The following is a 62,492-nucleotide window of genomic DNA, read 5'->3' on the forward strand; positions in this document are numbered from 1 at the left end:
GGGGCCAATTTTGACCCCCAGGTCTTTTATTGAACAAAACTTTGTAGACACTCTATAAAAGATGTTTCATGCTTAATATCTTAAACTCTAGCTATTTGGGTTTTTTCAAAGAAGATTTTTTTAAGTTTTTTGCTATACACATATAAGGAAAATCAATGACCCCCTGAGCGGTGCATTTTACCCCACAGCTTTTTATTTGAACAAACTTGGTAGACACCTATTAGAACATGTTTGATGCTAAATATCTTAGCCATAGCTGTTTGAGATTTTTAAAAGAAGATTTTATAAGTTTTTACTATATGCATATAGGGAAAATCAATGACCCCCCCGGGGCGGGGCCAATTTTGACCCCAGGGCTTTTATTTGAACAAACTTGGTAGACACTTATTAGAACATGTTTCATGCTAAATATCTTAGCTCTAACACTTTTGGTTCTTTAAAAGATTTTTTAAGTTTTTACTATATACATATAGGGAAAATCAATGACCCCCCCCGGGGCGGGGCCAATTTTGACCCCAGGGCTTTTATTTGAACAAACATGGTAGACACTTATTAGAACATGTTTGATGCTCAATATCTTAGCCATAGCTCTTTGAGTTCTTTAAAAGAAGATTTTTAAGTTTTTACTATATATATGCATATAGGGAAAATCAATGACCCCCCGGGGCGGGGCCAATTTTGACCCCAGGGCTTTTATTTGAACAAACTTGGTAGACATCCATTAGAACATGTTTCATGCTAAATATCTTAGCTTTAGCTCTTTGAGTTCTTTAAAAGAAGATTTTTTTAAGTTTTTACTATATGCAATATAGGGAAAAATCAATGACCCCCCGGGCGGGGCCAATTTTGACCCCAGGGATTTTATTTGAACAAACTTGGTAGACACTCACTAGAAGATGTTTCAATGCCAAATATCTAAGCTCTAGCTCTTATGTTTTTTTTTAAAAGAAGATATTTAAAGTTTTTTCTTTCGGTTGCCATGGCAACCAGAGTTCTGCATGGAATTAAATTCTTTGAACAATTTTTAAAGGTGACCACCAAAGGAACATTCCTGTGAAGTTTGGATGAAATTGGCCTAGTGGTTTATGAGGAGATGTCATTTAAAGTAAAAGTTTACGGACGGACGGACGGACGACGGACGGACGACGGACGAAAAGCGATCACAAAAGCTCACCCTGTCACTTTGTGACAGGTGAGCTAAAAATTGTTATATTTAGTTAATATTGCAAGTACATCATGCCATGTTATAAACATAGTAACATGAATGCCTCGTATATTTTGCGACATATGTTAAGTACATAATTATCATATGTCTCCATTCAAGAACAATACAAGTAAAAAGAGCGCATTGACAGTTCGATATGTTGGTACTACTATGACATAGTTTGACATAGACTAATCTTATTGTTGCCATTTTAAAATAACAATATCCATTGTGAGGTGTAACTAGTGTTTCTAGCTTGGATATGTCGTTAACAAACTGGCGGAAAGTTCGTTAAATTATTTAGTTCTGCCATTTATCTTGAAACAAAATCAAAATGATAGATACAAACAAAAGGGAATATTTAGTGAACGGGAAACTGTATTTGGAAAAGAAATATAAGTTTTCTGACGACCAGGATAGCCTAGCAGTTCATTTAGGTCAAGACAGAAAGTGGCATAAATTTGGAATGTGCTGCGTATACGTCCAACGATCAGAGGACTGATTGAGCGGGAAGGCATTTAATTTTGGATACCGACAACTTAAACAAGAGCACCGCAAAGGCATGCATACGTCAAAATTTATATTTGAATAATCAAACATAATTATTCCATTATGGGAGAGCTAATCAAAAAGCTTGTTTAATCTTTATTATACTGTATGATCTCCAAAGTGCAATGCATGGTTAATAAAACTTTTATAGGGGTCTACAAGGCAATGCTATATATAGAGGCACAAAAAGATGTGTTTTTTCTATACTTTAGTCTACATAATTCAAGTGACTCCGCGGACAGGGCCATTTTTGACCCGAGGGTCATTTAGATTTTATAGCAATCTACAAATTGATGCTACATGTCAAATATCTAAGATCTGGGAACCCGGCTTTGTAGGTTTACACAATAGGACTTAAATGTGGTTTTCCTATATAGGTTTACATAAATCAAGTGACCCCGGTGCGGGCCAATATTGACCCCAGGGACATGATTAATATCTGTTTTGTAGAAGCCAATAAGGCAAATATCTAAACTCTAGACTTTGTAGTTTCACCAAAATAAGACTAAAATATGTTTTCCTATATAAAACTACATAAAATAAATCTAATATAGTAAGGCCAATTAGACCCAAGGGGCAAGATTTATACCATTTGTTGTGCGGTTCACAAAGAGATGTTAAATTACAAAGTATCTAAGCCATTGGCATCGTTGTTTCACACAATAAGTCTTTGATGTGTTTTCCAATATAAGTCTATATAAACTAGAACTCCGCGAGTCGGATGTGTCGCCTTGTGAACAATGTAGTTTAGGGGAAATGGCCAGGACAAAAATGAAATATGAAAAATAACAAAGGGCAATAACTCAAAAAATAATAAGTGCAGAGCAGCAGTTTCTGTACACTGCACTTCTTATCAATAAGATCTATCATTCTATGATGTTTCAAGTCCATAGCTTTCATACTTATGGAGAAATGACAAGGACAAAAATAAAGTAAGAAAATCAACAAAGGGCAATAACTCTAAAATAAGAAATGCAGAGTATATGTTCTTATGCACTGCACTTCTTTTTAATGAGATCTATCATCCTATGAAGTTTCAAGTCCATAACTTTTATACTTTCGGAGAAATGGCCTGGACAAAAATTAAGTATGAAAATTAACAAAGGGCCATAACTCAAAAATTAAGAAATGCAGAGTACCGATTCTTGTGCACTGCACTTCTTAATAATGAGATCTATCATCCTATAAAGTTTCAAGTCCATAGCTTTTATACTAAGTCTTAAGGAGAAATGGCCCGGACAAAATTAAAGTATGAAAATAAACAAAGGGCAATAACTCAAAAAATAAGAAATGCAGAGTACCAGTTCTTGTGCACTGCACTTCTTCTTAATGAGACCTATCATCCTATGAAGTTTCAAGTCCATGGCTTTTATACATTAGGAGAAATGGCCCGGACAAAAATAAAGTATGAAAATTAACAAAGGGCAATAACTCAAAAATTAGGAAGTGCAGAGTACCGGTTCTTGTGCACTGCACTTCTTAATAATGAGATCTATCATCCTATGAAGTTTCAAGTCCATAGCTTTTTTAGTTGAAGAGAAATGGCCCGGACAAAATTAAAGTATGAAAATTAACAAAGGGCAATAACTCAAAAAATAAGAACTGCAGAGTACCGGTTCTTGTGCACTGCACTTCGGGTTATTGAAAAAAGCATGCATACCAAGTTTGAAGTCAATCAGACTTATAGTGACTGAGTTATGCTCCGGACAAGCTTTAGGGGACGCCGACAACGACGCCGACAACGACACCGACAACGACGCCGACACAGACGCCGCCACCGACACCGCCGACAAAAGTAACCCCTATATGTCACCTTTTCAAGGCGACACAATAAAGTGACCCCTTGGACAGGGCCAATATCGAACCTAGGGACGTTGTTTGTTTGTTTGTTTCATTTTACGCCTTTTTCAACAGTATTTCAGTCATATAGGCGGGTAGTTTCCTAACCATCGTTCCTGGAGAGTTACACCAGTACTAGACTACCTTCCTCCGCGCTAAACTACCAAAGCATCTCCCGGGGATCGAACCCACGCCAGAGAGGTAACTGGATTAGAAGTCATCGACTCTAACCCCTCGACCACGGAGGCGGTACCTAGGGACATGATATACGTCCAAGTGCTTAAATTGTTGATGTGTTTTGTTTATTGATGTTTTCTAATGGAAAGTAGATCATAATCGGTAAGCAAGTTATTAATTATGTATGAATTTTAATAGTAAATTCAATATTGTTTAAATGATGATGAACTTTACAATATTTGCCGTGAATTAAATTATAAACGGAATTATTTGCGGAAATAAAAAATAACAATATTATTTTAATAGATTTAAGTCTATAATTGTAAAGGTGATATCGTATATATATATTAGCATTATTATTTAGACAATTAATTGTATTTTATTTTAAATGCGTTGTAATCAGTATTTAGTTTGTTTATATATTATTTTCAGAGAATCGCATTGTTGTATCACATTGATATATTATTCCATGAATGAGAATAAAGAAAAGTGTTGAAATCTGCGCATTCTTGACTATTTTTAACAGAAAACATCTACAATTCTCGATTTTACAGTAATGTTACATGCTAAAGATCCTGTAAGTTGTAACTAAGGTTTTTATATCACACTTAAGTGCAATTTTATATGCATTTAAAACAATGTTCAAACATTGAAGAATATGTAAAGTATGTATTGCAAATATTTGTCCACATTAAATGTAATCATTAACATATGTACATTAATTTCTTATTGAGAAATGTGACTTAGACTTTATAGACTTTATAGAAAATAAATTTCTTATTACCTCCCTTTATAAACATGAAAATGTAATTTCAGTAATTACAGTACTTACAGCAATATTTGAGCATTATATTTATGATATAAAACCATAAAAAATTGAGTTACAATATCTTTAATATTTAAGCTCCACACATTATAGTTTCACACAATGAAAATCAAGTAATTTCTTGGACAGGGCCAGTTATTTTTTTATCTCAGGAAGCCCAAAGTTATTTCTGCTCATCATCTCATTGCATAAGTAATATTTCTGTCAAAAAGTTTAAATTTCTTTCTATTGATTCATGAGATACAGAGCGGACACAAAATTGTTACAAAAATTGACTTTGACCGGAGTAAGGTCAAACATGCGCTCTGCTAATAGTCTCTTTATAGTTAACAATTCTGCTAGGTAGTTTCAAATTCAAAAGAACAGACGAACGGACAGACGAAAAATAAGACAAGCTAAAGATGTATATCTGTACATTTATTCTTTATGAGTGACCTTGAACTTTAAGTTATGAGCCTTATTCTTGGGCGAGACACATAGTCATAATATTCAACACTTTTATGCATAGAGATTTTGAAATTCATCCAGGAATAACAAAATTGTTGACAGGAAACGAACATCAGTACATTAACTATGACAAATTTCAGTTTATAAGAATCAATGTCTGACCTTGACCTTTCGAGCAACATACTAAGATCTTGTGTGCAAGACATTGCCTTATTGAGCAAAACATTTGTATAAAATTGTCTGAAATCAAAGCATAAATTCAATGCAAAGTTATTGACTGGACACAATGTTTGGATGGAAGAAAGTATGAACAGAAGGACGGATGGACGCTGTACTCGTGGACATATAAAGTAAAATGAGACTTCTGTACTTACTTTGTTTATTATCAATGTACTGTTTCTCCTTGTCTTCCTTAATCCTTGTGTAGAGCGTTTTTTCTAGAGTCTCTGCTAAATTGGTTAAATCAATTTTCCCTTCTCTGATAGTTTCAACTGCTCTTTCACATTCTTCTCTTATTCTCTTGCTTTGTATTTTTACCTTTTCCTCAATGTCCTCTTTCTTTTGATGCATTATTTGAACTGAATTGTCTCTTGCCTTTTCTATGTCTTTGACGCTTTTGTCAGTTTCAGTTTTAATTGTTTTTAAAGAATCATCAGATTTAGTTTGTATCTTTTGTAATTCTTCATTAGCTTTTGAGCCAAGAGAATGAAGATCTTCTTTTCTTCTCTTAATCATATCTTCTTTTACAGTCTCAGACGTCCTTTTTAGGTCATCTTTTTCTACTCTTATAGTGTCACGAGCTGCTTTTGCAACATCATCTAGTACTTTCCTTATGTCATCTTTTCCAATGACCATGGTGTCATTTTCTAACTACATTGTATAAAAAAACAATTAATGTTAAAATGGTACATATGCAACATATATTTAAGGTAGTACACCCCTAATGCACTATCTCCACTTTGAAGAGTATTCAAATAGGCTAGAATCACTGTGAAGTGACTTAATTAAATGTACTGAAACTGAGGGGCGAGGGTTCAAACCCAAGAAGGGGAAACTTTTTTCTTTCTTTCTTTTTCTCTTTTTAACATTTATTATTAATCTCTCAGATCCCTAATGGAAGAAAAAAGTGTTTCATTTTAATTATGTAATTATTGAAGGTATTTATTTACTGAATTTACAATGCCAAATTTAATAGCAAATATGATACCAGATATTTTCAAAGTTTAATAAAATAAAAAAGTACACCGTAAAATTATTTTATATTTTGCAAGACCAGCCAATATACATTTAAAAAAATTTAGGCAAACTTTGAAAACAGCCCCTCATTGTAGTAAATTTTAGGGATATTTTAAATAAGGCTTTTTTCATAGGGAAATGGTCAAATCAGTGTTAAAAGTGGGTGGGGTAGGGTTACATTTTTATACATAATAAAAACATTTCGTTTATAAACAATCATTATGCTTGTTTAATTTGTTACCTTAATGTCATTATTTGTTTCTTAACAATGAGCAATAGGAAAACATTTTTCATAATGATGATACATTGTACATGTATTATAGATTATTTAAAGTTTGAAAAAAGCCCTTCTAATGGCAAAGTTTTAGTTCAGAAAAAATGTCCATTACTCATAAACCACACGGAAATTTTGTTTAAATTTTGCATACAGGTGACCTTTAAGGCATATAACTGTCCTATGTTGTCAATTTTACAGTTCATTATAGTGCCCATTAGGGGTGTTCTTCCTTAATGGATAGTAGAGTAAGTAATCATTATGAAAGTCACAGAAAAAACGATAATGTAATGGTATATGTTCATAAAAAAACAAGCAATTATCATAGTATTGCAAGCAATCCATAAGTCCCCTACCGGTAAGAGCCCAAGCAACATTCTGAGGGGCCATTGGCCATTCACTTATGTTTCTATTTTAAGTAAATTTGTTGAAAAAAATCTTTAAAAGTGATCACAGGAAACAGTTTTTATGTACAGACAGACGGACTGAAGAACACTCTAAAGTTATTTTTTAAACATCCCTGTTATCAAAATATAACATTTTTAAAAGTAAAATTTTTAAAAAGTAGATAACGATGTCATACATGATGTGAGTGTAACAAAGAACAATTAGTAATGAAGGTATGAATATTGAATGTTTATTTTGAATTTGAAGTAAATGAAAGTTAAAAGAACGAATAGGAAAAATTAAAAGATTAAGGAGGAGATAATTCTGGAAATATGGATGCTAGATTTATTAACCTTGTCATATTATTATGATGTGGGAGTTTGAAGAAAATCCTATCATGATTGAAGAAGTTGGAGTAAAAATTACCAATTTCTCGAAAAAAAGTCTAAGTTCAAAAGGGGCATAATTCTGGAAATAGTCTTGCTAGAGTATTGAACACTCAAAAATGTTGAGTGATAATAAGAAACATTTATATGAAGTTTGAAGTAGATACATTCAGAAAAAAAGATGTTATTAAAAAAAAAAACAATGTTTTTTTCATGAAAATTTTAAGTTCAAGGGAGGTAATTCTAATAAATTTTGTGCTAGAGTTGTAAACCTTGTCACATATGATGTGGTTGATGACTAGCAACTTATATTTAAAGTTTGAAGAAAATACCTTAAGAAATAAAGAACTTATAGTGAAAAAACTTAAAAACTAGAATCAGAAATCTTGAAATTCAGTCTATTTGTTGCCATAGCAACCATAATTTTCAACATAGGAAGATAAGAAAAGGATGTGCATAATTTCCATACTGCCATCTACCCATATGTCAAGTTTCATAAAAATATTTTCAGTACTTTTTGCGTTATCACTGGATCCAGGTTATGTGTAAAATTTGGCATATTTTCAGTCTATTTGTTGCCATTGCAACCAGAATTTTCAGCATAGGAAAAAAAGAAAAAGACGTGCATAATCTCCATACTGCCATCTATCCATATATCAAGTTTCATAAAAATATTTTCAGTACTTTTTGCGTTATCGCGGGATCCAGGTTATGTGTAAAATTTGCCATATTTTCAGTCTATTTGTTGCCATAGCAACCAGAACTTTTAACATAGGAAGAAAAGAAAAAGACGTGCATAATCTCCATACTGCCATCTATCCATATATCAAGTTTCATAAAAATATTTTCAGTACTTTTTGCGTTATCGCGGGATCCAGTTTTGTGGACGGACGGACTGACGGACGGACGGACGGACCGACGGACGTACTTAGCAGACGTGTTATTCCTTTGATCTCTTAACCCCACAAGAGCAAATTTTTTAACCCCATAAGAGCATTTTTAACCACATAATACATGTCTCTACGGAATGAACCCCATACAGAGTGCCTGTACATAAACCTGAACCTCATAATGTAGCTCTCGTCTGCTCGGACAGACAGACGGACAGACGGACGGAGGGTAAACCTAAAGTCCCCTCCGGTAAACCGGTAGGGGACTAAAAATATATATATCATCATTTCAAAATTGTAAGTTTACAAAAATTCTAAGGATAATTGGCATTTGTACCTCCGTGGTTTCCTTTTTTAAATTGTCCATGCTAAAAGTGAATAACTTAGTTTCTCTTGACTTTATTATGTGCAAATGAAAATGATATGATGGATAATGATCCTTATTTGTTCATTGTAAACATGATCTGAATTGACCACACATGTATATTCCAACAGATGAACTGTTATAATTCCAATTGGTCAACAGTTGAAATATAACAAGAGCTACCGCCGGGCGGGGGAAACGGTCGACTTTTTACTTTCTCTAAAAGCAAACAAAGAAAATCTTAACGTTTCCTTTTTATAAATTTAATCGGTCTGTCTTGTCACATTAGTTTTGTCTATATATTTTGTATATATAAATATACTAATTTAGATATAAATAGAAACATGCAATTCTATAAATAGAAAATTCTATAAATAGATACACGTGGTGGTGACACGTGGTGGTGATGACACGTGGTGGTGATGACACGTGGTGGTGACATGTGGTTGTGACACGTGGTGGCGGTGACATGTGGTGAAACGTGGTGGCGGTGACACGTGGTTACATGTGGTGTTGACACGTGATGTCACGTGGTGTTGTCACGTGGTGATGACATATGGTGTTGACACGTGGTGGTGACAGGTGGCAACATGTGGTGACATGTGGTGGTAACATGTGGTGACATGTGGTGACATGTGGTGACACTTGGTGGTGGTGACATGTGGTGATGACACGTGGTGGTGACATGTGGTGTTGACACGTGGTGGTGACATGTGGTGACACTTGGTAAGTGGTGACATGTGGTTACATGTGGTGTTTGACACGTTGATGTCACATGGTAGTGACATGTGGTGACAACATGTGGTGTTGACATGTGGTGACACGTGGTGGTGGTGACATGTGGTGTTGACACGTGGGGGCGGTGACACGTAGTGATGACACGTGGTGACATGTGGTGTTGGCACGTGGAGGTGGTGACGGTGACACGTGGTGACATGTGATGTTGACACTTGGTGACACCCTGCGATTACGTTTGGTGTTGACACGTGGTGACATGATGTGGTGGTGACGACACGTGGTGTTGGCCCATGGTGACACATGGTGGTGACACGTGGTGGTGGTGGTGCCACGTGTTGTTGTTGTTGTTGTTGATGATGATGATGATGATGATAATGATGATTATGATGTTGATATATAGATGGTCATTTAATGCACAAATCTGAGGAAATTCAGTAATTCAACCTTCAAGGTCAAGGTCATTAAAGAGCCAAAGTGTTTGATAAACAACAAGGTCCTGTCCTTAAGTATGTTCTGTTATAATATTATGAAGTTGATCCCTCCAATAATAGCAAAGGTACAGCCAGTTACAGTCAAAACAATGAAAATTTCAATAATTTGAACTTCAAAGTCAAGGTCATTCATGAGTGAAGGTTAAGGTCTGTCTGGTTATTTTTAAGGGTTATCCTTGAAGATTATTATGTTCAAGTTTGAAGACAATCCATTCAAAAATAACAAAGTTAGAGCCAATAACAGCAAGAACAAGCAAAATTTGGACTTTTAACCTTGAAGGTCAAGGTCATTTATGGATGAAGGTCATGGTTAGTGTGGTCTACTGAAAGGTCTTGTCCCAAGTGTTGTTGTGTTGTGGCCAAGCATGAAGACAATACACCAAGAAATAAAAAAGTTATGATCCAGGTACAAGTTTGCGGACGGCAACTGCAACGGCAACGCCGCCGCGACTATAGCAATATCTCTACTTTTTAAAAAAAAAGTCGAGCTAAAAAGACTATCCCATTCCTTTTATACAAAAGTGATTAGTGATCACATGTGTTGCCTGATGATAGCCATACTGCATGTTGCAGGAGACACAAAATTCATTACAGTAAAAACAATTTTTCATTAAAGTGTTAGAACAAAATATCATTCAACCATAAAACGTTGAATTGATGACCTGTATTTTACTGAGACAAACATTCTGACAAAGTTTGATGAAGATCCAATCAATACTGTGACTGGTAGAGTGTTTGCTTACAATCTAATTGTTGACAATGCACGACGCACTACACACGCCGGACGTCAAAAGCAAAATTTAACAAGAGCTGTCCGTAAGACAGCGCGCTCGACTTTTTTATTGCTTGCCAATAAAAAAAGTTTTTGCAGTAAAAGGCAATACAAGAATCTCTGTATTTTTAAAGTGAACAATGGCCATGAGCATTAAGATATTTAGTGAAGAATTATTTTACTGAATTGTGTGATACCCTTGAACACTGCAGCAAAGTTTGAAATGTTTAAGTCAAAAGAGGGCTGGTAAGAAAGAAAAAAAAACTGAGTTGAGCCTTAAATACATTTAATAGTATTAAACCCACTTTGAGAGAATAAGGTATTTTTACGTCACTCAGAACACCTTGGTAAATGACATAATAAAAACTTAACCAAGATTTTAAGTCGATAAAAGGCCTTAATTTTTAAAACAAATCCTTGACAGAGTTACCTTCTCTTGCGTACAGATGGGGGTAATGATGTGAAATAGCATTAAAAGTTTCAAAGCAATATCTCAAAGGGTTAAGGCAATAAGTGGATTTTACCCATATTCAATGTATTTTCTAAGTCAAAAAGGGGCATAATTCTGTCAAAAACCTTGACAGAGTTATGTCCTCTTGTCTGTTGATGAAGGTCGTGATGGTAAACAAGTATGGTCAGTTTCAAAGCAATACCTCCAATGGTTTTGAAATAAAGTGAGGTGGTACAAAAAACTTAACCAAGCTCAATACACTTTCTAAGTCAAAAAAGGGCCATAATTCTGTCAAAAACCTTGACAGAGTTATGTACTCTTGTCTGTAGATGGAGGTTATGATGGTGAACAAGTATGGTAAGTTTCAAAGCCATACTTGTAATACTTCTGAAATAAAGTGGGGTGGTACGAAAAACTTAACCAAGGTGTGACGCCAACGCCGACGCCGACGCCGGGGCGAGTAGGATAGCTCCCCTTTTCATAGAAAAGTCGAGCTAAAAAGCAGGCAATTTGGAACACATAACAAAGTAATATCCACGTATAGCAAAAGTCAAATATTTGATACATTTTTAAGTCCAGTCGATAAATAAAGGGTTGTTGTGTCCAAAAAGGAAGGCAAGCCATTGAAAAATAAGAACATCATGTTCAACATTAAAGCTTTTGGACGGCAACAGCAAATACAACGGCATCATGACTATAGAATAACTGCTCTGTTTTCTTTGTAAACGTCAATTTAATAACACAAACCGAATAATCACCTTCAGCTACAGAATATACTTAAAATGATTTGTTTTGTGCGTAAGGCATTCTGTTTATCAGTAAAGCAATTTCTTGTGCATTTATAAACAAGAGGGCCATGATGGCCCTGAGGTCGCTCACCTGTATATAGACCCCCCCACACACTCATTAGAAGATGTTTCATGCTAAACATCTAAGCTCTAGCTCATTGGGCTTTTTAAAAGAAGATTTTTTTTAAGTTTTTACTATACACATATAGTTAAAAACAATGACACCCCTGGGGCGGGGCCAGTTTTGACACCAGGGCTTTTATTTGAACAAACTTTGTAGACACTTACTAGAAGATGTTTCATGCTTAATATCTAAACTCTAGCTATTTGGGTTTTTTCAAAGGAGATTTTTTAAGTTTTTGCTATACACATATAAGGAAAATCAATGACCCCCGGGGCGGGGCCAATTTTGACCCCAGGGCTTTTATTTGAACAAACTTTGTAGACACACATTAGAACATGTTTGATGCTAAATATCTTAGCTTTAGCTCTTTGAGTTCTTTAAAAGAAGATTTTTTAAGTTTTTACTATATGCATATAGGGAAAATCAATGACCCCCAGGGGCGGGGCCAATTTTGACCCCAGGGCTTTTATTTGAACAAACTTGGTAGACACCCATAAGAAAATGTTTCATGCTAAACATCTAAGCTCTAGCTCATTTGGCTTTTTAAAAGAAGATTTTTTAAAGTTTTTACTATACACATATAGTTAAAAACAATGACATCCCTGGGGCGGGGCCAGTTTGGACCCCAGGGCTTTTATTTGAACAAACTTTGTAGACACTTACTATAAGATGTTTCATGCTTAATATCTAAACTCTAGCTATTTGGGTTTTTTCAAAGAAGATTTTAAGTTTTTGCTATACACATATAAGGAAAATCAATGACCCCCGGGGCGGGGCCAATTTTGACCCCAGGTCTTTTATTTGAACAAACTTTGTAGACACTCACTAGAAGATATGTTTCATGCTTAATATCTAAACTCTAGATATTTGGGTTTTTTCAAAGAAGATTTTAAGTTTTTGCTATACACATAAAAGGAAAATCAATGACCCCCGGGGCGGGGCCAGTTTTGACCCCAGGGCTTTTATTTGAACAAACTTGGTAGACACCTATTAGAACATGTTTGATGCTAAATATCTTAGCTCTTTGAGTTCTTTAAAAGAAGATTTTTTAAGTTTTTACTATATGCATATAGGGAAAATCAATGACCCCCTGGGGCGGGGCCAGTTTTGACCCCAGGGCTTTTATTTGAACAAACTTGGTAGACACCTATTAGAACATGTTTCATGCAAAATATCTTAGCTCTAGCTCTTTGGGTTCTTTAAAAGAAGATTTTTTAAGTTTTTACTATATGCATATAGGGAAAATCAATGACCCCCTGGGGCGGGGCCAATTTTGACCACAGGGCTTTTATTTGAACAAACTTGGTAGACACTCACTAGAAGATATTTCATGCCAAATATCTAAGCTCTAGCTCTTAGGGTTTTTTAAAAAAAGATATTTAAAGTTTTTTCTTTCGGTTGCCATGGCAACCAGAGTTCTGCATGGAATTAAATTCTTTGAACAATTTTTAAAGGTAACCACCAAAGGAACATTCCTATGAAGTTTGGATGAAATTGGCCTAGTGGTTTATGAGGAGATGTCATTTAAAGTAAAAGTTTACGGACGACGGACGGACGGACGCCGGACGAAAAGCGATCACAAAAGCTCACCCTGTCACTTTGTGACAGGTGAGCTAAAAATAAGAACATCATGATCAACATTAAAGCTTTTGGACGGCAACGGCAAATACAACGGCATAAACTGCTCTGTTTTCTTCGTGAAGCTAATAACACAAACCGAATAATCACCTTTAGCTAAAGAATATACTTAGTGATCAATTTAAAATGATTTGTTTTTGTGCATAAGGCATTATCTTTATCAGTAAAGCAATGTTTTGTGCATTTATAAAACATTATCTATTTTAAACTACAACTTGTATGGTTAACTAAAAAAGTGTGCATATTTACATCTATCAGCTTCTGTTTGGCATTTTGTGCATGCACGTCTGTAGCTAAATATCCGGCATCAGAAAGAAGTTGTTGAAATACTATGAAGTATTGATGAAGATCTGTATCTTCTACCTCTAAAGTTGGCGAATGCCTCAAATTTCTACCAATTTCTCTTGCCTGGTAAAAAATAAAACATTTAAATCAAATCTACAAAAATCTATGTGTATCTAGATTAAATTTACAAAACAAGAGGGCCATGATGGCCCTGAAGTCACTAACCTGTATATAGGCCCCGGGAGCGGGGTCAGTTTAAACCCCAGGGCTTTTATTTGAACAAACTTGGTAGACACCAATTAGAAGATATTTCATGCTTAACATCTCAGGTCTAGCTGGTCAAGTTTTTTTCTTTACACATATAGTTAAAAACACACATGGGGCTGAAATGCAGGGCCAGTTTTGACCCAAGGGCTTTTATTTGAACAATCTTTGTAGACACTTACTAGAAAATGTTTCATGCTTAATATCTAAACTCTAGCTATTCGGGTTTTTTCAAAGAAGACTCTTAAGTTTTTGCTATACACATATAAGGAAAACCAATGTCAGCCAGGGCGGGGCCAATTTTGACCCAAGGGCTTTTATTTGAACAAACTTGGTAGACATCCATTAGAACATGTTTCATGCCAAATATCTAAGCTCTAGCTCTTGGGATTTTTTAGAAGAAGATTTTTTAAGTTTTTACTATATGCATATAGGGAAAATCAATGAAACCCTGGGGCGGGGCCAATTTTGACCCCAGGGCTTTTATCTGAACAAACTTTGTAGACATCCATTACAACATGTTTTATGCCAAATATCTAAGCTTAAGCTCTTTGGGTTTTTTAGAAGAAGATTTTTTAAGTTTTTACTATATGCATATAGGGAAAATCAATGACCCCCTGTGGCGGGGCCAATTTTGACCCCAGGGCTTTTATTTGAACAATCTTGGTAGACACTCATTAGAAGATGTTTCATGCTTTATATCTTAGCTCTAGCTCTTTGGGTTCTTTAAAAGAAGATTTTTTTTTCAGTTTTTACTATATGCATATATAGGGAAAATCAATGACCCCCTGGGGCGGGGCCAATTTTGACCCCAGGGCTTTTATTTGATAAAACTTGGTAGACACCCATTAGAAGATGTTTCATGCTAAATATTTTAGCTCTAGCTTTTTGGGTTCTTTAAAAGAAAATTTTTTAAGAGTTTACTTGATGCATATAGGGAAAATCAATTACCCCCAGGGGCGGGGCCAATTTTGACCCCAGGGCTTTCATTTGAACAGTCTTGGTAGACACTCATTAGAAGATGTTTCATGCTTAATATCTTAGCTCTAACTCTTTGGGTTCTTTAAAAGAAAGTTTTTTAAGTTTTTACTATAACAGCCACCGGAAAATCTTTGCACCACCGGGATAGTGGCAAACTTCACTACCATTTATAATTGCCCTAAACACTTAAAAATCATTTCATCTGATAGATTTAATGTTAATTATAAATAATTGACTTCATTTGAAACTATTTTAAATTTTTTTCTTATCAAAAATTGTATTTTAATAAATTTTCCGGGCGGAAATTCATGTATTCCGCCCGGAATTATGCTGTCCGGCCGGAATTTACTTATATTCCAATTGGAATTTTTTTAACATTATTATTTTTTCCAACGGGAATTTCAATTTTTCCAGCAATGCTTAAACTATAAAAATAACCATTCATACATCCTTTAATGAATTTCTGACTACTTTTGAAGAACTTATTCTCTAAAATAAAAAAATCCCATTTTGAAAGCTGGAAAAAATTCCGACTGGATTTTTACAGAAAAATTTTAAAAAGTATAAAAACGATAATAATTAAAGGCAAATGATAGTTTTCGATAGAAATTAACATAATTATACACGCTGAATTACCAATAAGGTGCTTTGAAAAAAATGAAAATCCGATTGGATTTATTTCCAATTATTTTTGTTGGAAAAAATTCCAACTGGATTTTTTTCCAATAAAAGTTATTGGAAAAAAATCCAACTGGATTTTCATCAAATGATTCATTTTCAAATTATTTTACAGTTATACATTTGATTTCCTTTTAATAAGAGATTACGAATTATTTATAACTATGATGATAAATAATAATAATAGTATTAATAATAATAATAATAATAATAATAATAATAATAATAATAATAATAATAATAATAGATAATAAAAATAATAATGAAAACAAGGAAGAAGAATAAAATTCCATGATGCGATTATAATTTATATAATCATTACTTTTATTCATTATTATTATTATAATGATTATTATCATTATAATTATTATTATTATTATAATTACTATTATATTGATTATTTTTATTTTTAGTATTACAATTAATATAATTATGATTATTATGATTACAATTACTATTATTATTATAATTATTATTTATTGTTATTATTATTATTATTTTTATTATTATTATAATTATTATAAATATATATTTTTCTATTATTAACGATTGTTATATTATTATTATAATTATTTATTATTATTATTATTATTATTATTATTATTATTATTATTATTATTATTATTAATTATTATTATTATTATTATTATTATATTTTTTTCATTTATATTTTTTTATTATTATTTTTTATCTATTAATGTTATTATTATTATAACTATGTTATGATTCTTATGATTATTATTACATTATTATTATTATTATTATTATTATTATTTAATTTATTTTTATATCATTATTATTATTATTTTTATTATTATATATATTATATCATATATCATATTATTATATTATTATATCATATCATCATATATCATCATTATTATTATATTATTATTATTATTATTATTATTATTATTATTATAATCATATATAATGATCATATTATTATTATTATTATTATTATTATTATTATTATTATTATTATTATCATTATTATTGATGGTGGTAGTGCTATTGTGACAGGGATGATGATGATGATGATGATGATTATTCTTATTATTATTACTTTATTAATTATTATTTATTATTATTATTATCATAATTATTATTATTATTATTTTTTTTATTATTATTATTGTTGTTGTTGTGGTTGTTGTTATTATTCCATTCTTATGAACAAATGTTTGCGGAGCTTCTTTTATAATATTTATATTCTATCAATATCTCAAAAAATCAATTTATGTTTATCAACAAATCATAAAATTATAATTATTTTTATTTTATTTAACAATGTATTTCTATTCACTATCATAGAAAAACGGACAGATATATATAGGAATGCATTCAGTTATCGTAATGTATATACGCCGTATGTTTCCCTACAATAGGATTTATGTTTAATGAAGATACTTTTCTCAATAAATCAACACATAAAAATTACAAATTATGAAAAACACCGATTTGCTTGTATTGTCCGAATAATCCCTGCATTTCTGAGTTATAGCATAGAACAACGGACAAATATATTTATAATCGCGTTTATTTATCTTACAGAATACATGTGTCCCTACAATATGGAATGTGTTTCAAAAAGACATCTTAACAAATAAAGTCAAACTTGATTATTGAAAATTATGAAATACACGGATTTGTCTGAATTGTCCCACTTTTCTAGAATTTATGTATGTTAGTGGGGCTATTTTAGCAGGCAAACGGACAGAGTTGTTTCCGCAACAGAAACATAGTTACTAACGTCCTTTGTAAGAATTGAATATCAAGAAAAACACTGTTTTTCTTTATTAGCCGCGCGAGTGCCCCCCCCCCCCCGTAATGAATGTATTTCTGGACAATATCACGCTTAAACGGACAAATATAATTAGTGTTGCCTTTAGTTGACTTTAATTTTTTCAGATGTCCCTACAATATGGTATATGTTTCATGACGATAGCGTAATAAATAATGGCAAACTTGATAATAAAAGAATGAAATACACCGATTTTATATGCATTGTCCGACTTTCCTGAAATATGTGTATTATAGCAGACAAACTGGCAGAGTTGTTTTAAGATGTATTTCAGTATCTTGACGTATACATTCGTCTCTACAATATATAATATTTTATTGTAAAATTTGGTTCGTAAGAATAGATATTTGTTTTAATACGCCGTGATCTACGACATTGCTCAGGATATGCAGACGATATTTTACTGCTGCTTACTATATACATATATCTAAACTGCCACTTATACATATTATAAAGTGTAATTGTTTTCCTTCAATGCAATCTGTTAAATAGCCTATCTGTTAGTAAAGTTGCCATAAAAAATATCTCGATAAATGATTTTTTGCGAAATCAGTGAAGTTCGTGAAACTCGTCTTTATTTTGCCGCTCCCGTTTTTTTTTTTTTTTTTTTTTGTGTGTATGTGTGTTCCCTGCCCGGCTTCTCAACCTTATATAGATGTGATTGTTCGCGTGTATGTATGCATGTATGCGTGTGTTCCCGTCTCGGTTTCCCAACTTAAGCTATGATTTCGTGTATTGCCTATCTTGTAGGTATAATTTCTTATATTATGATCTATTTTAACCCAGAAAATCTTATAAAAACAACCTCATACTTTATTCTTAAGTTGTTCTGAAGTTAATGTGAAGTTCTTCTTTTTGCCTGTTTGCATCCATTTACTCCTAAAAATACATGCAATTATACGTCTTGAACCAGTCTGACATATTAAAAAATACGTTGTTTTCCTTAAATTCAACGTTGTCCCCGGTCATTTAGTGAAATCACAATACGAATACAGAAATGAAATTTTGCTTTGCGTTTAACTTTTTTATCGCCATATATACATGTACTCTTCCGAGGATTTCCAATGAAAGATATTAAAGGATATATTTATTTCCCTAAATGTATGTTTGATTCCCTACTCTATGATCTATCTTTTCTATATGTACTTAAAAATAAATTTAGCTTTAAATATGTAATTATTGTGAAAATCTCTACATGTGCACTTTGCACTGGTTGAGTGGATCTGTTCATTTAAGAGTTTATTTGTTTATTTGAATGTATACATGTTTTACTACTGAACAGAACAGATCTCTTTTTATTTTCTCCCAAGGTACATGGCATTACAGCATGGGAATGTACTATATACAGATACAATATGATATTAAACAAACTTCCGGTAGCACTTTATCATCCGATGAATAGAGGTTTGTTTTAAATAGCATAAGGATTTAGTGAAATTTGATGATTAAGATGTTTATTTTTGGGTAATCCTTAATCGCACAATAAACATCTGATGATATAGTTCTAATATATTTATAAGTTTAAAGGAAATACTAAACTTTCTTGACATACTGCATGTACTGTGGAAATAAAAGCTTAATGTTAAGGTATATATCATATTATTTTCCGATGGTATTGTTTGTTAAAAAGAAACTAAAAATAGCACAATAGAGTGTCTCCATTAATACGTTCACGCTAAATACCCTTTGAAAATAACATTTAAATATGTACAGTAAAACATAAATACATGCATTTGAATAATATTATATACAAAAGACAACACTCTTAATATGATCAGAAATATATAAAGAGGTTTTAAAAGAATAAAAAATATATAGATGTGATTGTTCGTGCGCGATATTTCTAGCAGGAATGTATGTGTGTGTTCCCGTCTCGGTTTCCCAACTTAAGCTATGATTTCATGTATTGCCTATCTTGTAGGTATAATTTCTTATATTATGATCTATTTTAACCAAGAAAATCTTATAAAAACAACATCATACTTAATTCTTATCACAGAGCATGTATTATACATCTTGCACAGAGGATATAAAAGGGATATATCGATTATTGTTTTTCATTTTTTTGTATTAATCTGGAGACAGTGTTTTCTTGCTATCTTTAGAAAAGAATGGATCCTCACCTATTTTTCTATTAATTTGCAAGTTATAGACTTTGCTTTTATGCACGGTCCAATATTTAAATGTGCATTTTTCACGCTTAACATCTTATTTCAGCGTATTCATTTCTATATGTAGTTGTTCAGTGTGTGTATCTAGGTAAGCGCCCGTAATTACTATGAGAGGTTTTTTTAGTATATAATACATCCGTAATAAATTTTTCAATGTAAAGTACATCATAAAGTATGTATAGGCATTTTTTGTCAGCCACCGCCCCCATTATTTTCCTTTAATTGATCGCATTATATTGTGATATTTCTTTCATCATCATCATCATCAGCAGCATCAACATCAGCATGAGAATTCCTTTATTCTTTTGTAACTGAAAATAAGAACTGCATAAGCTAAACCCCGCCCAATTTTACATTCAAGTGATTGATACGGTAATCATCGAATGAATGAATGAATGAATGAATAAATGAATGAATGGATGAATGGATGGATGGATGGATGGATGGATGGATGGATGGATGAATGAATGAATGAATGAATGAATGAATGAATGAATGAATGAATGAATTTCTTACTGTATCTGCTCATCGAGTTTAATATTATTGTCCTACAACATTCTCAAAGTGTTATTCATGTGCACATTTTAAAACTAAAATGAAATAGATTGAAAATGTTTTGACAATTTTAAAAGCTAAAATTCGACATGACGAAAAGGTAAAATATACTTACCAATTACAGGTAAGGTGATACATACACTTTAGATATTGTTCAACATATTATAAAAAAATTATTTGTTCATAATGCCGAAAATATATTTTTTTTATTTTACTAAATTCAATGATCGACATGACTTAATACAATATATTAACTTTGCAGACAGTTTAAAATAAATATCAATTTCATTGCAAAATATCAATTTTCTCTATATATCTACCTAATTAGCATTTTCACTATATATCTAAGTGGTCAGCATTTGCTCGCCTGAATGAAGGTTAAATTCGCTGGCCATATAGAAAAAGAAGAGTGTTACGGCTTTTATCAATTTGAATTAATATTAAATTGATCAACATTTTATTTTTGTACAAAATTTAATCGTTGGCATGACTAAATACAATATATTAACTTTGCAGACAACATAAAATGAATAATAATTTCACGGCAAAATATCATTTTTCTCTGTACATCTTTCTCGATTGCATGTAAAGAGCGTTAAATGTACCGAACAAATAGAATAAGAAGTGTTACGGCCTTAAATAAAATTGAATTAATATCTAGCTGATCAGCAGTTTTTCACTAATTTAAATGGTCGGCATGATTTTATAAAATATGTTTTCCTGAATGTAAGGGCGTTAAATTAATTAATTAATGAACTTAACAAAGAAACAATCATTTTTAGAGCTAATTTCCTTCGTAAACTGTATGTAAAATTTTCGGCTAATTGATCAACATTTTATATAGAAGAAGAAGAAGAAAAATTTATTTATTATAGTGACTTGCGATACATGTATATAGTACAAACAAATATAAAACAATTACAGAACAAATAAATCGCCCGGCCCCATGGACCTATAAGTCACTGTTTATAGAAAAACGTCATTTATTTAAACATAGACAATCGAGTTGATTTAACGTCTTATGAATAAATATATATATATGAATGGTATTAATATGTTTAAAACATAACACCTGCCTAAACTTATCATTATAGTGTATATAGTTCGATGATAAACTTTCCTGAAAATCCTTGAGTTCGAGTAGGTAATACATATAATTACACTTCAGTACATGTATTTCTATAAATGATATTCCGTCTATGTAAATAAGCTTTCACTAAGTATTTTGCAATATTTCTAACGTGGTTTGAAAACAAGAAGATTAATTTGTCATCGACATTCAAATCCATAAATACATTATCATTTAATATTTCACCAAATGATTGCGATCTTATTTCATTATATTTTGGACAATTAAGCAAGAAATGTACTTCGTTTTCAACACAACTGTCATTGCATAGCCTACAAAGTCTATCATTCAACGGTTCTCCAATATATCTTCCTGTTTCGACTCTAAGTGGAAGAATCCCGCATCTAAATTGTGCTATAATGGAGCGTTCATATTTCGACAAATTAAATAAAACATAGTCCTCTGTGTTAAAATTGCATTTAAATAATTTGTAAGTTCTAAGCTTTGGAGTGTTTTGCACAGTTTCTATCCACTGTCTACTATAGAGGGTTTTTAGTTTCAGTTCAGCGGTTTGAAGATCAATTATGGATCTGCTGTAATAAGCATGCGAGAGATCAAGTGACGTCATTATTGATTTTATCTCACTACACCAGTTATTGTTACATAGCATATAGTCTTGATCAAACACTAATTTGGTAATCCTATCGCTGTCAAAATTAATCAATCTATTCCAGAATCTAAGCATATTCAACCACCTACGGTAACGACTTGGTACCCACCCCAAGTCACCGGAAAGTGCAGCTATTGGTGCGTAACGGTGTACCCCCAAATAATATCTCATAGATCTATTGTGAACGTTGTCAATTTGCTGGTATGTTTTGTATCCCCAAATAGATGAACAGTAATCCATGACTGGAACAACACAATTAAATACAAGTTTTTCATATGATTTGAACCCGAAATCCGTAATACCGTGGATTTTATTAATTAACCCTCCAAAAGCCCGGCTGGCTGCCTTGCCGATTGCCTCACAATGACTTTTAAATGATTACATTTCATCAAATATAACACCAAGATATTTGTATTCAGTAACTACATCCAATGTATTGCTACCAACATGATAGTTGAATTGTGTTCTTGGTAGACGCAGTTTTCTGAAGTGCAAACATTTTGATTTCTCTGTATTTATCAAAACGCGCCATTTTTTACACCACTCATGAAGTGTATCTAACATTTTTTGTAAGTCAATTTCTGATTTTGCGATCAGAGCAATGTCATCTGCGTAAAGTAAAATAGAAATCGAGGCATTGTTAATAGTCACACCAAGTTCAAGGTCATTAATTTCTCGGACTAGATCATTTACAAAAATTGCGAAAAGCGTCGGCGATAAATTACTTCCCTGGGCGACGCCTGACTTACAGTCAAACCAAGATGTAACGTTGTTGTTTATTCGAATACATGAAATTGTGTGTTTGTACATACTTTTCACTGCATTGTAAACTTTCCCGTCTATTCCATTTAGTAGAAGCTTGTAAAATAACATATCTCTATCTACAAAGTCAAAAGCTTTGCGAAGATCTATAAAGGCGGTATGTAAGTTGTCTTGGTTACGAGCAAGACTGTTTAAAGTAAATATATGATCCTCACACGATCTTCCTCGCCTGAATCCATTCTGCTCATCGGCCAATAAGTTTTCGTTTTCTAAATAGAATGTTATTCTTTTGTTTATCAAAGAGCTATATAATTTACCTACACATGAAAGTAAAGATACACCTCTATAGTTCAACGGTAATCGCTTGTCAGAACTCTTGTCTTTTAGAATCGGACATATAATTGCCTTTCTCCAGTCGCTAGGAATAACACTCGTGTCGAAAATAAGTTGAAAAAGTTTATGCAATACTGCTATAACCGGGGGAAATTTTAAAACTGCATAAGGTATATTATCGATGCCGCAGGCCGACTTCGATTTGGCACTCATTACAACGTTAACGATTTCTTCGATGGAGATATTATTATTCAGCAGTTCTTTTGGGGCGTAAAGAGGGTCAGAAATTGACATTTCAAGTATATGTTTGTGTAACTTCGCTCTATTGTAGAATTCGGAGTCAAACTCGTCACTTCCGGTGCTATTATACAAGTTTTCGAAATCCGTTTCCATTTGTCAAAAACTGCATTTTCATCTTTATCAATGCGCCCATGCTCATTAACTATTTCCATTGGTATCGAAGAGTCACGCTTTGGACCGAGATGCTTAATTTTATTCCAGAACTCATTTGGGTTTGAAGTTGACATGAACTCTATTTCTACTGAAAAGCTTCTTTTATAATCTCTCTCCGTTTTTCGTAAAAGTTTATTGAAGTTATTTCGCGCTGCTAGATATTTTGATCGCTTAACCGTTTTTATTTGCCTCGTGTCGTTACACTTCAGAAAATCATTCTCGGCTAGGCGCATTTGGTTCCATTTCTCTGTCAAAGCTTCGCTCCAGTACGGCTTAGCATTTTTGTTACGTTTACGTTTTATGTATGTTGTTGTGTGATATATCCAAAGATGGTCATTTGTGATTTTCACACCATGCAATTCGATCTCAATCTGATTAAAGGGTAATAAAACTTAATTGATGGAATGTTTTCACAAGATTTTCGGGTGTGAACATACATATGGGGCCAATCAGATATATGTCATTGATTCATTTTGCATTCCACTAATTTATTAGGCGAAGGAGAATTCCTTTATTCATTGGTAATTGAAAATAAGAACTGCATAAGCCAAACCCCGCCCAATTTTACAGCTAAATGATTATGGTACGGTCTCAGAAATTTAAAGTAATCATCCAATGAATGAATGAATGAATGAATGAATGAATGAATGAATGAATGAATGAATGAATGAATGAATGAATGAATGAATGAATGATGCACTGTTAATTATTCGTTATCAACCAAAGACCAGAGTAATGGCGGAAATATTTCTTTTGAGGTTGTTTAGATGTGCGTTTACCACGGGACCGGCAATATAGTTGTAGGAAATATCAGTCTTTCTATTCGCCATCATTTTCTGGAAAATAATTTGAAAGCTTCAGAACAACTTAACCTTAAGAACCTATCGGGAAAAGTAATTTGCATTTGTTACAGCAAGTTTATTTTCCCAAATATCCTTTATTTTGTGTGCTTAGGTTCACGGAAAAAAAATATCCTTAAAGTCACAATAAAATTAATTTACTGCCTCGTTGCTCTCATTTGCATTAAGACGGGAATCGCTGGACCGTCGATATGCTACCAATCAGATAATTTTGACCGTTTTAGAGGTTATCCAATGAAATCAGGTGATCACGCGCTGCCTTTCGCGACTGGCCAATTAGAAGATCTTGACCACGCCTATCAGTTAATAATAATTAGTGGTGTGTATGTATTTAAATTAGTTTAAGACATTAACATAATCAATGCCATCTTTGATTATACTTAGGCAAAAATTTCAAGTATAATGGCTTTAAAATTATTAACGTCTATGAAAACGCGCAGATAATATAGCCCTGCACGCAAAGTAATAAATGAAAAAATAAATAATATAAATAAACAAGAGCTGTCTGTAGGACAGCACGCTCGACTATTCTAAGTGCTTGATAGTTAAAGAGCCTTGATAATGTTAAATTTTTTAAGTTCACAAAAGGGCTAATTTTTTGTTATAAATTCATGTTATAGGCCTTAGAGAGAGTCTAATTATACAGTATTGGCTTGACTATTTGGAAGGTAATGTCACAAGGGTGTTTTATTGAGTATAATAATACTAATTACCTATGAATACATAAATTTGACAGAAAAGGTACAAAGGCTTGTTATTAAGATGTTTTATCAAGTAAATCACTGCTTTATTATTATGAATGCATAAAATTGTCCCAAAAAAGGCACAAACCCTTCAGTAGTTATTGAGATAACAGCTTACAAGCAAAACTTTACCATGAATTTCTAAGTTGAAAAACGGGAGAAAAATCAGCCTAAATGCAAGATAGAATTATGGATCTTTGTCAGTGACCTACAATTATGACCCTAAATGCATATGTGAAGTTTTAAATTAATATCTTTAATAGTTATTGAGATATGTAAAACTTGCATGTAAACATTAACCAAGAGACTAAGTAGAAAAGGGGATAATTGAATCAGCCTTAATGCAAGACAGAGTTATGGAACTTGGTCAGTGACGAAGGGAGCGTACATACAATTATGACCCTCCAATTATGACCCTAAGTGCATGTGTAAAGTTTCAAGTAAATATCTTTGAAGACCTTTAACCTTTGACCAAAATTTCTAAGTTTCAAAGGGGCAAATAATTCTGCAAATATTGCAGGCAGAGTTATGCAATTTTGCAAACTGATGTACATTGTTACTATAAAAAAGTATTTTAAATTTCAATTGAATATCTCAAGCAATAATTGAGATATTTCACTTTACAAAAAAACTTTAACCAAAACTTTTAAGTTACAAAGGGGCATAATTCTGTAAATATTGTAGGCAGAGTTATCCAACTTGTCAATCTGATGTACCTTGTTACTATAAATATGTATTGTAAGTTTCAATTGAATATCTCAAGCAATAATTGAGATATTTGACTTTACCAAAAAATTTTAACCAAAATTTCTAAGTTAAAAAGGGGCATAATTCTGTCAATATTGTAGGCAGAGTTATCCAACTTCTCAATCTGATGTACCTTGTTACTATAAATAAGTATTGTAAGTTTCAATTGAATATCTCAAGCAATAATTGAGATATTTGACTTTACAAAAAACTTTAACCAAAATTTCTAAGTTAAAAAGGGGCATAATTCTGTCAATATTGTAGGCAGAGTTATCCAACTTGTCAATCTGATGTACCTTGTTACTATAAATAAGTATTGTAAGTTTCAATTGAATATCTCAAGTAATAATTGAGATATTTGACTTTACAAAAAACTTTAACCAACGCAGACGCCGACGTGGACGCCGACGCCGACGCCGGGGCGACTACAATAGCTCTCATATTCTTCGAATAGTCGAGCTAATAAATAAATAAATAAATAAATATTCATTCAATCAATCATTCATTCATTCATTCATTCATTCATTCATAATATTTATTTATTTTTTATTCATTAATTCATTCAATCACTCATTCATTCATAATAATATTCATTCATTCATTCATTCATTCATTCATTCATTCATTCATTCATTCATTCATTCATTCATTCATTAGTTTTATTTGCACTGCGCGCACCTAGCCAATTTATATATGTTAGTACGTACTAATAAACTTTAACCTATACTTGTTTAATATTTTATTGTAAAATTTGGTTCGTAAGAATAGATATTTGTTTTAATACACTGTGAACAGAATGACGTTCTATGACATTGCGCTGGCACCATTACTTCACGATATGCAGACGATATTTTACTTCTGCTTACTATATACATATATTTAAACTGCCACTTATACATATTATAAAGTGGAATTGTTTTCCTTAAATGCAATCTGTTAAAAAACCTATCTGTTAGTAAAGCTGCCATATAAAATATCTCGATAAATGATTGTTTGCGAAATCAGTGAAGTTCGTGAAACTCGTCTTTATTTTGCCGGTCCCAGTTTTTTCTATTTTTGTGTGTGTATGTGTGTTCCCTGCCCGGCTTCTCAACCTTATAAAGATGTGATTGTTCGTGCGCGATATTTCTAGCAGGAATGTATACGTGTGTTCCCGTCTCGGTTTCCCAACTTAAGCTATGATTTCGTGTATTGCCTATCTTGTAGGTATAATTTCTTATATTATGATCTATTTCAACCAAGAAAATCTTATAAAAATAACATCATACTTAATTCTTATCATACAGCATGTATTATGCATCTTGCACAGGGGATATAAAGGGGATATATCGATTATTGTTTTTCATTTTTTTGTAATAATCTGGAGACAGTGTTTTCTTGCTTTCTTTATAAAAGAATGGATCCTCACCTATTTTTCTATTAATTTGCAAGTTATAGACTTTGCTTTTATGCACGGTCCAATATTTAAATGTGCATTTTTCACGCTTAACATCTTATTTCAGCGTATTCATTTCTATATGTAGTTGTTCAGTGTGTGTATCTAGGTAAGCGCCCGTAATTACTATGAGAGGTTTTTTTAGTATATAATACATCCGTAATAAATTGTTCAATGTAAAGTACATCATAAAGTATGTATAGGCATTTTTTGTCAGCCACCGCCCCCATTCTTTTCCTTTAAGTCTTAGTGATCACATTATATTGTGATATTTCTCGCATCGCGTTATTAAATGATCGATATGATTTTTCCATTTTCAAGTTTTATCAAATTTCATTCCTAGTAATTTCGCCGGATACTTGTATACGATTTCTTTGTTTTTCTATAAATATAATTTGCTTTTTGATAGATTTTATTATGAAACCGTATGCTTTAGTCCAGTCATCTATTTCAGTTAGTAGTGTTTTTATTTTTTCTACGAATTTACTTATTTAAGATGGTATTTTACTTAATATATTTTAAAAAAAATGTCAACGACTTCAAGCAATTAATTAAAATTTGTTTACATGTTTAGTTTCTTTTTATAGATTAAACCGAAACACCGTATCCGTTCTGTATATTCTTGATATTCGACGAGGTCCTTATTCGAAGACTGACGAATAGGGCCGAAAAGTTGCGACTTGATTTCTAACAATGCAATTCCGCAATTTTGGTCATTTGTATTTCAAGAGATAACTTTGAAATGTTGAACCTGATTCTTTATCTTGTAGATGCTTGTTCTGATCGAAGTAATGCGGTCAAAGCGCCTTATGACCCCGATCAGATTAAGACAGCACCTTCGGATGCCTGATATTTATGATTGTCAAGAGTAAGGAAGTTAAAGCGCCTGAGTGATCGCGATCAGATAAAGACAGCGTCTACGAGTGTTCGATATATATGGCATTCAACGCTACAGGGGTCCGTTAAGTTATTTGCCTTAAGGTGTATTCTTATATGTAGTCGATAAAATATAAAGCCAGATTATCGGAAGGTGTTGTTCTTCATTAAAGGGTTGCTGCGGTGAAGGAGTTCTGTTGTAAAGGTGTTAAGTTGTCGTAATCTCCCCCAATTTTTGACAACGAGGCATTTTTCTTAATAACACTATAAATTGAACATGATAATTATTACTGATCGACTTGTGTACATAGTGCAGCCTCAAACATTCTAATGTAAGACATTGATTGAAATACATATATAACATATATGTGACAATATCAATCTAAAATGCATTATGAATACATGTATACACAACAGCTACATCATCATCATCATCATCATCATAATCATCATCATCATCAGCATGAGAATTCCTTTATTCTTTTGTAACTGAAAATAAGAACTGCATAAGCTAAACCCCGCCCAATTTTACATTCAAGAGATTGATACGGTAATCATCGAATGAATGAATGAATGAATGAATGAATGAATGAATGAATGAATGAATGAATGAATGAATGAATGAATGAATGAATGAATGAATGAATGAATTTCTTACTGTATCTGCTCATCGAGTTTAATATTATTGTCCTACAACATTCTCAAAGGGTTATTCATGTGCGCATCTTAAAACTAAAATGAAATAGATTGAAAATGTTTTGACAATTTAAAAAGCTAAATTTCGACATGACGAAAAGGTAAAGTATACTTACCAATTACAAGTAAGGTGATACATACATTTTAGATATTTTTCAACATATTATAAAAAAATTATTTGTTCATAATGCCGAAAATATATTTTTTCTATTTTACTAAATTCAATGATGGACATGACTTAATACAATATATTAACTTTGCAGACAGTTTAAAATAAATATCATTTTCATTGCAAAATATCAATTTTCTCTATATATCTACCTAATTAGCATTTTCACTATACATTTAAGTGGTCAGCATTTGCTCGCCTGAATGAAGGTTAAATTCGCTGGCCATATAGAAAAAGAAGAGTGTTACGGCTTTTATCAATTTGAATTAATATTAAATTGATCAACATTTTATTTTTGCACAGAATTTAATCGTTGGCATGACTAAATACAATATATTAACTTTGCAGACAACATAAAATGAATAATAATTTCACGGCAAAATATCATTTTTCTCTGTACATCTTTCTCGCTTGCATGTAAAGAGCGTTAAATTTACCGAACAAATAGAATAAGAAGTTTTACGGCCTTAAATAAAATTGAATTAATATCTAGCTGATCAGCAGTTTTTCACAAATTTAAATGGTCGGCATGATTTTATAAAATATGTTTTCCTGAATGTAAGGGCGTTAAATTAATTAATTAATGAACTTAACAAAGAAACAATCTTTTTAGAGCTAATTTCCTTCGTAAACTGTATGTAAAATTTTCGGCTAATTGATCAACATTTTACGTATGTTGTTGTGTGATATATCCAAAGATGGTCATTTGTGATTTTCACACCATGCAAATCGATCTCAATCTGATTAAAGGGTAATAAAACTTAATTGATGGAATGTTTTCACAAGATTTTCGGGTGTGAACATACATATGGGGCCAATCAGATATATGTCATTGATTCATTTTGCATTCCACTAATTTATTAGGCGAAGGAGAATTCCTTTATTCATTGGTAATTGAAAATAAGAACTGCATAAGCCAAACCCCGCCCAATTTTACAGCTAAATGATTATGGTACGGTTCAGAAATTTAAAGTAATCATCCAATGAATGAATGAATGAATGAATGAATGAATGAATGAATGAATGAATGAATGAATGAATGAATTAATGAATGAATTAATGAATGTTAATTATTCGTTATCAACCAAAGACCAGAGTAATGACGGAAATATTTCTTTTGAGGTTGTTTAGATGTGCGTTTACCACGGGACCGGCAATATACTTGCAGCAAGTTTATTTTCCAAAATATCCTTTATTTTGTGTGCTTAGGTTCACGGAAAAAAATATCCTTAAAGTCACAATAAAATTAATTTACTGCCTCGTTGCTCTCATTTGCATTAAGACGGGAATCGCTGGTCCGTCGATATGCTACCAATCAGATAATTTTGACCGTTTTAGAGGTTATCCAATGAAATCAGGTGATCACGCGCTGCCTTTCGCGACTGGCCAATTAGAAGATCTTGACCACGCCTATCAGTTAATAATAATTAGTGGTGTGTATGTATTTAAATAAGTTTAAAACATTAACATAATCAATGCCATCTTTGATTATTCTTATGCAAAAATTTCAAGTATAATGGCTTTAAAATTATTAACGTCTATGAACTCTTTACTTAACATTACAAAAGAGTTAGATATATCTATAGAAATAATGTTCAATTTGTTCGATGCGTATGTTTTATCTATTTTGAATTATAATTGTGAAGTATGGGGCTTTAATAAAGCAGAAAATATTGAACGTGTGCAAAGAAAATTTTGTAAATGGTTATTAAATGTTCAAATGTCAACAAATACTCTATCATTGTATTCTGAACTAGGTAGATTTCCATTGTATATTGAAAGATATGTTAGGATAGCAAAATATTGGTTAAAGTTACACGGCGATAAGAGTCAAAACTGTATTTTAACAACTATTCTAAGTTCTCAAAGAAATGATATATCAAATAACTCAAATGTTGTCAACTGGTCATCAAAAGTTCGAGACATGTTTACAAAACGCTGGATTTGCCGAAGTATGGTTATATCCAGAATCGGTTAATATTAAAATTTTTATACCAGTATTCAGATCACGTCTCAGGGATATATATGTAACCCAATGGCGAGCAGACATGGCGTTATGCTCTTCATTGCAATTGTATTCAAATGTTAAAGTTAAATATGAAAGGTCTATTTATCTTAAATTATTAGAAAATGCAAAAATACAGATCAGTTCTTGCAAAAATTAGATTAAGTTCCCATAAACTACATATTGAATCTGGAAGACACAGGGGTATTGAAAGAAGTCAGAGAAAATGCACATTATGTACGTCCGGGGATATAGAGGACGAATTTCATTTTATATTAATATGTCCAATTTATAGTGATTTTAGAAGTATGTACATTTCAAGATACTTTACTGTTAATCCTAGTGTATATAAATTCATACAATTGTTAAAACGCAGATAGAAAATTGGTTATTAGAAAATTAGCATTATTTTGTATTAAAGCATTTGAAAGACGAGACAATTTGGTAGATTAGCATATCAATATGATATTATTAATGTAGAAATTTATTTTTGGCATTCTCAATCAATATGTTAGCTATGTCATAATATTTGAATATAACTGATTGAATTTGTTATGATATGATTCTTGACGCATGCATTGTAATAATTATACATGTATATGTATGTTATGATGATGGGTGTTGAGCCCAAGTCAGAAATAAAGTATATGTTCTGTTCTGTTCTATGAAAACGCGCAGATAATATAGCCCTGCACGCAAAGTAATAAATGAAAAAATAAATAATAAATATAAATAAATAAATAAATAAATAAATAAATAAATAAATAAATAAATAAATAAATAAATAAATAAATAAATAAATAAATTATATATTTTTCATTCATTCATTCATTCAATCATTCATTCATTCATTTATTTATTTATTTATTTATTTATTTATTTTTCATTCATTCATTCATTCATTCATTCATTCATTCATTCATTCATTCATTCATTCATTCATAATAATATTCATTCATTCATTCATTCATTCATTCATTCATTCATTCATTAGTTTTATTTGCACTGTGCGCACCTAGCCAATTTATATATGTTAGTACGTATTAATAAACTTTAACCTATACTTATTTAATATTTTATTGTAAATTTTGGTTCGTAAGAATAGATATTTGTTTTAATACACTGTGAACAGAATGACGTTCTATGACATTGCGCTTGCACCATTACTTCCATCGTCGGATACCCACGGCCGAACCATTAACATTTATCTACCGTGGGATTTTTTGCCGATATTCAGTCGATTAGGGGTGTGTCAAAGGCAGCTATTTCATTGGCTGCCTCACGATTTCATGAGGCGATGAAAACCAATCAAAACGCTCGTTCTGTACGACGTTCGGTATTACAAACAATATTGCGACAACCATAGTCGACGTGAACATCGAAAAATTAAACGATTTCAGCAAGAAAGTATAGAAAATAACTTTTACAGCATGTTTTCCTCTTCGAAAATTAAACGATAGTTTTTGGCATCTGATTTTTGCAACAGTATTTAACCAGCCAAACCTTCCGCTTGCTTGAAGCATATATTTGTTAAAACGCGATGTCATTGGTAGATATTTTAACGCATCCTGTGATTGCTTGTATATTTTACGGTTGATTGCATGTTATGTGACATGTTTATCAAATCGTGGGATATCCGACGTGCATTACTTCCACGATATGCAGACAAATATTTACTTCTGCTACTAAATATCAACATATATTTAAACTGCCCACGTTATACATTATTATAAAGTGGGATTGTATTTCCTTAAATGCAACTCTGTTTAAAAAACTATCTGTTTAGTAAAGCTGCCATAAAAAACTATGTCGATAAATGATTGTTTGCGAAAATCAGTGAAGTTCGTGAAACTCGTCTTTATTTTGCCGGTCCCGGTTTTTTCTATTTTTGTGTGTGTATGTGTGTTCCCTACCCGGCTTCTCAACCTTATAAAGATGTGATTGATTGTCGTGTGCGCGATATTTCTAGCAGAAATGTATGCGTGTGTTCCCGTCTCGGTTTCCCAACTTAAGCTATGATTTCGTGTATTGCCTATCTTGTAGGTATAATTTTAATATTATGATCTATTTTTAACCAAGAAAATCTTATAAAAATAACATCATACTTAATTCTTATCACACAGCATGATATTATGCATCTTGCACAGAGGATATAAAAGGGGGATATATCGATTATTGTTTTTCATTTTTGTATTTAATCTTGAGACACGATGTTTTTTCCTTGCTTTCTTTATAAAAGAATGAGCATCATTCACCTAATTTTTCTATTAATTTGCAAAGTATATAGACTTTGCTTTATGCACGGTCAATAATTTAAATGTGATGCCATTTTTTCAACGCTTAACATGCTTATTTCATGCGTATTCAATTCTCTATATGTAGTTGCTTCAGTGTGTGATATCTAGGGTAAGCGCCCTAATACTTGAGAGATTTTTTTTAGCAATATTAATACATTCGTAATAAAATTGTTTCATTGTTAAGTACATTCATTTAAAGTATGTATAGGCATTTTTGTCAGCCACCGCCCCCATTCTTTTCCTTTAAGTGATCACATTATATTGTGATATTTCTCGCATCGCGTTATTAAATGATCGATATGATTTTTCCATTTTCAAGTTTTATCAAATTTCATTCCATAGTAATTTCGCCGGATACTTGTATACGATTTCTTTGTTTTTTCTATAAATATAATTTGCTTTTTTTGATAGATTTTATTATGAAACCGTATGCTTTAGTCCAGTCATCTATTTCAGTTAGTAGTGTTTTTATTTTTTCTACGAATTTACTTATTTAAGATGGTATTTTACTTAATATATTTAAAAAAAATGTCAACGACTCCAAGCAATTAATAAAAATTTGTTTACATGTTTAGTTTCTTTTATAGATTAAACCGAAAACACCGTATCCGTTCTGTATATTCTTGATATTCGACGAGGTCCTTATTCGAAGACTGACGAATAGGGCCGAAAAGTTGCTACTTGATTTTTAACAATGCAATTCCGCAATTTTGGTCATTTGTATTTCAAGAGATAACTTTGAAATGTTGAACCTGATTCTTTATCTGTAGATGCTTGTTCTGATCGAAGTAATGCGGTCAAAGCGCCTTATGACCCCGATCAGATTAAGACAGCACCTTCGGATGCCTGATATTTATGATTGTCAAGAGTAAGGAAGTTAAAGCGCCTGAGTGATCGCGATCAGATAAAGACAGCGTCTACGAGTGTTCGATATATATGGCATTCAACGCTACAGGGGTCCGTTAAGTTATTTGCCTTATATGTAGTCGATAAATTATAAAGCCTGATTATCGGGTTGCTGCGGTGAAGGAGTTCTGTTGTAAAGGTGTTAAGTTGTCGTAATCTCCCCCAATTTTTGACAACGAGGCATTTTTCTTAATAACACTATAAATTGAACATGATAATTATTACTGATCGCCTTCAAACATAGTGCAGCCTCAAACATTCTAATCTAAGACATTGATTGAAATACATATATAACATATATGTGACAATAAAATGCATTATGAATACATGTATACACAACAGCTACATCATCATCATCATCATCATCATCATCATCATAATCATCATAATCATCATCATCAGCATGAGAATTCCTTTATTCTTTTGTAACTGAAAATAAGAACTGCATAAACTAAACCCTGCCCAATTTTACATTCAAGTGATTGATACGGTAATCATCGAATGAATGAATGAATGAATGAATGAATGAATGAATGAGTTTCTTACTGTATCTGTTCATCGAGTTTAATATTATTGTCCTACAACATTCTCAAAGGGTTATTCATGTGCACATTTTAAAACTAAAATGAAATAGATTTAAAATGTTTTGACAATTTTAAAAGCTAGATTCGACACGAAAAGAGTAAAATATACTTACCAATTACAGGTAAGGTGATACACATACTTATATTTAATTATACAGATATTTTTCAACATATTAAAAAAAAAGAAGATTTATTATATGTTCATTATGCCCCAAATATATTTTTTTTTACTTTATTAATCAATGATCGACATGACTAAATACAATATATTAACTTTGCAGACACTCACTCACTCACTCACTCACTCACTCACTCACTCACTCACTCACTCACTCACTCACTCACTCACTCACTCACTCACTCACTCACTCACTCTCACTCACTCACTCACTCACTCACTCACTCACTCACTCACTCACTCACTCACTCACTCACTCACTCACTCACTCACTCACTCACTCACTCACTCACTCACTCACTCACTCACTCACTCACTCACTCACTCACTCACTCACTCACTCACTCACTCACTCACTCACTCACTCACTCACTCACTCACTCACTCACTCACTCACTCACTCACTCACTCACTCACTCACTCACTCACTCACTCACTCACTCACTCACTCACTCACTCACTCACTCACTCACTCACTCACTCACTCACTCACTCACTCACTCACTCACTCACTCACTCACTCACTCACTCACTCACTCACTCACTCACTCACTCACTCACTCACTCACTCACTCACTCACTCACTCACTCACTCACTCACTCACTCACTCACTCACTCACTCACTCACTCACTCACTCACTCACTCACTCACTCACTCACTCACTCACTCACTCACTCACTCACTCACTCACTCACTCACTCACTCACTCACTCACTCACTCACTCACTCACTCACTCACTCACTCACTCACTCACTCACTCACTCACTCACTCACTCACTCACTCACTCACTCACTCACTCACTTCACTCACTCACTCACTCACTCACTCACTCACTCACTCACTCACTCACTCACTCACTCACTCACTCACTCACTCACTCACTCACTCACTCACTCACTCACTCACTCACTCACTCACTCACTCACACTGGTCAGCATTTTCACTTCATTATTTAATACAATATTTTGGACTGTTATGTTTATTGTATTTTGTCCGCTGCCACATGACTGCATCTGCGATTATAATAGACAAATTGCGAAAATTGTTTAAATTCTTATGACCTTGGGGCAAGTCGATCTCGATATTGTATATTTTGTAGGTGCTAACAGAAAACAAGGAAGTTTTACGCGCAATTTATTTTCCAGTCAGAGTTTATTAAGGATAGCGAACACACACAAACAAAATAGTTTAAAAGAATTTGCAATTATTCCATTAAATAATTAATTTTCCGGCTCATCACAATTGATGAAAAAGATAAAATCCTCTTATTGTTTATTCTATTTTATTCAGATTTGCACAAAATACGAAAAAAATCATGATAAATTGTTATACTATACATTACCATATATGTATATATTTTAACTATGATGCATATATATATATTATGATATTCTTTTTTATGTAAGATCACCATATTATGACTACATTTTCTAAATTTTATCCAATATATATCACATAGAAGACATTTCATTAACATACTGAAATAAAATAATTTAACAATAGAAATTGAGAAATATATCAATTATTATTTATATATCAATATTTATTATTTGTAATAGTGTCATCTTGAAAATACGTCTTATCAAGCATCTCTCGACCTCGCCTAGAATAACACTTATAGCTAGTAGACACCTAATTGACATCTTCACTGTTTTTCCTTCTTTATCTAACTTGCCAGCAGTTTTCGATAACGCTTCTTTATTTAAACTGGTTAGCAGTTTCTTATATAAATTATCATATATATCATCATTCGTCAGCAGTTTAGTATTACATCAAATCGGCCCGTGCAAAAATCGGCTCTAACACGTTTCGGCCCATATTTTGTCTTTATTTTGTCCGGGAATTACATAAAACTACCTTAAATATTAATATATATTACCTTCCAAATGGATTAATTTCCATTCCTTTTAAATTGGAATTAATTCCAATAGGATTTATTTCCAATAAAAAGTATTGGAAAAAACTCCAATTGGAATAATGTCCAGTTGGGTTTTATTCCAATCGGATTTTTTTCCAGTTAAATTTAATGGAAAAAAATCCGATCGGATTTTCCGAAAAATGCTTAAATAGACGTTATTTCAACAAGAAAATGCATACAAATACATATTAAGCATGTGTTTATGTATTTCGACAATTTCATAAAAATTGAAATTCCAGTTGGAATAAATAATAATGTTGGAATAAATTCCAATTGGAATTTAAATAATTCCGCCCGGACAGCATAATTCCGGTTGGAATACATGAAATTCCGCCCGCACAAATTTTTTAAAATACATTTTTTGATAAGAAAAAAATTAAAAATAGCTTTAAATGAAGTCAATTATTAATAATTAACATTAAATCTATCGGATGAAATGATTTTTGAGTGTTTAGGGCAAGTATAAATGGTAGTGAAGTTTGCCACTATCCCGGTGGTGCAAAGATTTTCCGGTGGCTGTTCTATATGCATATAGGGAAAATCAATGACACCCTGGGGCGGGGCCAATTTTGACCCCAGGGCTTTTATTTGAACAAACTTTGTAGACATCCATTAGAACATGTTTCATGCCAAATATCTTAGCTTTAGCTCTTTGGGTTTTTTAGAAGAAGATTTTTTAAGTTTTTACTATATGCATATAGGGAAAATCAATGACCCTCTGGGGGCCAATTTTGACCCCAGTGCTTTTATTTGAACAATCTTGGTAGACACTCATTAGAAGATGTTTCATGCTTTATATCTTAGCTCTAGCTCTTTGGGTTCTTTAAAAGAAGATTTTTTTCAGTTTTTACTATATGCATATATAGGGAAAATCAATGACCCCCTGGGGCGGGGCCAATTTTGACCCCAGGGCTTTTATTTGAACAAATTTGGTAGACACCCATTAGAAGATGTTTCATGCTAAATATTTTAGCTCTAGCTTTTTGGGTTCTTTAAAAGAAATATTTTAAAGTTTTTACTATTTGCATATAGGGAAAATCAATTACCCCCAGGGGCGGGGCCAATTTTGACCCCAGGGCTTTTATTTGAACAAACTCGGTACAAATCCATTAGAACATGTTTCATGCTTTATATCTTAGCTCTAGCTCTTTGGGTTTTTTAGAAGAAGATGTTTAAAGTTTTTTCTTTTGGTTGCCATGGCAACCAGAGTTCTGCATGGCATGGAATTCTTTGAACAACTATGTTAAGGCTTCACACAAGGAACATCCCTGTGAAGTTTCATTATGATCTGCCTTATGGTTTCAGAGGAGATGTTGTTTGAAAAGTGTGAACGGACAACGTACGACGGACAACAGACGACGGACGAAGAGTGATCCTAATAGCTCACCCTAAGCATATGCTCAGGTGAGCTAAAAATAGATGAAATGAGTAAACCAATGTTATCTTTGAATGATAAAACATGGTAAGCTTTCTCTATATTGGATATACGGTATATAAAACTGATGAGATAGATAGTATAGGGTATCTGTGGCTGAGTGGTTAAGGTTGTTGCCTTCAACAACCTGCCACTGAGGCTTCAAATTCCAACAGGGCCTTCAGATTCTTTCACACAAGAACTACTCAAATGTTTGTTCATGCCTGAAATAATACAAGGAAGGGAACCCGAGGTCCACCTTTTCCAGTAAAGCTGTAAAAACCCCTTATAAACTATACTGGTTGGGTAAAAAATAAAGATGGTATAGAAGTTATCAACAAGAGCACCGCTAGGCGGAGCATAATATATGCATGAAAGTGTTTTTTAGTAAGAATGAAGCATTTGTAAGACATTACATAAATTAAATAAAGTATTACCTCCTTCAAAGAACAATCCTCCTATAAAGTTGGAATAGTGTGGGTCAAATGGAACTTAAGTTATGCTCTGGAAACTGTTTTCATTTTTGAGGTAATAGCGACCTTGAACTTTGACCGTGTGATCCTTTTATCAATAGGGGTGTTCTACCCAATATGGACAATCATCCTATGAAGTTTGAACACTATGGGCCAAATAGAAATTAAGTTATGCTCCGGAAACTGTCTTAAGTTTTAAGGTAATAGTGACCTTGACCTTTTGACCCCAAAAACAATAGGGGTCTTTTATCCAATATGGTGAATCATGATCTATGAAGCTTGAATATTGTGAGTCACATGGAACTTAAGTTATGCTCCGGAAACTGTTTTCAGTTTGAAAGTAAAAATGACCTTGACCTTTGACCTTGTGAACCCAAAATAAATAGGGGTCTTCTACCTAATACGTACAAAATTCATCCTTTGAAGTTTGAACACTGTGGGCCAAACTGAACTTAAGTTATGCTCCGGAAACTGTTTTCAGTTTTAAGGTGATAGTGACCTTGACCTTTGACCTTGTGACCCCCAAATCAATAGGGGTCTTCTACCTAATATGTACAATCATCCTATGAAGTTTGAATATTGTGGGCCAAATGGAACTTAAGTTTAATGCTTCAGGCCTAAAAAAAAAATGTTTTGTTAGGGTAACATGCTCTCAAGGAATAGGTAGGGTAGGTCGGATTTTTTTTTTTTTTTTTTTTTTTTTTTTTCACCAGTATATTGAAATTTAGATATGGAAATTTCTGACATCCCTCCCGGGTGGCACAAATACATCCCTTCTATGTTTTTCAAAAGACATTTCAGGTGTAACGATCTTAAACTCTCAGCGTTCTTCTGGTGAAGATCACACGCCGTTTTACAAATATTGACGATGTGATCCACCATTTTGTAACTAAGAGCGGCGATAAAACCTGTACCGTACCCAGGGCTCATCCTGGGGGGAAATTATAGGGAGAAGTGACTTCCTCGTGAAAAATCGGCAGAAGGGAAACATCCCTGTTTACAGAAATTTCTTTTATGATCTTCTTTTTTCTTTTAAATGCGTTTATTTAAGGTCGCCGCCGGAAAGCCCATATGGGCGACCGTACACTCAAGTCGGGTCATCCTAGAGCGTCCCGCCGAGATTTTTCGTCGATTTTTTTTCAGCTTTATTGGTGGAGGAAGACCCCAGGTGCCCCTCCGGGCATTATTTCAGGCACGAGCGGGCACCTGGGTAGAACCACCGACCTTCCGTAAGCCAGCTGGATGGCTTCCTCACATGAAAGATTTCGACCCGAGTGAGGATCGAACCTACAGTGGTGAGGGACCTGTGATCTCAAGTCAACGACTTTAACCACTCGGCCACGGAGGCCCCTTATGATCTTCTATGTTGTATTGTCTCATTTATGTGCATATAATTATGCTTATAAAACAATTTTCAAATATCGAAGAATATGTAAAATATGTACTGCAAACATTTGTGCACATTATATTGATCACTAAAATTATATACATTCATTTCTTATTGAATAATTCGACTGAGAAATTATAGAAAATAAATTTCTAATTACCTCCCTTTATTTTCATGAAATGTTAAACTCGGTAATATATTATTGAATAATGCTTTTTGAAATTTACAATATTAATAAATCTTAATCTGAGCGTCATATTTATGACATTAAAACAAATATATATATTGAAACAATAAGAAACACTTCTTTCCTGACAAATTTTGTTGTTATATATACATGAGCACATTATATACGACCGATATGTCGCATGCCGATCATGATTCGTAGTTTTAGGATGTCGTGCCCACGTGCGTACAAGCTGTGTCAAATTTGGCATTGCTACAAAGATAACAATGCAAATCACCCTCACTGTCTACAACATACCAATCATAAGATTTTTGCGAATTGACTAACAGTTTTGTGATAGCCGTGAAAATCCCATTGCACATCGCCTTTACTTCGGTTAAACACCGCGTTAGGGAAGATTTGCACGTGTTTAGATGATCGGAAAAAAATATCTATAATTATCGCCAAATCCCGTATCAAACTCGCAAAATATACCCGTTTCGGGCCGATGCTCTCATTATTTACTGTTTAGAGTAGGCGGTCTATCGCTTTGCATACAAGTAGAAGGGTAGTATATAGCGATGCTCTGATTGGATAATGATAATCAGCAGTCGTCATATGGGCGGATACAACCTCTGCCCTTTACATCGGCAAGTAAATTTACTCTTTGGGAATTAGATTTTATTGGCGATGTTGACTTCTCTTTCATCAATTGGGAGAGCGAAATGGAAATATACACAGCGAAATTTACGCCTGAATTGCCCTTCACACTGCTCATTGAGTACCTCAATAATACGGTATTTTCATGGATTTTTTTTTTTGGACACGAAAAAAACGGTAGGGTCGGCGCATATTATTAGGTAGGGTCGGGTGACCCGAACAAAACAATTTTTTTTTAGGCCTCATACCAAATTGCTAACGGACGGACAGACGGACGGACAAGGCGCCGACTATAATTATGCTCTCCAAAAATTTGTCAAGGAGCATAAAAACTGTAAGAAAATATTGTTAACCTGCTCAAAAATGTTGTTCTTGTTGACTAGGTTTTCATGTACTTTCAACTGAAGGTCTTTGTAATTAATGATAACGCTGATGATGCCATTGAAGTCTGTTTCTTGTGCACAAACTACATCTTTATATCCATCTGGGGGCATGAAACATTTAGCTATCTCCCAAGAATTACTGCACCATTGGGTAGCATCAGTGTTTTTGTAGGATGGACCATAGAACCTATGTACATTCTGTATCTCTGTTGTGAAATTATGGCATATCTTGTTAGGGCAGCCGGCAGGATTATACCTTGTTGCAGCATTTCGATGATAACTGCATCTTCCACGTCCAACATTACATATTCTATTTGTTGGACATTTAATAACATTTTCCGTACAGCAATTTGAACACAAAGTTCCACTTATCAATCCATTGTTGTAGCAAATACCATCTAAACATTTCAAACGGAATTCTTGAACTTCGTGACATACAAAAGGTTCAAGTCCGTCTTTAGTAAACAACACTGCTAACTGTGCTTTAACCCAGTTATTGTATTTCTTCTCTGACAGTTTTGAGCTATATGAAGCCATTGTTTACTTTGTCTTATTGAGGTAACATTATCACATTGTTGAATGTCAATCTTAATCTGGAAAATAACAATAACCGGTGTTAAAGTCAGTGTAATTTATACAGTTTAAACACTTATTAACTTTTGAAAAGATATCTAAATATCTTAAAAGAGATGTACACACTTTAGTCAGTTATAATTATCAGAAGCCACCGCTGGGGGGAAGCAATGCTAGACTATTTACTGGTTGGAGACCACCAAAACCTGAACGGTCCCAAAAATGCCTTTTTTATTTGTTCAGTGGTAGTTGATCAATCAGTCGCTTTTATATCAACAATAACTGCATGTTTGTTCTATAATTAAGTAATTAAATTTATTTCAATTTTCCTAAACAGTAATATTTTAATGTCTTTTTCAAGAACGTTGACATTGAAAATTTGGACATCAAGAGTGCAATACCTGACCACTTATACTAGTTAATTAAACTTGATTCCAAATAGAGTGAAATAAGAATCCCAAAAAAAAGCCCTGAACGCGGCAAATTTGAAAATGTTGCAGGCTCGGTTTGATTGAGCCTGTTCATGGACGGTACTGTCAAGTGCAAACTGCCGTCCACGCCCCCCTAGCACCGGCTTAAGCAGAATTCAACATTGTACATGAACTGGCAAAATTTAGAATTTTGAAACATCTGCAGATATGTTCATATGACGGTTATCATGGAACCTTCAATGTGACACGTTAGTGCCATTCCATGAAAAGCGGCATATGGTCCCCACGTAAAAAAATGCGTGTGCCCTAAACGAGAAAACAATGGGCGGAACTAAATAAAATGGAATTTTGAAAGAGGATCTGAGGTTATGAGCATGCATATCACAGATATAACGTCAAAAGACAATTTAAACAAGAGGGCCATGATGGCCCTGAGGTCGCTCACCTGTATATAGCCCCCCCACAACCCCCACCCCCCCCCAACGTTGCAGAGCCAATTTAACCCAAGGGCTTTTATTTGCACAAACTTGGTAGACACCCATAAGAAGATGTTTCATGCTAAACATTTAAGCTCTAGCTCATTGGGCTTTTTAAAAGAAGATTTTCTTTAAGTTTTTACTATACACATATAGTTAAAAACAATGACACCCCTGGGGCCGGGCCAGTTTTGACCCCAGGGCTTTTATTTGAACAAACTTTGTAGACACTTACTAGAAGATGTTTCATGCTTAATATCTAAACTCTAGCTATTTGGGTTTTTTCAAAGAAGATTTAAAGTTTTTGCTAAACACATATAAAGAAAATCAATGACCCCCGGGGCGGGGCCAATTTTGACCCCTGGGCTTTTATTTGAACAAACTTGGTAGACACCTATTAGAACATGTTTGATGCTAAATATCTTAGCCATAGCTCTTTGAGTTCTTTAAAAGAAGATTTTTTAAGTTTTTACTATATGCATATAGGGAAAATCAATGACCCCCCGGGCGGGGCCAATTTTCACCCCAGGGCTTTTATTTGAACAAACTTGGTAGACACCCATTAGAACATGTTTCATGCTAAATATCTTAGCTCTAACTTTTTGGTTCTTTAAAAGAAGATTTTTTAAGTTCTACTATATGCATATAGGGAAAATCAATGACCCCCTAGGGCGGGGCCAATTTTGACCCCAGGGCTTTTATCTGAACAAACTTGGTAGACACCTATTAGAACATGTTTGATGCTCAATATCTTAGCTCTAGCTCTTTGGGTTCTTTAAAAGAAGATTTTTTAAGTTTTTACTATTTGCATATAAGGAAAATCAATGACCCCCCGGGGCGGGGCCAATTTTGACCCCAGGGCTTTTATTTGAACAAACTTGGTAAACACTCACTAGAAGATGTTTCATGCCAAATATCTAAGCTTTAGCTCTTATGGATTTTTAAAAGAAGATATTTTAAGTTTTTTCTTTCGGTTGCCATGGCAACCAGAGTTCTGCATGAAATTTAATTCTTTGAACAATTTTTAAAGGTGACCACCAAAGGAACATTCCTGTTAAGTTTGGATGAAATTGGCTTAGTGGTTTACGAGGAGATGTTATTTAAAGTAAGTTTACGGACGGACGACGGACGGACGCCGGACAAAAAGTGATCACAAAAGCTCACCCTGTCACTTTGTGACAGGTGAGCTAAAAATAGAATTGAGATAAACAAATATCCTTATTAAAATCTTTTATTACTTTTTATTTCATGCTTTCCAGTGTTTTATTGTAATATATCAGATGATTATATTCTGATAAACCACTAGTGAAATTTATAAAATATAATTTTCACTGTAGCCGGACTATATCTGAATGCGGATGAAAAGAAAATCAAAACTGAATGGAATAACAGGCAAAAATAAATGCCGTCATGCGTAAATTTTGCTTCTTTCGGAAAAGAACGTTGAGGTCACCATACATTATGTTAAAAATGTAACAAAATTAAAGAAATTGAACAGAACTATATTTCAAACTTGTTGATGTGACGTCATGATGTGATGACGTCACGAAAGAGAATGCGCGACGTTACGCGGCAAAATCAGTAAAAATTACTTAAAATCACTTAAAACGCATGAAATAAAAAGAAAATTTATTTGTTTTACATATAAGATTGAAATATATTTCATTCGTGAACACCAGCTATTATATTTTCACTCGTGGCTACGCCACTCGTGAAAATATTGCATCTGGTGTTCACTCAGTGAAATTATATTTCAATCTTACATGCAAAACAAACAAATATCCTCTATGTATTTACTAGTAAAAGAGCAAAATAATCACTAATTTATTGCTTCTATTCTAAATAATCCTACTTCAAGTGATATTGTTTAGCACCATAAAAAATTGTAATTTACTAAGGTATAAAATGAACAGATGTGCGAAGGTGTGAAAGGCAACAAAAGACTGTTGTGTTTTAAATGAAAGATGATAGTATTGTATTACAGTTGACTTGTTACTGTAATAGTAAGATATGATATGAATATATGCTGTAAATATTGTTTGTAAAGAAAGTATTTTAAAACTATAAAGTTGTAAAAATGTTATGTTAACTTTAAAGTAAATTATGATTTTATTTCTTTGCTGAATAATATTTGAAATTATTTGTTTGACACTGTGTATTTTTTCAAACTTTGATGAATATATAAAAGTAATGATACTGATACTTAATAACTTCATTAAAAAAAGTACTGGTATTGCAGTACCAAGGTAAAATCTAGTACTGGTATTAAATAATTTGCCAAGTACTGGTACTGGTACTTAAGTACTACACCCTTGCTTAGTACTGATGCAGCTCTGGTGATAAATACCTTTCAAAATAATGAATGGAAACCATACTAACATTCAGGAACCCTGTGACCTTGACCTTTGACCTAGTGACCCCAAAATCAACAGGGGTCACTTACTTGTTTTAACCAATCCGTATGTGAAATATGAAGAATCATTTGATAAAAAGTCTTCAAGATAATATGTGGAAACAATTCTGGCATTTAAGGCCTAGTTACCCTAAAAGCAATGTGGATAATCTGTTGTTTATGACCAATCACTATGTGAAATATGAAGACTTTGTGATAATTATCATTCAAGATAATTAGCAGAAATCATACTACCATTCAAAGTCCCTGTGACTTGACGTTTGACCTGGTGACCCCAAAATCAATAGGGGTCATCTACTAATTATGACCAGCCTGAATTTGTGAAATATGACAACTTTTTGATGAATACTTTTCAAGATAATCAGCGGAAACCATTTTGACATTTCAGGCCCCTGTGACCTTCATCCCAAAATCAATAGGGGACACCAATCACTATGTGAAACATAAACACTTTGTGATAAATAGTTTTAAAGATAATCGGTTGAAACCATGTGGTCAACCGATGGACACCGACAGACCGACGGACAGTCAGACCAACAGACAAACCGACATTAGCAAAACAATATACCCCCTCAGGCTCTACTTCGAAGGGGGGGGGGGCAGGCATAAAAATACTGCAAGAATTAATATATCTGCAGGAAAATAAGATTACTGGTATAAACAAGAGCTGTCCGTAAGACAGCGCGCTCGACTTTTTTATTGCTTGCCAATAAAAAAAGTTTTTGCAGTAAAAGGCAATACAAGAATTTCTGTATTTTTAAAGTGAACAATGGCCATGAGCATCAAGATATTTAGTGAAGAATTATTTTACTGAATTGTGTGATACCCTTGAACACTGCAGCAAAGTTTGAAATGTTTAAGTCAAAAGAGGGCTGGTAAGAAAGAAAAAAAAACTGAGTTGAGCCTTAAATAAATTTAATAGTATTAAACCCACTTTGAGAGAATAAGGTATTTTTACGTCACTCAGAACACCTTGGTAAATGACATAATAACATAATTTTTCAAGAAATCTATGCCAAGGAAGCAGTATATTTTTGTACAATCAGCATAATATATAGATTTGACTTTGTATGTGAAAGTATTATAGTTACCTTATAATACAAGTAATAGATAAATTTTATCAAGCTTTTTTAGATGTTGTCAGTTGGTCACAAGTGGATCTCTTTCACACAGGCTGTGGGTGACTGGTTACTTTTCGTAAACAAGTATTCCAACTTTCAAATTAATATCTCAAACAGTTCAGTCAAAAAGTGGACTGGTACTAAAAACTTAACCAAGATTCTAAGTCGATAAAAGGCCTTAATTTTTAAAACAAATCCTTGACAGAGTTACCTTCTCTTGCGTACAGATGGGGGTAATGATGTGAAATAGCATTAAAAGTTTCAAAGCAATATCTCAAAGGGTTAAGGCAATAAGTGGATTTTACCCATATTCAATGTATTTTCTAAGTCAAAAAGGGGCATAATTCTGTCAAAAACCTTGACAGAGTTATGTCCTCTTGTCTGTTGATGAAGGTCGTGATGGTAAACAAGTATGGTCAGTTTCAAAGCAATACCTCCAATGGTTTTGAAATAAAGTGAGGTGGTACAAAAAACCTAACCAAGCTCAATACACTTTCTAAGTCAAAAAAGGGCCATAATTCTGTCAAAAACCTTGACAGAGTTATGTACTCTTGTCTGTAGATGGAGGTTATGATGGTGAACAAGTATGGTAAGTTTCAAAGCCATACTTGTAATACTTCTGAAATAAAGTGGGGTGGTACGAAAAACTTAACCAAGGTGTGACGCCAACGCCGACGCCGACGCCGGGGCGAGTAGGATAGCTCCCCTTTTCATAGAAAAGTCGAGCTAAAAATAAGATCTCTGAGAAAATAAGATAATAATGTTTTCGACTAAGAATTTTACGAATATTTTTATAAGATCTGTGAATATTAAAGTTGCATGAAAATAATATCCTTAAGAAAATAAGATCTAAATATGAAAATAATACAATTGTATAAATTTGTATGAACATAATATCTGATTTAGAATGATACTAAAGGGGGTTCTATAATGAAATAAATGTGTTTATAAAATAAGATCTTTAGTGAAAATAAGATTTGTACAGAAATATATCTGTATGATAACAAAATCTGTAAACAATAAGATATCTAATCAATATAGAAATGATTGATACCAAAAGAAAAGATAATTTAAAATAAGTGTAATTTGAAAATAATATCTATATTTAGTAAAAGATAAGTATACAATTTTATTGCTTTAAGTGCTTTAATTTGATAATGCTTTTGTTTGTTTGTTTGCTTCAGTTTACGCCTTTTCTCAACAGTATTTCAGTCATATAGGCGGGTAGTTTCCTAACCATCGTTCCTGGAGAGTTACACCAGTACTTGACTACCTTCCTCCGCGCTAAACTACCAATGCATCTCCCGGGGATCGAACCCACGCCAGAGAGGTAACTGGATTAGAAGTCATCGACTCTAACCCCTCGACCACGGAGGCGGTTAAATTTGATAATGCACAAACAAGATCTTTATATTTGAAATGATATAACGTACGACACGTGCACATGACTGTCGGAAGCAATCAATGCGCTAAAACAAATTACAATGAGTTGATTATTGGATTTTAGCACTTATCGTTATTGAAACACACTTATCAAAGCTCATCATTAAAGGTGTATATTGGCGATTTATCACAGTCACCAATCATATCTTATTTTTATTATTTCATATAGATTTCTTATATTTTTTTAACAGATTTGTTATCATACAGATATATTTTACCTAGCTAAAGATACTTCAGCGAACAGGTTTTATAGTATTGCTAGACCGGTTCGCTGAAGCCAACCCCGTATCGAAAGTCAACCAGAACCGTGACATTTTTATGTCATGCTGTAATTCAATAAATTTGCGTGATCTAGACAAAAGCTATTTTAATACAGGTAGTTAGATATATTTGGGACCCTTCAGTCTATATTTTTTAACACAGAAAGTTAGATTGATGAAATATTGCCTCAAAGTTTATCAGCGGGTTCACATTTCATAAAATTCGCCGCCATTGCTGCCCTAATTATCACGTGACCAGCGAGAATTTAGGTTCGGATACCTTTGCATGACATTTGGTGACACGTGACCCAAATGCTATTTTTAACTGAAAACATGGCTTTGCAATTATGAATAACGGTGTATTTATTCAATAATAGACATTGTACCAAAAACATGTTGGATTTATATTGTTTTAAGTGATGATTTATGAATTATTTTTTTGTTTTTATATAAAAATCATACACTTACTAAAAATAATGTACGGTCCGTTACTAAAAATAGATGCTAGAATTTCCAAAACATGAAGTCCCGCGAGATCTCATTTGAAAGCAGACTCCATATTGGTAAACATTCTCTACATATTTCTCTAAAAATAGTTGGGTACACAATGTCATTGAAGTTTCATTTAAAAACAAAACATGAATTGGTTCAAAATTGATTTGTTTATCAATTGGTATTTTTATTTGACCCAAATTTGATTAATAAGGGTGATTTTAGTAGGTTTTTATGCACGGCGCACGAACTGTCAAATTCTGGTAGCCTTTGCAAATAGGGTTGACCCATAACTTTACTGTCGCAACGTCAAAATAAAAGCGACATATAAAGTTATGGAAGCCAGAACTATATTTTACCCTGTTATACATCTTATTTTATAAAGACATTATTTTCATATGGAGTCGTTTTTTATATCATTCTGCTATGTACAGTACAGATATTATTATCATACAAATATTATTTTCGTAAGGATATTATTTTCAAACAGCTTTTATTTTCACAGATCTTATACAAACAAATATATTTTTTTAAACATTATATGAAAAATAAATCTTATTCTCCGAGACCACAGGTGCTAGTTGCATTGATTTGACCTAAAATGTGTTTGACCTTGTTATTTATACAATAAAATATCAATATATAAAAAAAAAATTAAAAAAAAATTTTTTTTTCACTGTTATATTACTATGGACAAGGTATGCAACATTCAGGTACGAAAATTATGGGTACGCCGGTTATCTGTGTTAAAATTTTCACCGGGCGGTAATATCGTCGGATTTTTGCATGGAATCAATGCACAATATATTTTTCTATTACAATTTACTATTTACAGATCACCAATTAACCGCTAGTTAATGTTATAAAGCCCGAAAGTAAGAAATCACCCAGGTGCGAAAGATGAGACCGTCATGACATGTACATTGTAAGCTGGTATTTACGCTTGAAATACATCAACAAAGAGATCAAACGGGTCGAACACACATGCAAACAACTGGATTTTACTTACTTTTAAATGGTTTTATCCTCCACGAGTGGCACTAAGTCCTATGTGCCCGATTTCTTACTTTCGGGCTTTATAACATTAACTAGCGGTTAATTGGGGATCTGTAAATAGTAAATTGCAATAGAAAAATATATTGTGCATTGATTCCATGCAAAAATCCGACGATATTACCGCCCGGTGAAAAATTTTAACACAGATAACCGGCGTACCCATAATTTTCGTACCTAAATGTTGCATACCTTGTCAATAAAAATATAATGTGTTCAGTGAAAAAAAAAATTTTTTTAATTTTTTTTTTAATATATTGATATTTTATTGTATAAATAACAAGGTCAAACACATTTTAGGTCAAATCAATGCAACTAGCACCTGTGTCCGAGACCTGGTTTTATTTTCTCTTTTAAGGGCGATTTGAGCTATCTTTGAGCTAACTTCACTTTTTAAAATATTTTTTTTTGGTTCTGAAATTTCAATGTGCTGTAAAATCATTCAAAGGATGCATAAAAATATATAACCGATGTAACTATTTAAACAGATAAGTGGACTATTTCAACAATAAATGCCACGATTTTATTTTTGCGAAAATAGCTTATTATCGGTATACATCTATACCACTTGAAACAAAGTCTCTATAATGATAATGAAATATCAGAATAAATTGATAATAAAATCAAGGGGACGAGTTACGGGACGAGTTGAGCAAAAAAGGTGACGAGTTGACCATGGGACGAATCGACTTGAAATCATGTGACCCATCTCAGAAAATGGAAAGTAGAATATTTCTTAAATCTGTTCTTCCAACGTCGAGATTTATTTTTCGTTACAGAAGTGTTTAAACAGCAAAAGTTAAATTACCTTTTTTAATTTACCTGAAAAAAAAAACACTGCAAAATATAGAAATTTACACAAACTAGATATATTAACTTCCTTGATCAGTTGATGTAAGGCGGCGTAACGGTTGGAAATCCCCGGTTACACTTAATACCGCAAACCACTGAAAATACCGGAAACTACTGGAAACACCGGAAACCCCTATCATTTTATTAGATATTGACAATTTAGATGAATTTAATCTGGAGAAAATATTTTCTTAAATCATGGAGATAAATATATATTGTTTATATATATCTGTAATAACTATTGATGAATTAAAAAAGTTAAAAAAATATTTATTAACTGGTATAAATCAAATATGTGGCGTTAGTGTATGTGAGATATTATTTTGGTATTATATGAAAAGAAAACATTATAAAAACTGTAAATATAAGTAAAAATGCTTTTTATTTTGCTTTAAAAGGCCTCGTAAACTATAAAATCGAGGGTGAAATCATATCAGCGGCATATACAAGTAGTCCCTTACCAGTGTTTATTGGCAGTTTAACACCAGTTTTTTTTCCTTCTTTGTTTAAAGTGACAAAATCACGTGGATTGTTATCTATAATGTAAGATATGATATATTTTGTGTTAATGAAGTTATAAGGCTTAAAATGATTTTAGTACATATAAAAACCTAAGGAAGATTTTAACTTTATGTAAAATGGTAAACAGCTTGTTTTAGTAGATTTACCTCTGAGAAATTTTTATTTATAATGGTATTCTTTTTAAAGGGACTCCACTGAGGTTTTTTGATATGATGGGACTGGAAATAATTTTTTGAGATTATTACTCCATTTGATGTAGATTTATACTAATAAGGTATGTGCAAAATTTCAGATCATTAGCTCCCTTCGTTTTTCCAGAATAATTATTATAATAGTGAAAAATGACCCAAAATTGAAAAGCGCGCTTTTCACTCAAATCGGACTGAGAATAGCACAAACATATGATTTTCAATGTATTTCTTGTATATTTCTTGGTTATATTTTATTTATATTTCTGTTTTAAGTGCTCATGTTTATCTATGTGAAAAATTAAAATTTTATGTTTTTAGGCTTACAAACCTCGGTGGAGTTCCTTTAAATAAAAAAAAATCTTGTTGATAATACTATTCTGGGATCCAAAATTCCCGTAAACCATTTCTACCAATTTCGTTGCAACTGCATTTGTTATTAAACTCTATAGTTGTACTTATCCTTCTTTATTCAAGAATCAATTAATAACAATAAGAGTACAATTAACAGACGGATTCGTGAAGAAGCGGGATTAAACAAGTTACAAACATGATCACTTATCGGACTGAATATCAAAACAAAATAAGACTTATTATCATTGGTGCTGTCATAATCACTTTTGCTGGTATTGTTGTTATTGTTATCATTGTTGTTAAAATGATTGATATGGACGTGATGACAATGGTGCGTGCTTTAGGATTTATCAATATTATTGTTGTTTTGTTTGTTAGAACATGACAGTTTTTATGCAATCCGGTCAACTCGTCCCCTGGTCAACTCGGCCCCTAGTCAACTCGACACCTTTTTGGTCAACTCGTCCCCTACTTTTGGTCAACTCGTCCCTAATATGGTCAACTCGTCCCCTACTTTCGATCTCTGTCTTTAAAATGTCTTTAAATAATTCTTTTATGTAAAATATGTAAAATTAATACTGAATTTGATTGATATCGAAATATTAATAAAATAATTACGTCTTTTTTACGTTAAATTTTAATGATCTTTACCTAAGCGCACGTGCATAGCTTTGATGTCAAACTACAAAGACAGGTAAGTTTACAAACATTCAATTAATGTTTAATTTATCGGAGTTTTAATGATAATTAAAACTAAAATTAGGTCCAACTCTTTGATTTTTCCCGCCTCCCTGAATGGATTAAAGACTGACGACAGATAAACAGAAATTAGAAGCGCTAAAAACTCTATGTCGGTGCGTATTGATCTCATTATAGAAGGATCGTGTCAATTAAAAACATGATAATTGTATGTTGGGAACTTGTCAATATAAAAGTTTCCCTGATAAATATAAGATTTATTCTTAAAAACACATTTGCGTTGTACGTTATATGAACATTGGATTATTTTTTTGTGCATATCAATCATTTCTTAGAATTCCATATTGTTGGATTATAGACTGCATGTGAACGGTGTATGTGACAATTTTAATTTGTGTTGTTGATTGTGACTTTTTTAATTGATTAGTGCCGTTGATTGTGACAATGTACCCCTGCATTTGAATGTATTAATTGCATTTAATCAACATTTTCATATATTTGACCATACACCATCAAAACAAATTCGACATTTGGAAAATAAATTTTTATAACAACCTTTGGCACGATTTTCACGCGATTTGTATAATTTCAAATTAAAGACACGCGTTCTTTAAATATATAAAAACGTATCCAACCACAGAGGTATTTGTGTCGTTAATCCTATTATCAAATTACCATGTGTATACTTTAATAACCAAAGGCACGTGTCACGATATATTTAATTAACAACAATTTGTATTCTAGCAATTGAGTAAAAACAGTTTAACCCAGGATAAAACCAAAATTGGTTTATGGATTAAATTATTATTATCATTATCATTATTTTTATTATTATAATTATTATTATTATTATTACATGGAATATATGTTGATATAGTGATACTACATGTACTAATATACACATGATATCGATGTATAAATGCTCATGCCGCAATTGAATGTACGAACATGTACATGTTACAATAAAAAGAACATATTTAATTTAGGTAGTCAACTGAATCCGCACAAACAACGATGTTGAAGGTAAAATCACATTTTAAAATATTATGACAATATTAGATATTTGAAATAGACTGTATACACGGTAGCAGTCATACTTCTCATACATAAAAAAATATGTCTTAGCCAAAATTGTAGCGAATTTGAGAAATGCATTCATGGACACATAATATATCTATTATAGTTGACCTGTGCCTATCTTATTGGTATTGTAATATACTTCTATTATTTTATAGGATGGCATAGAAGAATAATGGGAGGGCTGAGGGAACGCCTCCATTCTACCTTTTGATGAAACTGCTCTACGATGAGGCCAGGTAGCGGTGAGGAACTCGGAATTGATAAGTGAAGGAAGTCTACGCCGCTACCAGCGGAAAAAGTACACCTTTCTTCAGGGACAGACTCACCAGCTGTGGGATAAGTACAGGAATGGGGAGTTATCATCAACGGGACTTTTGAGAGAATTCGGCAACTTATACAAGCCCCAAGAGTAGAGTCGTAAGATGTCAAAAAAACAAACAACAATGACATGTGTATGGAAAAAATAACAATGAAAGTGTGAAAGTGAAAGTGACTATATATACATGTATGACATAATATTGACATACGATATGATATTTTATCTTTGCATATAAAACATGTTTTTATAAATTAAATGTTATTGCTATTGATCGTCTTCGTGTTTTTTTTTTCTGTATGTAATTTAATCAGAATTATGCATATATATCCTTATTATAAGATGGAATTCCAAATATTCGCATACAAAATGCGTCAAAATATGTCCAATTCAGTAATTTTATAATATATTATTTTAACAGTCTATAATGATTTGTGAACTATATGAAAAACAAGTAGTGATAAAATATAAGGGACGAGTTGGGGACGAGTTGACTAGAGGACGAGTTGTCCAGGGGACGAGTTGACCAAAAGGTAGCACTCCACACTAAATTTCAAGTTTCTGCCGTCAATGTCCTACAAGCAATATCTCTGATAAATCTGATCCCAAACTACACAACCTGGAAAAAGAAAACACATTTTGTTACGAACATATATGTCATACCATTGCAAATCTGTAATGAAATCATCCCATGTGCAACAGTCAGACAGTTAAAAAAAATCCAATTCATTCCGTAAAGGCCAAAAATCTATAGTGGTCCGAGACCCAAAACAACATTTTTCGTCCCTCCGGCAAAAAATACCTGCAAATATACGGTCTACAAAAACTCTGTCACTGCTTTAGCAACTCCCTATGCATGCAAAATATCACAAAGAAATAGGTGCTTGGCCTTGTAGATTTTTTGCTATTGCTGAAAGTTTGTACCCCCCTGTAAAATTACTTGTTTTCACCGAGCATGCTGTTTAAAAGCAATGTTTACAAACAATGGCGACCTTGACATCAATAATTATCAGCATGTGATTTCTAACCATGTTTTCGAATTTGCCAATGATCATATTACATGTCAGGAAAACAAATTTCATGCTGAAAATGCATTTTAAAGACAACCAGTCATTTAAATCCACAATAGTCACTATATCCATGAAATCCACCCTGGCCATTCGAAGCTGCGGCTTCATTTAGTGTGGTGTGCTGCCAAAAGGTGACGAGTTGACCAGAGGACGAGTTGACCAGAGGACGAGTTGACTCTGAATCTTTTTTATTGCATTCATAGGTATTGTTACAATATTCCGTTGTTGCATTCTTATTCTTAATTTTTATCAATTTTAATTTTCTAGCTACTAAAACATAGTAATTTCAGTTAGTCACTAAATATCACTTGTCACTTATCATTATTATTATCATAATTAAAATTATAATTATTATTATTATTATTACAAATATTATTACTTTTATCAAAATGTATCAGTAGAATTTTTTAATAATTATTATTATTATCAATTTTAATATTATTATCATTATAATTATATTTATATGAAATAAGTTTCAAATTGCTTGCTATGTATATAAAATTATAACTAACAGTGAATAAGGGGAATAAAGTTATGCATTGGAAGAATTTTGACGGCAAACATCATCATCATGTTTGCGTATTTTTTTATTGTTGACGTCAACGACGTCATTTCCTGTATACATAACATAGTGTAAGATATAGTGTAAGATAACACATTCTTGTATAGCAGACTGGCGTTTCCGTGAGATTTACCCATGCCGGAAATTTCATCTGGCATAGGGGTGCCAGATGAGTCGCGTGCCAAACAACAACGGCATTTTAGCGCATTTACTGAATGATCTGCGTTGAAATGACGTCGTTTTAGAAGGGAAATATGTGCTTAGGATGACGTCATTTCGCTGTTGTTATTTAAGTTGTAAGTTCATAGGCTATTGTAAGAAAATAGTTATGGATGAAATTACTTTAATTTCCATAAACATATATCATATTGAGGTAAACCATTTTAAATATGAAATAATATGGCGGAATATGCAAGAAAAATAATATCTCGGCAAGCCTCGTTATCGCCCAATGGGCGGGTCCCCTCGGGACGGATATTCCGGTCCGAACCGCAACATATGACAGATATTATTTTATCACACACCCGTGCCGATTTTGCGACTCCGTAAATATGGTATTGCACGGCCGTGCATATATTTTGACGTGACGTCATTAGCATTAACAAACATAGAGTAAAGACGCGCTAAATGTTAGCGTTATACTTCAGGCGCGTCAATGAAAAATGACTCTTATTTTACTTAAACGGTCTTTATTTTGGGTATGTGATAAATAGAATATTAAATTCGTGTAAGTTCATTACTGAATTTATTGCACTCGTTGAATAAAATAATATTATGCTCGCCAGAGGCTCGCATAATATAATTTTATTCAACTCGTGCAATAAATTCAGTATTGAACTTACACTCATTCAATATCCTCTATATGTAAGAAGATAAAAATGTGATTTGTTAAATTAAAAAGAAAGTCCTTGAAAAAATAGAGTTTAACCCCTCGAAACGTTGGAGATAGAAAAATTTGTTTAATAGATAATTATTATGCCCCCTTCGAAGAAGAGTGGGTGTATTGTTTTGCAAATGTCTGTCTGTCGGTTTGTCTATCAGTCTGTTCGTCAGTAGACCCTATGGTTTCCACTGATTATGATGGAAACTGTTCATTACAAATCAGTAGATGACTCATATTGATTTTGGGCTCAAGAGGTCAAAGGCCAAGGTCACAGGGGTCTTAAATGTAAGAATGGTTCCCGCTGACTATCTTGAAAACTATTTATCACAAAGTCTTGATATTTCACATAGTGATTGGGCATAACTATTAAGTAGTAGATGACCCCTATTGATTTTAGGGTCACAAGGTCAAATGTCAAGTTCACAGGGGCCTTAAATATCAGAATGGTTTCCGCTCATTCTCTCGGTTACAATTGATAACAAAGTCTTCATATTTCACGTATTGATTGGCCATAACTAGTGAATGGTCACAGCCGCCTCTAATGTCTGAATGGTTTTCGCTCATTATCTTAGTAACTATTGATAACAAAGTCTTCATCTTTCACATATCAATTGGTCATAAATGTAGATTACCCCTATTGATTTAAAGGTCAATACAGCAAAGGTCAAGGTCAAAGGGGCCTTTAATGTCAGAATGGTTTTCGCTCATTATCTTGGTTACTATTTATCACAAAGTCTCTATATTTCACATATTTATTGGTCATAACTAGTAGATGAATCCTATTGATTTTGGGATCACTAGGTCAAAGGTCAAGGTCACAGTGGTATTGAATGGTACTATGATTTCTGCTGATTATTTTGGTTATTATTTATCAAAATGTCTTTATGGTTCATATGTTGAGTGGTTATAACTAGTAGATGACCCATATTGTTTTTTTGGCCTCCAGGTCAGAGGTCAAGGTCACAGGGGCCATAAATGTTAAAATGCTTTCCGCTTATTATATCAGTTACTTTTCATCACAAAATCTTCATATTTCACATATTGATTTGTCATATCTAGTAGGTAAACCATATTGAATTTGGGTCACCAGGTCAAAGGTCAAGGTCACAGGCTCCTTGAATGGTAGTATTTATTTCACCTCATTATCTTCAAAGCTGGTTATCACAAAGTCATCATATTTTACATAGTGACTGGTCATAACTAGTAGATGACCCTTATTGCTTTCGGGTCACTAGTTAAAAGGTCAAGATCACCGGGACCTTAAATTGTGAGGATGGTTTCCGTTTATTATCTTGAAAACCTTTTATCACAAAGTCTTCATATTTCACATACTGATTGGTCATAAAGTTAGTAAGTGACCCGTTTTGATTTTGGGCTCACTAGGTCATGGTCACAGGGTTATTGAACGGTAGTATGGTTTATGCTCATAATCTTGAAAGCTATTTATCACAGAGTGTTCATATTTCTAATATTGATTGGTTATAATTATTAGATGACCCCTATTGATTTTTGGTCACTAGTTCAAATGTCAAGGTCAAAGGGGCCTAAAATGTCAGAATGGTTTCCGCTCATTATCTTGAAAAATATCACAAAGTCTTCATTATTTTTCCTTTTTTCCATATCTGAACACTTCCATGTACCCATTTATTGCGAGTTTCTATAACAATATAACCAATAATGTGAGTCAAAGGCTATAAAGCGGGGCATACATGTTGCGTTCGACATTTCTTGTTAATTAACTGTTTCCAGAATGAATTTAAGATCAGTGTTGTCAGATTATATATTTTTTATGTTTCTTAAAACATGTATGCATCTCTCACTTCATGAAAAGTACACCAAAGTGCATAACATTCGAGTTTTCCAGATTTCAGATTTTATTATCATATTTTATTAAAAAGAGAAAACAAGAATCCCCATAGAAAGCCCAACACGGCAAAACTGAAAACCTTGCAGGCTCGGTTTGATTGAGCCTGTTCATGGACGGTACTGCCAAGTGCAAGATACCGTCCACGCCCCCTAAAACCGGCTTAAGCAGAATTCAACATTTAACATGTAACTGGTACAATTTTGAATTTTGGAACATCCGCAGATGTGTTCATATGACGGTTATCATGGAACCTTCAATGTGACACGTAAGTGCCATTCCATGAAAAGCGGCATATGGTCCCCAAGTAAAAATATGCGTGTGCCCTAAACGTGAAAACAATGGGCGGAACTTAATTAAATGGAATTTTGAAAGGGGGTCAATACTGTAATGGTTAATAAGAACATTTCTGTATTGTTCAGTGTTTCCTGTACTTTCCGAAAGTTTTTGTGGTTTCTAGTAATTCGGCTAGTTATACATGTAATATCGCTGAAAAACCGGAAACTACCGGAAACTTCGGAAATCCTTTCATTGATGATCTAGATCTTGAACATCAAAGTTGATATAATAATTTCTAAATTGCAGAAATTACTAACGGTGAATTTAAAACAAGTTTGTCATTACTTATCTGTTTTTAAAAATATCGACAATCCCATTTTGATTTACAGACTGAAATCATCATTGATAAGCCGAAAAAAGCAAACTTATTCTTCCGGCAAAGAGTGAGCAGAAGTTGTTAGACAAATACAACATTAATTTACCAAAACCAAAATACTTCTGCATTCATGAGCGATACTGACGAAACTTTAGTTGCAATTTTTCGAATATTTCATCTTGCTATGTTAAAGAACCTAATAATTCGTTGCTAAGTTGTTTACATAAGTGTTAATGTCCCAAATAAACAATGATATATTGAATTAATGTTAACTTGTTAGTTTCTTAAATTTGGACGTTACATAAGCAAAACAGAAATCTAAACAAAAAAAAATCATCAAAAGTGTTTTTTTCACAAAGTTTATCCAAGGAAATTTACATGAAAAATGGAAAAAATATTTTAAAAGGTTTTCGCGCTGACGGACACACGAATCGCTGGTAAAATACTTGATAAAATATTACCTTGCTTTACACGGGCTTTAGCTTTTGATACATATGATGTATCAACTAACGAAGGTAATAAAACGAAACCTGTATTGATATTTGAATTTATGTTGGTTTTTGATCTATTTTTCCCGCATCATATACAATTCTGAAACATTTGTCGTCAATATTATGTGCCAACAACTTTTGCCAAAGAAAGGTTTGATTTATTGAATTAAAAACTTTCCTAAAATTAACTTTCCCCGACTCCGCATTTCAGATAAAAAATATTAATAAAACAGAATCCAAACAGAATAAAAAAAAGAGTAAAAATGACAAATGAGTGATGCATATTCATTGTTGTCAGCCTATTTAAAATACAATGTATACGTTCAAAATACTATCAAATGCCGTTGAATTATAATTATTGTTGAATGTTTACAATTCTTTTATCCCTTTTTTTTTCTGAAATTAACAATTTGAAAGAAATAGTGCTGATATCAAAGTTTAATAGAGTAAAATGATGTTTGCAACGTAAATGTATAAGAAAGGTTATTAGGGTAGCAAATATGTAGTAGTCTTGATCGTAGGAAACATTGTACAGATAATTTTGTATATGACGTCATTTTAAACTTATGACAAATATATATGAATGAATATTTGTTATTCCAAAACTTTACAGAGATTTCATTTTATTGTATCTTTGTAGTGACAATAAATTAATTTTGAACGCTTTTCAGAATGTTCTATTTTTATATATATGACATTTGTCGCTGACATATGAGTTAAGTAAAGTTTACTTTCAGTTAAGATTTGAGTAAAAAATCATATTTTGGGAAAGTATTAATAAGAGAGAGTTAACATTTTATACTTATGTATCATCGATTATGATTATTTGTGGAATTTTGAAAGAATTTTAATTTACAATCTCTCTATATATATTTCAAACAAACTCCTTGCTTGTATCTAACGATCTAGATAACTCAGTGTCAGATTTTGAAGTTCATTTTCTATATTTTCAGCCAATGCAATTTTCATACTGCTACAGAGTATTGAAGCTGGTGTGTTTGAGAATGAGGTTGCCACGGAGATTTATATTTGGAGTAGCAAGCAGATTAACTATATGCTAGGTGCAAATGGAATGCACTACAGTTACCTGATTGGTTACGGAAATGAATATGTTAAAAATCCATACCATAAAAATAGGTTAGTGTTTTTGCTGGCGACCTTTATTTCTCTATGTTATGACTCTTTGCAACTAACATCTAACTTGCAAATACCATTCACGAGAAAAAAAATCAAACATCAAGCCAATAAATAAATAAATAAATAAATAAATAAATAAATATATAAATAAATAAAAGTAGACATATTTCTGGGAGTGTCATTGAGCTTGGATATGTTTAAAACTTCACAGGGACAAATGTTTCAAAATACTCAATTTCTAGCCAACTTAAACCTTTCTAATTTTCGGTGTCTATTTCTCATACTGCTTTGGTTCTTCACGTTATCTACCGTTTAAGCGCCAATCAGAGTCCGAGGAATTTATTTGCATTTCATATCTTTTGTACAATTACAATATATTATCTTTTCATTTGTACATGAAGCGCATGCTCAAAGTCTAAGGAATGTGGATGGAGTTTTTATGAATCGTTGTCGGATAACCAAAACACATTAATCGGTGCTCTTGTTGGTGGCCCTGATGTAAATGATTATCATAAAGATACTAGACAAAACAAGCTAGGAAACAGTGTCGCTCTAGAGTATAATGCTGGGTTTCAGTCAGCTCTAGCAGGTTTGTATACAAGCTAGGAAACAGTGTCGCTCTGGATTATAATGCTGGGTTTCAGTCAGCTCTTGCAGTTTTGTATACAAGCTAGGAAACAGCGTTGCTTTAAAGTATAATGCCTGGTTTCGCTGAGCTCTAGCAGGTCTGTATACAAGCTAGGAAACAGTGTCGTTCTAGATAGACTATAAAGCTGGGTTTCAGTCAGCTCTTGCAGTTTGTATACAAGCTAGAAAACAGTGTTGCTTTAAAGTATAATGCCTGGTTTCGCTGAGCTCTAGCAGGTCTGTATACAAGCTAGGAAACAGTGTCACTCTAGATTATAATGCTGGGTTTCAGTCAGCTCTTTTAGGTCTGTATACAAGCTAGGAAACAGTGTCGCTCTAGAGTATAATGCTGGGTTTCAGTCAGCTCTTGCAGGTCTGTATACAAGCTAGGAAACAGTGTCGCAATAGAGTATAATGCTGGATTTCAGTCAGCTCTTGCAGGTCTGTATACAAGCTAGGAAACAGTGTCGCTCTAGAGTATAATGCTGGGTTTCGGTCAGCTCTTGCAGGTTTATATATATATAAGGATTAAAGACAATAATACATGCATTGTAAACACTGTATTATGTTGTTTGCGGTGCACTTGATGTACATGCACAACATGTAGTATATGATAAAACAATTGAAAGTTGTTCCCATTTCTTGGCCGCATTAAAAATCTGCATCTTCAAAGTTGGGTCTCATCCATGCATATAATCTACACACAAATATATTGTTAGACGTATAAGAATGTAAACAGAACTCAATTTTCCATATATTGATCTTAAATTTAAATGTTAGATTGGAAATAATTTGATATAGACAAGAATTTATTTGTTATAGATTTGAATTAATTTGTTATAGACTATTTGTTATAGACTGAAATTAATTTGTTTAACATTTACATCACGATAATGATGCTCAGTTTTCTATTTTTATCTGTCTACCATTTTAATTGGAGGCTTCTTTCCACTCAATATGATTCACAATCAGAAACCTGTTTCTTCACTCATTTTACAATAAACGAGGTTGAGAATACTTGCTTAACAAATAATTATATGTAATGTTTGTTAATTCTTTTCAAATTCAATTGTTAATTTTCTGTTTATGATTATGTCAATTAGGACTTGAGAAGAAAAACTTGCAGTTGGAGAAGAGCTGTAGAAACCATAATGGAGGTAAACATGTAACATTTGTTGTTTATTTTAAAGGAGCTGGGTCTGTTTTGTGATAAACCCCCTTGTGGCTGAGGGGTTGCCTTTAAGGATTCAGGCATCATAATTGCAGCCACCGTTTATTCGTGTTTGATCGTAAAAGGCGGTTAAATTGGTTCGAATTACTGGAGTCTTTGCATTCTTTACCCCCAGCAGGTGGAGTAGTTTCGACCCCTGGTTATGCTTAAAGCTTCTAAAACCCTAGATTTGCCGAAATCATCTTTCATGTT

At 32.9% G+C, this 62,492-nt stretch overlaps 2 protein-coding genes across 2 annotated transcripts; one reads left to right on the top strand and one right to left on the bottom strand.

Annotated features, from left to right (window-relative positions):
• Positions 1-5,436: 5,436 nt before the first annotated feature.
• Positions 5,437-50,628, bottom strand: LOC132722128 (uncharacterized; the record flags this gene model as incomplete). The annotated part of the gene is given in 4 exon segments (XM_060706560.1): positions 5,437-5,912; positions 13,831-13,989; positions 41,478-42,100; positions 50,578-50,628. Coding segments are annotated over 3 exon segments (1,202 nt in total), but the record flags the coding sequence as incomplete, so codon positions are not given.
• An 8,800-nt stretch (positions 50,629-59,428) lies between these two features.
• On the top strand, positions 59,429-61,031 carry LOC132722129 (endoglucanase E-4-like; the record flags this gene model as incomplete). The annotated part of the gene is given in 3 exon segments (XM_060706561.1): positions 59,429-59,456; positions 60,259-60,442; positions 60,844-61,031. Coding segments are annotated over 3 exon segments (400 nt in total), but the record flags the coding sequence as incomplete, so codon positions are not given.
• Positions 61,032-62,492: the final 1,461 nt, after the last annotated feature.

The sequence above is a fragment of the Ruditapes philippinarum genome, unplaced genomic scaffold (assembly GCF_026571515.1).
Source record: "Ruditapes philippinarum isolate M1 unplaced genomic scaffold, ASM2657151v2 ctg5048_1_1_1_1, whole genome shotgun sequence".
Taxonomy (NCBI): domain Eukaryota; kingdom Metazoa; phylum Mollusca; class Bivalvia; order Venerida; family Veneridae; genus Ruditapes; species Ruditapes philippinarum.